General features: G+C 37.9%; 4 protein-coding genes and 1 long non-coding RNA gene across 14 annotated transcripts; 3 read left to right on the forward strand and 2 right to left on the reverse strand.

The window, feature by feature from the left end:
- The first annotated feature begins 1080 nt into the window (after positions 1 to 1080).
- On the forward strand, positions 1081 to 6716 carry il11b (interleukin 11b). Of its 2 annotated transcripts, XM_017480829.3 has the most exons (6): positions 1111 to 1197; positions 3140 to 3204; positions 3549 to 3706; positions 5037 to 5126; positions 5410 to 5568; positions 6156 to 6716. In XM_017480829.3, exons 3-6 carry the CDS (start codon positions 3611 to 3613, stop codon positions 6357 to 6359), a joined length of 549 nt encoding a protein of 182 aa, XP_017336318.1. In that variant the 5' UTR covers positions 1111 to 1197; positions 3140 to 3204; positions 3549 to 3610; the 3' UTR covers positions 6360 to 6716. The 2 variants fall into 2 exon arrangements, with proteins under 2 accessions (XP_017336317.1, XP_017336318.1); XM_017480828.3 differs by lacking the exon at positions 3140 to 3204 and having other exon boundaries at positions 1081 to 1197; positions 6156 to 6714.
- A 3154-nt stretch (positions 6717 to 9870) lies between these two features.
- On the reverse strand, positions 9871 to 39373 carry slc2a3a (solute carrier family 2 member 3a). The gene is made up of 12 exons (XM_017482509.3): positions 39233 to 39373; positions 38731 to 38824; positions 32556 to 32654; positions 28024 to 28184; positions 24611 to 24851; positions 22890 to 23052; positions 17842 to 18029; positions 17639 to 17743; positions 15566 to 15664; positions 15269 to 15472; positions 13500 to 13782; positions 9871 to 10790 (listed from the first exon to the last, which is right to left on the reverse strand). The coding sequence occupies exons 2-12, from the start codon at positions 38743 to 38745 to the stop codon at positions 10696 to 10698; spliced, it is 1653 nt and encodes a 550-aa protein (XP_017337998.1). The 5' UTR covers positions 38746 to 38824; positions 39233 to 39373; the 3' UTR covers positions 9871 to 10695.
- Positions 39374 to 39703: 330 nt separating this feature from the next.
- Positions 39704 to 40921, forward strand: LOC108272559 (uncharacterized). Its single transcript, XR_001814080.3, has 2 exons — positions 39704 to 39913; positions 40552 to 40921. It is a non-coding gene; the product is annotated as an uncharacterized LOC108272559 (long non-coding RNA).
- Positions 40922 to 45129: 4208 nt separating this feature from the next.
- si:dkey-14o18.2 (neuronal pentraxin-2) lies at positions 45130 to 53021 on the reverse strand. The gene is made up of 5 exons (XM_017480850.3): positions 51854 to 53021; positions 48804 to 49314; positions 48463 to 48713; positions 47941 to 48120; positions 45130 to 47822 (listed from the first exon to the last, which is right to left on the reverse strand). Exons 1-5 carry the CDS (start codon positions 52592 to 52594, stop codon positions 47613 to 47615), a joined length of 1893 nt encoding a protein of 630 aa, XP_017336339.1. The 5' UTR covers positions 52595 to 53021; the 3' UTR covers positions 45130 to 47612.
- Positions 53022 to 63887: 10866 nt separating this feature from the next.
- Positions 63888 to 68763, forward strand: cacng6a (calcium channel, voltage-dependent, gamma subunit 6a). 9 transcript variants are annotated; one of them, XM_017480753.3, is made up of 7 exons: positions 63939 to 64031; positions 64122 to 64210; positions 64396 to 64465; positions 64858 to 65215; positions 65847 to 65921; positions 67916 to 68053; positions 68231 to 68763. In XM_017480753.3, exons 4-7 carry the CDS (start codon positions 64915 to 64917, stop codon positions 68452 to 68454), a joined length of 738 nt encoding a protein of 245 aa, XP_017336242.1. In that variant the 5' UTR covers positions 63939 to 64031; positions 64122 to 64210; positions 64396 to 64465; positions 64858 to 64914; the 3' UTR covers positions 68455 to 68763. The 9 variants fall into 9 exon arrangements, with proteins under 9 accessions (XP_017336238.1, XP_047015092.1, XP_017336236.1 ...); XM_017480750.3 differs by having other exon boundaries at positions 64122 to 64186; XM_047159136.2 differs by having other exon boundaries at positions 63933 to 64031; positions 64122 to 64186; positions 64396 to 65215; positions 67916 to 68034; positions 68231 to 68428.
- The last annotated feature ends 3326 nt before the right edge of the window (positions 68764 to 72089 follow it).

Consider the following 72089-nt stretch of genomic DNA (forward strand, 5'->3'; position numbering starts at 1 on the left):
TATATTAAATTCCCCCCCCCCCCCCCCCCCTTATATTACTAATAATTGTTAAAAAAAAATATTTACCAATGACCAAATCCATTTTTGGTGCACTTTTAAATTTTGATATGGCAATTTCAAATTCAATATATGGCTAAAACTAAACCAATAATAAATTAGTGTTATGTTAGTTGCAGAGAGATGCTTCCATATTGCAACATGTAATGAAGTCTGGGTGAAATTGTATACTGCACACTAAAATTAATTGAATTTCTGAGTTACCCAGTCACTTCCTGAGCAACTTGCAGCCTGCATATAATCCCCAAACAGCACTATCCTGCTCAGTACTCTTATCAGTCTTCAAGTGAGAAGCATTCAGTAGGGGAACAAGAGAGAGCATGTGTGTGTGTGTGTAAGTGTCTCAGTTGAAATATCTGGCGGATGTGTCACAGGGTGTCGAGTAGTTGATGTGGGGATGAAGAAGACAGTGAGCAGCCGGGGGAGACTGTGGCATTTGTTTTTTTAACAGAAAGAATAAAAGAGAGGCTGTTATTCATTTTTTAAATACTGCTGGAATAGTTTGTACTGCCATATGTTCTCATATCTCTGAATGTGTACCTTTAACTTGACATTGATCTAGTGTTAGGTAATAAGTGTCCTAAAGATTTCTCATACTGTATGTACTGTCAGACTACCAGCCGGTCTCTGTGTGTGATGATATAGGGAGGTAAGCGATGTTTTCTTAGAGATGTCTAAGCTTATGTGATTTTTTCCCATACTGACATGCAAGACTTGATTACATTAGAAAGTGTTTTTACCTTTAATCTGTATGATCACTTTGCGTTCAAAAAAATGTGATATTTTGCTGATATTGCACTTTAGAAAGGACACTACTCATTGAAACCGAACAGAACAACAACAACAAACTAAGTAAAGCAAAAACAAGTACTGAAAACTGATTAATTAAGTTCTTTAAAAGAAGATAATACGTTTTTTTTTTGTTGTTTTTTTGGGGGTGGGGGCGGGGGCGAGGGGCTGGGGGGGATGAATGTGGGTGTATTTTTTGTGAATGAACAGAATGAGTCAGAGCAAAAGAGTGTGTCATAGTCATACTATAAATGGGAACTCTTACACTACTCTAAACATTAGTTGTGTGATAGATTGTGTGCTTGTCAGAGCCCCAGTTTACTGCTAGATTGTTTGGGATAGCCATGAAATGTAAGTTTATTTTGTACCCTCTATATGATTCCGTCGTCATTCTATCATAAGACTCTTAGGTCTTTGCTGTGTGTGTGTGTGTGTGTGTGTGTGTGTGTGTGTGTGTGTGTGTGTGTGTGTGTGTGTGTGTGTGTGTGTGTGTGTGTGTGTGTGTGTGTGTGTGTGTGTGTGTGTGTGTGTGTGTGTGTGTCCACACAGTCTCATGCTCATGATAGAATTTGTGTGTGAGTACATCACTGTCCTGACTAATATTTTAATTAAGCACTCTGTAAACTTTAACTTTATCATTTATTTCTGCTACATATTGCAATCTGAAAGAAAACCAGTAATTGATATCCAACTAGTGATACAAGAAATTTTTTATTCAATTTCGATGATGTTTATGTTTATTCATAGAACTTCTTAGTCATGGGATCTTTAAATAATATTCACAGTTTATTCAGACAGTGTTATGTTTTTAAAACTGACCTTGAAATTTCCATAGCAATGACTGTCTGAGTGGACTTTCACTGAAAAGTACTTTAACTGAAAAGTGCTGCATTGCCTGGATATTGACCTGTCAGCATAAGAGCATAATGACTCGGAAGCTGATTATTAATGGCTATTGCATGTTGATAGAAACTGTAAGTTCATTCTAAGGCTAAATCTGTACAACACAGGTTAATTTTTTTTTAAACATAATTTAAAAACTATGGTGTTAATAAAATTTTCAATCAAAGTTAATACATTTTATAAAATGTAAAAATTTATGTGAAGAAAATTGTTTCCAGATGTGTAGAATTTGTAGTCAATAAATACATACTTTCACTTGATGAATGTACTTGAGGCTAGCACTTTCTCAGAACTGTGTGAAGAGAGGTGAGATGCTGTTATCACTGGAAATCACAGGAAGGGACTTGTTTATTTCCAGTGAAGTAGAGGCAGTTTACTCGCATCAAAGACTACAGGAAATAACACAGACTAGAATTTATCAGACAATTAGATCTTACAGTTAGTTCAACTGTGTTCTAGCATTGCTGTGACATACATTAAAAATAAAAATCTTGTCTTGCCTGTGAGCATCCATTTATTAAGCAACAAATGGCTTTTTCTGTATATAAAGAACACATTAATACACAAAATTCCTATCAGGTTAACACTAACAGAACCTATTAAAAGAATTAAACCAGTAATCTGTTAGACAGATTCAATTCAATTCAAGGCCTGTACTCATCATACTAACTTTGACCATGGCTCATTTGTGTTTAATGTTCCTAAGAGCTGAACCAGACATCAAACAAGTCTGATGTTAGCATTAATTGTTTGTGTATGACAGTTTCCTGGATGTTTGGCCTTATGGCAGTCTGTGGTATAACTTGGAAAGTTACAATGCCATTTAAGTGCGATTGGCTATTATGTCTCTCCTCTTAGCCGCATTAAGAACTATAGTTCAGAAAGTAAAAAACAAATGCTATCTGAAGAGGTTTGTTACAAATGGTGGCCATTTTCAGAATACCAGAATGAAATATTTTAACACGGATACATTTGAAATGTTTTAAGCAATCTCTAACCATATCTGACTTTAGAAATCTGACTTCAGATTTCAGGGTACAAATAGCCTCATTTTGCATCATTGTGCTTTCCATGGCGTTCTGTATATATATAGTAATCCTATCCAGAAAGGGCCAGTATGGGTGCAGGTTTTCATTCAAGCAGAAGCCACATCTGTTGAAATCCAGGATCAGCTGATTAAACAGGTGGAATCTGGTGTGTCTCTTGCTTGATTGGAAGGAAAGCTTGCACTCATTGTGGACAACATTGGACAACCCTGATATAAAGGAGAATATACATCACTTGGTCTCCATGCCAGAGTTGCCAGAGAGACATTTACAGTAAATTTAAGAATGATGTCAGACGAGTCACTTCCTTCTTCAGAAAAGCGTAATGTGTGTATCATAACCAGGTCAGCACAAGGGTACCTTCATCAGTTACAAAGCCATTAAAGCCCTGAAGCAACTGAAATACCTTGTAAGTACATCTTGCACAACATAAATTTAAGGGTGAAAATTCCAAAAGAATGAGACCACTTTGTGCCACATAAATTGTGACTATGGCACTTTTATGTAACCATAACTGTTGCTAAAATCTGTTGCAGCAGCAAGTCTGCTCTGATTTGCTTTTTAAATATATATAAAAAAAAAAGCTCTCTCTATGCCACACCTTAGTAATAACACAGTTATATCAGCATTTGAAGGACTGGAACACTTGCTCAAAATGTGCTGAATCAGGATAGATGAAAGGTAATTGTTAAAATTACATGTTGGACTATCCAAAAAAAAAAAAAATCCTTTCTTCTCTTCCTTTGATGACAGTACTACCCGAGTCCTCCTGCGTGTTATTTTTATTGCTACTGGTGGAACTTCCTGTCTTAGCAATGTCTCGTCCAACCCCAATGAGACATCGCAAAGACAGCCTGACAAAGCTGTCTCAGAAGATGCGTCGGCTGATAAATATAGTGCAAAGGGCTGTGGTAAGTTTAATGTGGTTTCAGTACGTTTTTTTTATGATTACTAAATCGTTCTTATGAATTTGGTGCAAATGATTTGTTTGTTGCATGGGAGACCTCCTGGGGAAAACTAAGGTTGCTGCTGGAAGTGGTATTAGAGAGGTCAGCAGGGGGTGCTCACCCTGTGGTCTGTGTGGGTCTTAATACTCCAGTATAGTGATGGGGACACTAGAGTAGTAGATTACTTTATTTGTCCCTGTGGGAAAATTGGTTTGCAGCACAATCACAAGGCATTTTATCATAAACATCACAAAGTAACCAACATAACATTCTCATACACATACCTTGCACCTTGCTAGAGATAGACTGGCCAAACCATCTGAATATCCCACTTATCGTTATGTATATTACCTGTATAAAATCTTTATGGATTGTGGAACAAACGAAAATTTTCATCTATTTTTAGTGAATAGATGGAGGCAATACTGTCACCCAGTCGGCAGCAATACAAATGAAGAGGCAAGGGGGTGCCTCTTGTCACCTACAATGTTGTTTGCCTTATTCATTACTCTCTCTCTGTAGATACATTCCATACTTGATAACTTAGTCTCTAGCAGTTTACTGGCCATTATTATCGTTTTTCTAACAGACTGTTTCTGTGCCTCCATAGCATTTCCAAACCAACAAATGATGCAGAAGGTTAGAACACTTTCAATAAAAGCACAGAAAAACATTTGGGGCATTTTTTTGTGGACATGAAAGGATAAGAATTTCTTTAAAAAGTACATTCTTTGTTGTGTCTTAGTGCCTATAGTGCTTTACTATATTATACTGTAAAAACAGCACCATCTTTCAGATGAGACGTTAAACTGAGGTCCTGACTCTCTGTGGTCATTAAAAATCCCAGGACATTTCTCGTAAAGAGTAGAGTATAACCCAGGTGTCCTGGCAAAATTGCCCCATTGACCCTTATCTATCATGGCCACCTAATAATTGCCATCCCTAAATTGGCTACATCACACTCCTCTCTTGCCCACTAACAGCTGGTGTGTGGTGGGGTTTCTGGCGCACTATGGCTGCTGTCGCATCATCCAGGTGGCTGCTACACACTGGTGGTGCTTGAGGAGATTTTCCCCCCATACAATATAATGCGCTTTGAGTGCTTAGAAAAGCGATAAATAAATCTAAGGAATTATTATTTGTTATTATAAGTCTGTATTGAGAGCATTCCCAGGACCCAAATGATGACTGCATACTGTATTTATCAACTTGTATTTATCAACTTTAACAACTGGGCCTCTGTATGTAACTTTCTCTCCTAATCTCACTGACTATATGTATTGTAATTTATCAGCACCACCTTGACACCAGTCTACCCTTCGAACACAACCTTACTTCTCTGCCTACTTTAAACTTCAGGCCACGAGACCTAGCAGCAGTGACGGTAAGACCTATTCAACATAATGTAAACATTTCATTGTAAATGCTCACATAGATATTAAACAGAATAGAACAGGATACATGGTACCAGCTATTACATTTCCAGATTATTTAGTTTTAGTTTCAGTTTTATATAATTACATTAAGAGTAGATTTTTCAGTACATTTGGACAACATTATCTTCATTTGCTTTCACATTTTGGCAATGAGAGGGTTACAAGCTTCAGATACGTGATGTTTTTTCATACATATTCCATTTTAATATATTATTCATTTACACCCAAAAGGAAAATAGCACCCTATCACAGCTCTCTTCAGGCCTCCACTCTTTCAAGCTGCACTTTGACTGGCTGCTGTACTGGCACAACCAATCAGGTTTGGTGTCAAATAAAATCAAGGAAATTGCAGATGAAATCCAGTCTATCAGCATGCTTGAACAAATACAGGTAAGAGGTACAATTCTGGAGTAGCTGCCAAGTTAATTTAATGCAGGACATTCTATATACAGCTATAAGTAACAGGTAGAAGAAGTACAAGATAGTGCACATAGTCACCACTATGCATTATATGTAATATCATCACATGTTGGAATATTAAATGAAGTGAATCATTAATGTAAAAATCTTAAAATGGATCATAAGAATATATATATATATATATATATATATATATATATATATATATATATATATATATATATATATATATATATATATATATATACACACACAGTGTAGTCAGTCATTCTTAACTTTAGTTTATCTTCTTCTTGCTGTTGTGTTTTCTGACTTTTTTGAAGTCATAGAGTGAAAGAATAAAAATTGTGTTTGATCTTATACCTCAAAACTACTGCTAAGGAGTTATGGCCTCTTATATACCTGTTTTCTGGTCTCTAAGGAAATTTACCTAAAGGCATTGAAAGATGGTTCAATGATTAACCTAATACAGGTTATGAGCAGACAGCTTAAATAATGGTAAATTGTGTGGTGAACTGAAAGTGAATTCTCCCCTAATTTCCATTATTTCTTTTTAGACAAATTCATCTGGACAAAATACTCTTCTCTCCATGCCTCCTCTTACATCTGCCTGGGACATATACAGGACATCTGCAGTAATTCACAAGAGACTACTGGACTTCTGTAACTGGTATCTTAGAGCTCTACAGGTCCTTATCTACAAGCAAACAACTGATGACAAGAGAGGCCACTACCAAGAAGAAGGACACCGCTATATTTAAAAATGTGACAGTGTTGGATCTGGAAGAATTAGACAGTGGCCAGTTATTTCTGCCTTTGAAGATTTTTTTTTGTTAAAATTAATTGTTTTTACACTTAACATGTTTTTACACTTTTTGTCTCATACAGATTTCACAGCTGACCAAACGCATCTATTTATGTTTTTCTGGCAAATCTGGAAGTTTTCTATTTAATATTTAAGTGTATTTATTGAAGAAAGTTGTGTTTACTGAGGAAGCACTTTACAGACATTATAGGATATTGTTGTTTCAAGAAGTTGTTTTAAGAAAAAACATTGTGTTGTTTGTTTATTTCTACATTCAAACAAAAAATTGGAACAAGACACAAAATTTCATACTCAGGAAGTATGTCTTGCTAGACATTAGTACTGTACAGGACAGTATAGTAAAACACATACTGAAACCAAAGTTATATATAAAAAGATGAATTCTTGAACTTGAACAGTGGCAGTAATAATGAATAACCATGTGACAAGATTAAAATAGCAAATGTGCTTTACAAAACAAGATCATGTAGAGGAGATTGTAATGGCCTAATACTTCTCACTCAGTCTAGTCCACTGCAATTACATGCTGTTCTTTTACTTAGATTTTAGTCCTTCATGTCTGATTCATATTTTTTATATGACAATCCTAGTTATAAAGTTACACATATGGATATTATTGGCACTGTGGATACATTAACTCATAGTAAATTGGATGCACATCACCCATGGATGTCATCGGTAAAAGGGACAAAGTGAATCAAGCCACTGACATTTTCTCTCACTTGTTGTGCCTAAAACAGTCCCACATAATTCTCATCCCATGACCACAATCTTGTGAAATTTTTATAGAAATTTCAGTTGTTTATCAAACTAATGGTTATTGTATGATAAATAATACAGCATGATTATTTACTGTTCACTATGATTAAGAGGCTGTCAATACAGAAGTTTTCTGGTTAATACCTTAAGAATGCACTAGACTTGAAAGTTTGGTGTATTTCACCAATTAATATCTGAATGAATTAAATGAATGAATGAAATAGGGAAGCCACACCTAATCTAGAAATGTATTAATGAATCCCAGATAATGCCAATAATCCCGGTGCATCATTGATTAGTATGATCAGGTACACAATGTATATGGCCAAAAGAATATGGACACCTGACCATAATACCAGTATGTGCTTCTTGAGCATCTTATTACAAAGGCATTGCATAAATACAGAGTTGGCCCTGCCTTTGTTGATATAACAGCCTCCACTTCCAAACCAACCTTGGAAAACCATGCTTTCAAGGAGCTTGATTTGTACACAAGAGAATTGTCATGCTGAAACAGGTTTGGGCCTCTTAGTTTCAGTGAAGGGAAACTGTAATGCTACAGCATACCAAGACATTAGAGACAGTCATGTGCCTCCAACTTTGTGGCAAAGATTTGGGGAAGGCTCACATAATCAGAGTCATGGTCAGGCGTCCACATACATTTGGCCACATAGTTATGTTTGTTATGTAGAATGCATGAAACACTCTGACGTTCAGAATTCTATCAGCAATCTCTTCCAACACGTGCTTTAAGCTTAGAGAAGCCACTGACTCTGTCTCTACATGTGAGGCAGCTGTTCTAAGCTCTTGCATTTGGCCCATACCCGCTGTCATCTTCTCGGTCTTCTGTGGTTTCCCAAGTAGGACAAGAAGGGAATTTGAGAGGGAATTGAATTAGCCCAGGCGTACAACTAGACTGAACTCCACCATGATTCATTTTAACTCTCAGAAGTTTATTCCAAATGTAAGTTGAGCAGTTGGTGTTGAAATCCTTAGATTGAAGTGAATTTCCGGCACAAAATCAGCAATGGATGGAAAATACCTCAGGAACAAATGAATATCTTGAGATGAATCATATCTCAGGAGGATGCAAATACCTCAGGACAAAATGACCATTCCATAGATCATGCTTTAACATGCTGTTCAAGGACTTTTTGCATTCTAAAAAAGATGCATCATTTACCGTTTAGAGTGCGGATGTTTGTGCTGTGCCCTAATTCTGGCTTCCTGCCTGGCCATCTCTTGCCTGTCTGCAATTGCACAATATGGTATTGTATTATGACATTTAAGTTCACATTAAGTTCACATTAGTAGAGATGCACACAGGTTAAAATAAAACACCTGGGCAAAGCAAGTGAGGTAGAAAAGAGTGACAAAAAAGACATGATACTCAATTCTAAGAAGGGAGCTTATGACATTAATTCTATTCAACATTTCAAATGTGGACAAATGTAAAAAGGCTTCAGTTTATCACGTCCCTCCAGAAATGTCCCTCTCATGGTCACTTGGATGACCTGTGGTTGCCGACTGAGGAATCTGTCAATCAAGTTTTTTCTACCATTAATTAAAAAAAGACAGGTGTAAAAACCCCACATCTACTTAGAAAGAAGTGACTTGATGGGTGTTAAGGTTGCTATTCTGTCACAGTTACCAGTTAGTGGTATTTCTTTTACTCTTGGTGTTGATTAAGCAGTTAATAAGGTGTTTTACTTGCCTGCTGATGAAGTAGATTGTCTTTTGTTTGGAAATAGCATGCTAACTAGTAGTAATAATAGCTCTGGTGTTTTGTACCTGCATTAATTTGTGAAAAAAGTCTGCTCAGTGTATTTTTATATATACCTGAAAATACACAACCTTCTATTACTATCCTAACCGTAGACTATATGGATAACAAAGGCTCAAATGTTTTGTAATGACTTCCTAAAATGAAGTTTAACAAACACCGTAAAAGTAGTGCAGGCGTCACATCTCTGGTTTGGTAATACTGTAAGGACATAAAGCGAGCCTTAATACTGGAAGTGTTGCCTCTCAGATCCTCTCTGAATGTGCAAAACGGGTTGATAAAATCAGTTTTTCTGATTTGGCATCACAGTCAATATGACCTTGTCACAATAAGCAAGAGGTATAAAATAATAACAGAAATACTTTGGAGTTAATGAAGTTAAGGAAAAGTACAAAACAAGTGCAAGAATCAGTAGTTCGGTCATAGGGATACATTTTTGTTCTCTTCAAGGGAATGATGTTATTAATTAATTGTTTATTTATTACATATTACATGTTTATGTTTATTTTTGTCTTAGCCTATAGCCTTTGCCATTCTAAGAGAAGACAGTCCTCCTTATGGGCCTTTTTTGGGTTCCTTCGCATATAGTATCTGTGCTAGTGTGGTGGGAAGGTTCTAGGAAATGATTGCTGTATAATGGCACCGTTTATGTTAAATACTGCATCATGTGAAATTACAGTTTTCAGACATTGAAAGTTTTCACACCCCCCCCCCCCCCGATATTCATACCCCTTTAATATTATAAATAAATAAATATTTGTAGTTACACAAAGAAATGCTTCTTGCTTAATTTACAACCTAAAACCTAACCTTCCAGTTAAAGCTGGAAACAGCTTTTCTGTTTTAATACATTATTGTTGTATTTTACTCAATTACAGCTATGCGCAAATAATTATTACAACAATTCACAATCATTTTATTTATTTATTTATCCAGTGATTAGAGGGACAATCTTTTACACACACAAAACTTCAGAAATGTTGACTGTTTCACTGTGAAGGGAAAAATATGTTAAGATGTATATTCTTTCTACTTATATACTCTCTTAATATTTGTCTAGAAGCAGAAGAGGAATCAAGATAAAACATTGATAATAATTTAAATATGGATAAATTTACTTTAAAATGTTTAAAATATTTATTTATAACAAAATACCTCTATAGCTTTGCACATGAAATGGTGTTTACAGTGAAGCCACTAATGCAGGTTGGTGATTACAATGTATGAGTAATATTTGGTAATATTTTCTTTACATTCTATGGTAGGGTCTTCGATCTTATCCTGAAAGAGCTGATGTGGCTGCAAGTTTTTATTACAGCCAAATTGGAGGCACACTTGATAGTTGATTGGAGATTGCAGCCATACTGGCCCTTTCTGGATAAAAACAGTGGATAACACCCCTGTTCTATGGCATATCATTACTAATAATAATAATGAAAAAAAAATTGATTTGGTTCCTGTTGCAGCAGCGGTGTGGTCAAACGTCAGTTGTGGACAGAGAGGTGGCGGATCGAACTGGCAGGTAACACGTGATGATTCTCACCTGTGCCTTACTAGCCCGAGTTTATTTATGTATGTCTTTTTGTACTTTCAGAGTTTTTCAATAACGCACGAGCAAGCGTTATTATAAAGCATGCCATGAAGCGTGATATTGAACCTGACAGAGCGAAAGACACAAATTTTTTTGTTGTTTTCTGTTGTGTTTTGAAAGTACGCTGAAACCTTGGTTTTAAAGTAGACTCCAACGCCACCATGGAAAAATCCCTGCTAGCCAAATTGAGACTCCTCCAGATGTGGTTTTACACAGCCACCCATACAGGTTGCCTGAACACACAAAAAAATGTGGTTTGGGATGAACTCAAGGCTATGCTCAACATGGGAGTAATCACGTAGTCCCACAGTGACTAGAGCAGCTGGGTGTTTTTAGTGTGGACTTTAGATAAGTCAATGTGGTGTCTAAATATGATGCCCATCCGCATTGATTAACTCTCATTGATTAACTGCTTGACCGGTTATTCGTGGCTCGCTTTTATTCAACACTGGATTTAACTAAGGTGTATTGGCAGATTCCCTTGTTTCCAATATTTGTGAAAAAACTGCCTTTTCCAGTCTGTTTGGGTTACACCAGTTTGTCACCCCTCTGTTTGGGTTATCTGGAGCCCCAGTGACATTTCAACATCTAATGGACAGAATCCTCTGCCCACACAATGCATATGCTGCTACTTACTTGGATGACATAATCATTTATAATAATGATTGGCAGTAGCATTTACAACATCTAATGGCGGTCCTGAGATCCTTGAGATAGGCAGGACTCACAGCAAACCCAATGAAGGTTGCAGTTAGAAGTACGATATCTGGTCTTCCACTTGGGCTAGAGCAGAGACTGAGGCCTGCCCAATATCCAAGATCAAAAAGGGCGTGAGGCAGTTTCGGGGGCTGGCTGGCCATTATTGAATGTTTGTTCCTAACTTTTTGGATGTCACCAGCCCACTGACTGACCTCACTAAAAAGGGGCGCCAGATCTGGTTTTATATGGGGGCCCACTGTTGCATTCTCCTGACTTTTCTTTCCCTTTTATTTTGCAGATTGAAATGTCGGACAGAGGGTTGGGGGCTGTTTTGTCCCAGGTGGTGGAGGGAGAGGAGCTTCCCATTCTGAGGGAGACAAGGTACAGCACCATTAAGAAGAAGTGTCTGCCCATCAAGTGGGAAGTCCTCACCCTTCGATACTGCCTACTGGGGTGCCCTTTCACCCTGTGTTCCGATCCTGCCCCACTCCAATGGCTCCACCGTATGAATGACGCCAACACGCCAATCACTCATTGGTGTCTGGCACTTCAGCCATTCAAATTTGAGGTGGTCCACAGGAGTCAGGGGGTAGGGGGTGGCGGGGGCCTGGTCAAGCATCAGCTGTGGACGGAGAGGAGGTGGGTTGAACTGGTAGGTAACATAAGCCCAAATTTATTTGTCTTTTTGTATTTTCATTGTTTTTTCCATAGCCCACGAGCGAGAGAAAGAGACAGAGTGTGAGTCTGCTTGGCAGAGCTTGCGAGACATACACACACCCATGTACACATGCCATGAAGCATGAACTTTAACCTGATGGAGCAAAAGCGGCGTGTTTTTTGTTGTTTCTGTTGTGTTTTGAAAGTACAATGAAAAGCCCGGTTTGAATAAACGTGAGCCTGGAGCTCAGGTAAAATTCCGCCTGTCTCTCGAGTCTTCTGCCACACTCTCCCACACCAGCATACAGTTCTATTTTAGGCTTCTTTTTCTTATTTTTAGGCTTAATTTTATTTCTCAAAACATAAAGTCGATTAGCCCCCGGATTTGATGCATTCAGACTGAGAACACTGTTACAAGTATACATAGACTTAAAACACACTAATTTGGCCTTCAAGGAGAAAAATCATATACATTAATTGCACATCATTTTGACAAGAAAGGATCACCTCGGTACAGGACATATAGTACTATATCACATTTTTGACATTAAGACAGGAAAAAACTATATTTTTAAACTCTCTCTTGGACCTTAAAAGTGCACAGAAATAAAGAAATGTTTTATTTTTACACAAATATATCAATATATCAATATTACCAATATTTTATATCAATATTTCACACAACAAAACTTAAAATATATTTCATAAACAGATCAATAATAAACAAACAAACAAATAGAATAAATAAATAAATAAATAAATAAATAAATAAATAAATAAATAAATAAATAAATAAAGTAGGGCTAAGCAAGCAAGGTGCAGTTTAGATTTAACTCATTTCTGAAACACAAACTGCTCTAATCTGTAATCTCTACTCAATAAATTGGTATGGCACAAGAACATTTAACAAAACATCGGGAAACCTGATTATTGTCTGCCCCCCCCCCCCCCCCCCCCCCATTTTTCAAAAACATCTGTTATGTTCATGTCTAGGAATTTTAGATTACCTATACATTGGATTAATTGTTTGTTGGAGGCAACAATTACTTTGAATGAAGTTGCACTTGTAGAGGCCACATTATATACTATCTGTCATAATTATGTACTTATAGTTGCAAGCATTACTACTTAGTGCTTACCACTATTAAATCAGCAACTATAGCAACTCCTATATACTTTTTTCAAACTGCTTTTTGGATATCAACAGTTAATTATGATATTTAGTGATTAGTGGTGCCTAAAATGATCATTTTTCAGGATCACAAATACTAAAATTAGCTATCACTTCCTTATTTGAGTTTAAACCTAAACTAGGTTTCATTATGTATAATATGTGCATTGTGATGGAAACTTAATTCAAAATAAAGTCCAGTCCAGTCCAATATTACTATAAGTAATTCACCAGGATTTCATTGCACTAGCTCCATCAAAACAGAAAAATGACTTCAATACATTTTACTGACACTGTGGACAGTGTAAAATTATATCTAACATAAAAAAAATCTTCAATTTTAACTAAATACTTTTTACTACATCTGTAGTAGATGTAACCAGTGGTTGTGTAGCAGATTCAGGTTTCTCCTCACCATTCACAGCTTCTCTAGAAATGCTCCCAGAGGAACTTCTCTTCTCCTTCGCTTCAGAATTCGTCGCCACCAATGGGACTTTTTCCTTGACTATAGTGGTAGGCACTGTGACCGCATCAACCTCCTGTACACTGGTGCTTGGAGGAGGCGGAGCACCACTGAAGCCTTGAGCAATCTCTTCAAAGGTCCGGCCCTTGGTCTCAGGAACACGGAAGTATGTGAAGATGAAAAAGAAGATGAGGAAGATCATGAAGATAATGAAAACATATGGTCCACACAGTTCCTGTAAAGTAAGATTCATAGCTTGTTAACAATCCTCCAAATAACAAAACCAGAGCATCTTACAGAGTCCTAAAATATTATATAGTATATTGCACAAATAATAATAGGGTGCATCCAACCTTTGTTCTGGAACACCTACTAAATGCGCTTTATGTAAATGTACCAATAGCTTGGTGCTTGTATTTCACCTCTCATAACCACCATTGAGAATAATCTGGATACCAGATGACGCAGTATTTGGTTTAAAGACCATTGGTCCCATTGTTCTTCTCACTTCATATACATCAGTCCTTATGGACCTTGGAGTGTAACAGTTTGTGACTATCAGAGCTACAGATAATCTGGACTCCTATGACCTTTTATCATCTGCATTAATATCTTCAGGCTCCATTTTTTGGAGCCATACAGAACATTGTGGCTACTAGCTTGAGTTGGTTAGCAAGTTATTTATTACTCCTGCACTGTCCAGGAGTTAGCTACAATCAGTTCTTTGCTCAGAGCTTTTGTGAAGTTTTGTGGGTGAGTGGTCAGAATTACTCCCTCGCCATACCGCACTCGCCACTACTGAGCTTGTGAAATAAGCTAGATTCTGCTAACATGCATACAGATGCCTCCCTCAGTGCTTTGTCTCTGAGCCCTCTGACAGGCAGCCTTTTGATTATTGTGCATAACATAGCTAAGTGGTCTACCTCAATATACCACCGCTGTCCACTGTTGAGCTTGTAATGTTAGCTGGACCACTGTACTTTATCACCTGATCTTCCTATGCCTCATTGTCTAGTGAACCAGCAGGCCTGACGCTAAGTCTGCTATCATGTTAAGACACTGTTCATAGCTAGTGTACTATGTTAGCCAGATTGCTAATTACTGGGGTTAGAGTTGAGTCTTTTGCACTAAACCCTCTTTCACTCATTTGAGACGTTTTTTTTCTTCCCTCGCCTAAGCTCCCTGGATGCTGAGGACAAACAACAGCTATGTGTCCACTGCCATTGTATTGACCTCACAAATGTAGTCTCTAAGCAGCTTTAGACATCCACTGTGCTAAATGTGTAGTAATGCCAATGCAAACATAGTCCTTGACTGCATGGCTATTTGCAGATCATTGTATCAAATTTGTTCTTCTGGATGGTGCCAGTCAGGAAGGATTTCACTGTGCCACAGTACACAGCATATGAAGAGAACATTAAAGAAGGTTTGAACAGTCTGTGATACAACTCTACATTCAGATGTACACTACCCAAGCAACGATTGCACAAAATTGGAAAACTGGAATGATTGCTCCTAAACCCTGCTCCTAGCAGGTTACACTGAAAATGTCATATTAAACAAATATTTTTGCATTTGTGGCACTGAACAAGGCTGATTAGTTTTGAGGTTTTTGTCTTTTCGAAACGTCTAATGTGGTTGTGTGTAATTTACACAATGCTTTTTTAGTAGTGTTTTTTCCCATACTTTGGTGCTTTAGCATTAGAAGTAACATTACTAACCTTTAACTTTGGGAAACTTATGCCCACAAGGAAGTTGGCCGTCCAGTTGGAACATCCTGCAACGGCCATGGCGGCAGGCCGTGGTCCTTGAGAGAAAAGCTCAGCAACAATGAACCATGGGATGGGTCCTGGACCCATCTCAAACATCGCCACAAAGGCAAACACTGCTGCAATGCTCAGGTATTTTAGAGACTCGATGTGGTCCTAGTCAGGAACAGAGACAATAACAATCAGGTCTTGGTCACTGGAAAAAGAAAATGAAAGAGGTGACATCAGTAAAGTGGCTATGGGACCTACCAATGCAAGGGTGATGGTCATTACCAGGGCACTGACTGCCATGCCACCCAAGCCAATAAGATGTAAAGTCCTTCGTCCAGCTCTTTCAACAAGGAAGAGCTTCAAGCAAAAGAAGTCTGATGTGAAAACCACAGACTAACAAACATGTTCTCCACAATTTTAATTATTTAAAATATAGCTAATATATCTAATTCACATGATTTTCTACTTAACCCAAGTGTGATCAATCAGCCAAGACCTGTCTGGTGTCTAGTGATAATATAGCTGCTTCAATATTGCTTTATTAGCTTTTCAGCATATATCTTATTCAGTAAAGCCTATTCAGCTTATTCACCTAACTGAATTAATATGGCAAATGGTCTGCACTTATATAGCGCCTTTTAACCTTAGCGGTTCTTAGCAGTTCTACAAGTTCTACAGGTTCTACACAGGTGCTAGCCTGCCATTGGGAGCATCTTCAGTGTTGGGGTTTAGTGTCTTGCCCAAGGACACTTCAGCATGTAGGAAAGGAATCAAACCCTGCGGTTAGTGGACAACCTGCTCTAGCACCTGAGCCACACCACCCCATATGCAATTCTGTTAAATCCCAAATTTATGGATGCCCACCTCATGATTCAACTCAGACTTGAACTTGAAAGAAAAACAAAGAAGAAAGCCTTTTTTGGCACATACATTACATTGTGGTCAGCGTGCAGGGTCAGCCATGACACGGTGCCCCTGGGCCACATAGGGTTAAGGGCCGTGCTACAGGGTCCGACAGTTTCAGCTTGCTGGTGCTGGCACTTAATTTGACTGACTTGAATTGGACTCGAGATTTAAGATTTGTGAAATTCTACTCTGCATAAAGACTTTTTTTTAATTAAAAAAATTAATAATTGAAACACCTAAGGGTTATCTCAATGATTTCTCAAAGGACAAAAATGTGCACTGGGCCAATTAACCAAGGTGTGTAAGTATGCTCATGTCAATAGTGAAACATATTTTTCTTACATGTTTTCAGCTCATATTTTTCTTACAAGTTTTGTTTAATAGAAGCTGTGGTAACTTAGCTGTCAGATGTCATGTAATCCACATAATGGAGGTCAGGATGGATGCAAGTGCAGATAAGAGCTTTTATTAAAGAGAGGCAGGCAGACAAATCCAATTCATGAGACAAAAGCATGGTCAAAAATCAGGCAATGGGTATGGCGATCTGTAAATGGGCATGAAACAGGCAAGGCAAAAGCATGTAGAGAGAAATAAGATCAAAGACTATGAAACAAACCGCAGAAAAGGATACAAATGCTTGGTACGATGATAACACTCAATACTTCGCAAAGAGTGAATACCTTGATAGTCCTGTTAAACTGTGGTGTGATTGTGTGTGAGATTAGATGCAGGTGTGCATGATTAGAATGAAAGTGAGTGTTCTGGGAATTGCGGTCCATTGCGGCCATGTTTGTAGGCTGCAGTGCAGGATGGGAAATATAGTCACTGGTTTGCTGTGACATGACAGTATGACATGATTAGAAAAAGTTGAATCATTAAATCATTAAACTTGCCTTGGGTGTTATCATTGTTTGTAGGACTACCAGACAAAAAATATATAAACCTTTTCTACTAGGCTAGTTTGGTGTCGCTAGCCAACAGGAGGCACAACTAAGCTATCACTGTATGGATTTAGTTGCTACACTTCCATGCAAAGTGTGCTAGCTGTCCATATACTCTGCTCATATCATGTTCACCTAACTTGGAACTCATACACACCTTGTTTGCCTGCTCAGCATGAGAGGATGTTGGTGTTTCATTTTCAAAACCTTTACTGGTTAAAAAAATAATTTTAAAAAATCACAGTATATCCATTTTTCCACTCACACTGACTGTGAGTTAGCGTTTGGCAGAAATGAGATCTGTCAGCCAGTAAGACACGAGTACAACCATGTGTTTTCCTGTAAACCCTGTGTGATTAGTCTTGCCTCCATTATTGGAGAATTATTTGGGGTTAAAGAACAAATCTTTGGGCCTACAGCCCTGAATGCCCAGCCCAGGTTGCGCCTCTGGTACCAACAGTTTTAGCTAAGCTTTTTTACTTACAGATACCACAGTGAAAACAGTGTTCACAACTCCAGCTCCGATGGTAGCATATATTGGCTTGGTCACACCAGCAGATGCAAAAATACCCGTTGAGTAGTAGAACACCTGAAAGAAATACAGTTAAGTGCACAATGGTGTTACTTAAGTGCACACTAGAGTAGTTGTTAGAATGTCTGGTGTGTTTTACTGTCTATATAACTCACAGCATTGATCCCCGACAGTTGTTGGGAGAGCTGAATCATGATAGCAATGAGAAGCGGCTGACGATACACAGCTGTGCGGAAGAGCTCCGGGATGGTCATCCTCTTTTCCATGTTCATTTTTATACCTTCTTCCTTCATCTCTTGCATTTCCTTTGACACATCCTCATAGCCACGGAGACGCACCAATGCTGAAGCAGAAACCAGTGGTTAGTTATTCTGACTGTTTATTAAGGAGTGCAAGGGGTTTCATTTTGCCTGAAGAAGGAATTGGAATGTATCTGAAATATTAAATCTTTTTTCAATTTTAATATAATTTGTCACATAGTTGTGGTAAATTAAATCAGCTTCAAATATTATGCATCGTATGATCAAATTTAATAGATGATAGACTGTATTTAATCTGGTGATCACCCAGACTCCAGAATCAGGTCTGTTCATGTGTGGTACAGACGCAATTTATTAACATCCAGTCAATTAGAGCTGACTGGATTTCAAGACAGACCTTGAAGTGTTGGAATCACTTCACAAGCAGACACAATATAACATTTACAGAAGTGCTTTGTAGTATCCATCATAAATATGTAGTCATGTTAGTACAGTAGGTTAGGGTCTAAGAACACCATCAATCCAAAACCCTTCTTGGTGAAGAGGAAAGTCTTCAGTCTTTGTCTGAAGACAAGTAGTGATTCAGCTTTTCAGACAACCAGGGGAAGTTCATTCCACCACCTGGGTGCCAGTACAGTCAAAAGTCTTGATGCATGTCTTCCTTGTATATTGCGGAATGGTGGGTAAAGCCAAGTTGTGCTAGAAGCTTGATGGGTGCTGCGGAGTGGGGTTTGATAATTGCCTTTGGGTAGTTGGGAGCTGCTTGATTTTTGGATTTGCAGGTAAGCAGGAGCTTTTTTTTTTTATTAAAACCGATGTGACCAACTACAGGAAACCAGTGGAGCAAATGCAGCAATAGGGTTATGGAGCAGAACTTGGGGTGGGGGGTAGTCTTGCTGAATTCTTTGTCAGTTGCAAGGGTCAGATGACATGCAGTTGAGATGACAAGGTCTGATCCTCCTTATGTTGTAAAAGAGAAACCGGCATGATCGAGTCAGGATAGCAGCATGAGGAGAGAATAATAGTTGGTTGCCCACAATTACTGCAAGGTTGTGGGCTTGTCAGAAGGTGTGATCCAATGGTCATCCAGGAAGATTTACAGCAACTTAGTCTTGTTGTGATTTAGTTTCAGCTGATGAGCTGCCATCACTCCAACACTCATGTTTCTGCCTGCATCTCAGACTGTCACACAGACTTCTTGTAATTACAGTCTGAACAATTGCAGGCAGAACCATGAGTGTTTGAGGTAGGAAAGGAGAGCATGAGTTGGGGGTCAACAAAATAACCATGTATGGATATTACCTTATGGACAAGTGGGTATAGAAGGAGAACAAAAGAGCACCCAGAACAGAGCCTTGTGGGAAACTAGTGGAGAGTCTGCATAAAGCATATGGAGACCCTACTACCTGATATAACTATATCTCTAGGTACGAAGCCTATGAACACTAATTCCAAGGATCATAGTGGTGGACAGAAGAGTCTCCTGATTAATAGTGTCTGTGGCTGCTGAGGGGTCAAGAAGGATCAGGACTGATGACAGTTTGGCCAATGAAGTGCCAAGAAGCTTCTCAGTAACAGCCACAATGGCAGTTTGTGGTACACAAATCTTAACCCTTTGATGAATCCATGGCAGTTGATAAAATGGTTAATGAATAAATGAACAAATCAATAATTGAATGAATCAAAGATTAAATTAATGAGTATAATTTCGGAACATGCTCCTTTAAACTGTGTAGCTACTGTGACGGCAGGCCAGTGGTCCGCGCAGAAAGAAAGAAAAGCGCTCCCCACACAACTGCCGCCGCGGTGCTGAAAGAACAGCTCCGCTTCAGCACCACTTTTGTTTTGGATAGCATGTGGGTGCAAGACGGGGCTACATAAACACACACTTCTGATGGTTAATGATCACAGCGGCAGTTCACCACGATCTTGCAGCCGATGGAAGAGTATAAAAGGGCTCTCCCCCAACAGCCAGGGGAGCTATAACTTCTGTAACTCTGTTAATGCCTTTCTCTCTGTCTCCTGGAAACCGGATCAGAGGAAGACTACACTCCCTGGCTGCCTCTCCAGAACCCCATGGGGAACCCCCTGGAGATCTGCACACCTCTTGGGTCACTCCACAACGCCACTTAACTGTGATACCGGGATCCCAGCACCGAACAAGAGCGTCCAGAGCACCTCACTCCACTTCCCTTCCCCCACTTCAAGACACTATTTCTCACCTAAGACACCTGCTGTGTGTCTGTGCTCAGCGCACTGCAGCCTAGAGTCCCTACACTACACAACATTAACTTCCATTCACATCACAATCACAGTGTTCTCCTTAGAGTCAGAATGGTACTAGATTTCCCATTTCCACAAAAGATTTTTTTCAGTATCACAATCAGCTAGATATCTGCAAAGTTAAATTATGTCCAATGCTAAAAGTTAATGTACTACACCAAAGACAGTAATTGGTCACTCTGAAGTGGTCTGTCAACAAGCAAAGCACTGCAACTTTAACTACCATACATATTTGTAGATGGGTACAATTTTTCCCCCTGCATTTTACTTTCATCCAAGTAATAGTGTGGATTTTTAAAACTGGTTTATGCTGGGATTCTGGAACATTAGTCAGCTTCTAACATAACAGAACTTGCCAAATATTATTTTACTGTACTGTAGGTTGTACTTTTTTCTGCAGAGGAAGGGGTCATCTTCATCAGTTAGAAGGAAATGTAAATATCCAATCATGAGACCATTTTTTGAAACAACTGTGAAAAGAACTACTGAACATATGATAAGGAATCTTATTTACTGGTTATTTGTGGTGAGATCGGAAAAAAATAAAATAAAAAGTCCCTGTGATGACATTTTAAGTAAAGTACAAGTTGCTCCTTTATTGAGTTCAATGGAAGTGTCATAACCTGCTGTTGCTCAAGGACGTTAGTTTTAATCTTGTGTGTGCACCAAAGAGGAAGTTTATTTTGCACTTAGGGCTTCAAATATTCATGTCTTTCTTTTATAGTTTAATACTTATTGTCAGAGACTCTCATTTCTGTTTAGGGCAGTTGCAGACCATATTCCTTTAAATTGCAAGAGAAACCTGGTACTGGTGCAATACTGGACTAGTAACTAAGAATGAACCAGTTACTACAGATATGGCATGTGGTGGGAGCAGATCATTTCGGGGACAGAAAATGGATTACAAACATCAGAATAAGTATACCTTGTCCTACCTTGTCACTGTTTTTTGGAATTCATAACTTTGTTTTTGGTTTGTTTTATTTTACACATTTTAACAGGATGTACCCTGGGCTGGTAAACATTTGTTTACATCTTCCTAAGGCGGGCTGAGAAACAAGTCCTTTTCTTGGACTCTGAAAAACCAGATTGCTTACTCAACAGATAAAATCCAAGGTCCTTCAACCATAAAGTGATAACTTCAGGGAGAAAAGGGAGGGAGCCCTCCCTTCCTTTTTTGACTCAGCACATTCCACAATCAGAGCACTACAAGAGACAATGACTGTAAAACTCTCAATATATCTTTAAAACCACTGTAATCACCTATTTTCTTCCAATTTCTTCATATTTATAACCACTAAGTTGCCACTAATTGTTTCATTTATTTAGCATGTATTAGTATAATATGACTAGTATGATTATTGTGTATTAATATTAGTAGGGTGTTAACAACGGTTAATATATGTCTTGTGTGGCATGTGTGTGTTCGTTGAATAATTTTCTGATAGATAAAAGTAAGGAAATTCAGATAGTATGTCATTATATGTACATGTTAGTTTTTTGGACAAAGTTTAATCCACACATTATGAAAAGTGTGGAACCACCCATCTGCAGAGACAAAAGACTGATTAAACATCATGGGCAGAGCATATGGCTTACATATGGCTGCCCTAAGACAATCTCTAGTTGATTGGAACCCTTAAGGCCGGGACTAGCCAGAGAAACTTCAAATCCAACTCTCTGTTCTTGCTCGCTCTTTTTCTCTTCTCTCTTCCCCTCTTTGCTCGCTCAGCTCATCAGAGGTGGTGGGAAGGCTCCAAACAAAATCTGCCTGGAGACCCAGCCTAGAATTCCCCAGCTTTTCAAACCTCCCGCCACCAGCTCTCAAAACTTTCCTCCTACTAGACGCCGTTCCGTTCAGCATTCTGATTGGTCTTCTGAGACGCAACTCAATGCCGACCAGGTGAAAAAATAACCATTGCGGGAATCCCCTCACCACCACGATGTAACGAGGACACCCCATCAACAGGCAAGCAATAGCCCAGAATCTAGCTAAGACTGGTGCCTATAATATTAAGTTTAAAGCCCTTCTAAAGATGTGAAATTAGATTGATAAAATTGATGGTTTGTTCAGGTCATGGTCTGTGAAATAACATCTTTTGTTATAACTGAACTTCATTCACTCTGTTAAACTATTTTCACCTCTGCTTGCGTGTGTGTGTGTGTGTGTGTGTGTGTGTTTATGTGTTAGATTAGTTTCTGTGTCAGAATAGTTCAATAATGTTTCATCTGTTTTAAACACGTGTCTTATTGCTTACGATCTCCACTGCCTTGAATTATAAGTCTTGCTATAGGCTCTTCAAATAATGCTTCACTGTGGTTAGGATATTATTGCTAGTGGCCACAGAGGTACTGTCTAATGTATAATTAATGAATACACTAAGTTCAACTTATCTCTGGATGAATAGTTGATCAGAGATACTAAATTAGCCAAATTTCCCCTTTTGAGCTGGTCTGCTAGTCTCTCCTGCATATTTGGTGGAGAATACAATACCTCAATTTAACAGCTAATTTTCATTACATATAATGGTGGAGAATACAACAATTTAATGCAAACAGCAAATTTTCTCTACATAATAAATATTAATGATAGTGCCGCTATCAGTGAATAAAAAACATAATAAATGAGACAATGCCACTGTCACATGTTAGGATTTTACCTTTGCGAGCCTGTTCTTCTTTATTAAGATTAATGAGGAGATAGCGTGGACTCTCAGGGCAGAAAGGTAGCAGCAAACATTGTAGTACAGCAGGGATCACAGTCAGAGCCAGCAGCAGAGGCCACAATTTATCTGAGCCTAGCAGAAACTCCAGGCCAAAGATCTATATGCAGCCAAAAAGTTAATTGGAGACACACCCATAAACTTACATATACACCGATCAGCCATAACATTAAAGCCACCTGCCTAATAATGTGTAGGTCCCCTCTGAAAGTGTGCTGTGGTATCTGGCACCAAGACATTAGCAGCAGATCCTTTAAGTCCTGTACGTTGCAAGGTGGGGCCCCCATGGATCAGACTTGTTTGTCCAGCACATACCACAGATGCTCAATCGGATTGAGATCTGGGGAATTTGGAGGCCAAATCAACACCTTGAATTCTTTGTCATGTCCTGAACAATTCCTGAACAATTTTTGCAGTGTGACAGTGCGTATTATACTGCCACTGTAAAAGGCTGCTGCCATTACGGAATACCATTGCCAAAAACGGGTGTACTTGGTCTGCAACAATGTTTAGGTAGGTGGTATGTGTCAAAGTAACATCCACATCAATGCCATGACCCAAAGTTTCCCAGCAGAACATTGCCCAGAGCATCATACTGTCTCCGCCGGCTTGCCTTCTTCCCATAGTGCATCCTGTTGCCATCTTTTCCCCAGCTAAGTGATACACACGCACCTGGCCATCCACATGATGTAAAAGAAAATGTGATTCATCAGACCAGGCCACCTTCTTCCACTGCACCATGGTCCAGTTCTGATGCTCATGTGCCCATTGTTTGTGCTTTCAGTGACAGACAGGGGTCAGCATGGGAACTCTGACCAGTCTGTGGCTATACAGCACCATATGCGGCGATGCACTGTGTTCTGACACCTTTTTATCATAGCCAGCATTAACTTTTCAGCAGTTTGTGTTACAGAAGCTCTTCTGTGGGATTGGACCAGATGGGCTAGACTTCGCTCCCCACATGCATCAATTAGCCTTAGGCGTCCATGACCTTGTCGCCGGTTCGGTGAACCTTCTTTGGACCACTGTTGGTAGGTACTAACCACTGCATACCAGGAACACCATACAAGACCTGCCATTTTGGAGATGCCCTGACATCTAGCCATCACAATTTGGCCCTTGTCAAAGTTACTTAGATCCTTACACTCTCTCATTTGTCCTTCTTCCAACACATCGACTTTGAGAACTGACTGTTCACTTGTTGCCTAATATATCCTACCCATTGACTGGTGCCATTGTATCAAGATAATTAATGTTATTCACTTCACCTGTCAGTGGTTTTAATATTATGGCTGTTCGGTGTATCCCTACATATATACAGAATTAGCATGTCAGCAATAGAGAAAATTAGCATGTTAGCAATAGAGAAAATTTAGACAGCTTGTCTTTGCTTGAATTAAGTTAGCAAGGTCAATGAGGGACAGATTGGTAGAGAAAACAAGCCACTGACAGTCATGTTTTCTGAACATTAAATAAGAGAAATAATCATCTTAAAAATAATTTGATTATAGGCTTAAATGGCTTTGTAGTAAATTCACAGTAATGCATAGTTAAATTATGTATTTGGGTGGAATTATGAATAAAGTAGGAACATTTTGAAAGACAACTATTTAAATTCTGTATGAAATAACACAATGGCAGCATGTGAAATAATTCACCTGTGCAATCAAGATGCCTATTACCACGCCAAGCTGGTGTAGAGTCCCAAAAGCTCCCCGGAGAGGAGTGGGTGAAATTTCCCCCACATACATAGGGGTGAGACCAGTGAAAAGGCCACAGAAGAGGCCAATAACCAAGCGGCCAGCGATAACCATCTCAAAAGAAGAGGAAAGAGTGCAAAGCCCCATGAGTCCTCCACCGATCAAGGCCAAGATATTCACCAAAAACATGGAATTGCGTCTGTAAAAACAGAAAGAGAAAGGACTATGTGAGTTTGTAAGGTAACAAAAAGTAGGGATTACTCAAACAAGGGTGTTCATTGTGAGGTAGTGGTTAAAACAAGTGAGGCACAACAAAATAAATATTACTATACGAGTTACAGGAAGGTAAAAAATAAAGTATCGTGAGTCAGCAGTCATGATAATAGCAATGACCACTGAGTGCACATGAATGACATGTGATCTGGCAGTGTGCTGGAGGACTGAAGCTACAATAATATAATGATCAAAATGGACCCAAAAAATATATATAGAATAACTTTGCTTACAGATCAACTCTAGAAACTCAAGAGGCAAACATAAGATTATGGATGTAAACATGAACACTGGATAACCACCAGGGGTGATGTTTCAACACCAAGGTTTGCACAAATGTTGAGGCTTTCTGAAACTAAGACACATGGTGACCATCGTAAAAAAAAAGACATCAGTAATGGCTGATATTCCCTTTGGAACCTTCTCGCCAAGTTCGGCTTAGATTCCGTGTGACAGGGGCCCCTGGGGGTTATCCGGTGATCATAGAACAGGGTTACATTCATAACCCTAAATTTTATTTCAACCCTCCAAATCTTCTAGAGGCAGTGTTTCAAGACTTGGATAACCTTATATTACTATGTCATGAGGAATCAATTCAAACTGACTGGAAAGGTGTCCAGGTATGCCACTTATGGTTCTATGACCAAATAGCTGTTGTTTAGTTCACATAACACTGTCAGCTGTGTACTGGACATTATAGGTAATGTTCCACACACCCTTGTCGCACATTAGGTTTGAGACACCCAATATTAGGTAGGAATCTTGAATTCTGTCACACAGTTACCCCATGTCTATTCATACAACAACTAAAGTTGTCAAGCTAGGTCAGTCATGGATTACTATGCATTTTCCAGTGGGCTGTTCAGTTCCACTAGGGAAAAAATGATGTACCGAGGTGAATCCCTAGATCTGTTGTACCACCTCAGGGTCCAAGCACCACTCTTCTGGGCATATGTGCTTACTCAGCAGCAAGACCACTGTGCCATTGCTCTGACCTTGTGGGTAAGTTCTGTGTTGCTACTGTTGGTGAGCCCAGTTGGGTGAGAGCTCCTTGTGAGATGGAGAAACTCCTGTCATTCTGAAAATCACTGTATTGTTGGAATGGCTCAGGATTTGACAGCATCACAAAAAACTGGTAGGAAGGACTTGAGGGCTATCCAGGGTCCCCTAAATTCTGATTAGCTGACATGCCTTTTCCCATTCTGAGGTAAATCCCTGTGCTCCCTGGTAATTAGGACTAGTGTCTTGTCAAAGGGATGATGATTTGTTCCTGGCAGCAGGCTAAACCTATTTGGGAAAATTTCCTTAATCACAACCACCCTTGAGGGGCTTACTGCTGCTGCAGTGGTTAACAGCCCAGTCATGCCAACAAAAGCTGGACCCGCTCATAGCAGTCTATCCAAACTGGTAAGGCATGATAACATCACTCATGGGGTAAACAGAGTTGGCACATCAAAGGTAACTTGGTCCTTGGAGGAAGTATGGCTGTACTCCTATGCCTCTGGTCCATCAGAGGCATAAGGGCTGTCTTTCTATGCTCTCTGTTATAGAGAGGAGGTAGAGGCTTTGACCTGTTTTTGAAAAAGGCAACCATAATGTTATTAAAAAAAAGGCTACCATTGTGTTCCAGAGTAATAAGGGCACAATAATGCAATGCTGATGTTACCCCATCTAAAAGAGGAGCTTAAAAGACTCAGATGGCTGTCCTTCTGAAAGCATGTGAAGTAGAATCTCTTATTCAAAACATGGAATCTATCTTCCTCTGTCCAGGGACAGCGTACTTTTCTGAGACAGATGGTTCTCAGTAGAATTAGAATCTGGCCAGGCCCTAAGCCCCAACAGCTGGGTCAAAGGCAGAATTGAAGCTTATATCAAAGTAGCTTAGTCGTTAAGAATCGTTAGAAAAAAGTTTCTGGAGTTAAGAGTCTCAACAGCAGACCCTGTCCTTTTTGAATGGTTCCATGGGGTGAGAGCATCCACTGAAAGTCCACCCCCATTTAAGTTGATAGTGTTTAGATGACTACAACCACATCGATAGGGATCTGCCCTGCATCCCATTCTGGGTGTCTTACTGTCAAGAGAAATGTCAATGGCTGTGGACTGAAGTAACTGCTCCCATGTACAGTAAGCAGCTGTGGTCAAATGCCTGTGGACACCATATGTGAGGCAGTATCATAAGATCTCATCCAGATGACAAGTACTGTGTTGTGGGCCTGAATTTCCACCAGGAACAGTTATATTATGACATATCACTTGGAATGTTTTTCTAAAATGCTCCTAGTCACTAGGAAAATTGTTCAAAAGTCTGAGTCTGACCACTGCCACAAGTTGTAGATGCTCCACATGTGTATGAAACAAGAAGAATAAAAGAAAATGTCTACCATTACCGACAGCTTTTTCTAGTTTGGTCACCATGGGCTTAGTGTCATGCATGCATGCATTAAGTAGGTATCCAGGTGTTGAAAAACTGCCCATGGTGGTTAGGAGGAGTGAAACAAATCAGTGTACTATTTAAAGCTAAACATTACATTCTTAATATATTCTTTTCTAACCTTCAAAAGAACACAAATGCAATTGATTTTATGACTTGTAAGGGCTTGTTTTGCTATGATTTGCATGAAATAAATCAATAAATCAAACCAGCAGTAAGGAAGTTTTTACTGTCACTGGGGCTTGTTACCATGGTAACTTGGTTAACTGTCATGGGCACAGGCCTCAGTCTGACCAAAGATGCAAGTGCTACTTATAATTAGGGCTGTGACAGTGGCCATGACAACCGCATCACTGCAGTGGTAGTTTGCCACCGCGGTGGTGGAGTCCCGCCTGCAGTAGTGTCACATCACACGCCACGTTACTGTTTCTGCTTGAGTGGGCACTATGATAAGTATAAAGTTACAACAATTGGTACATAAGTGTAATAATAATAATAACAGTTGTTAGATTAATTTATACTTATAGTCTACCATATAGTGGGAGAGTTTATATTAATACACAAATTACGTAATCATATTCAAAACCTTATATGGTTTGGCCCAGGTTTGTTTGAGCAAAATTCAGTCAGGCAAATAAAAAACAAGAACAAGAATCAGCACACTGACCGTCCAAACTTATTGGCAAGGACACCAACACTGAAGGAGCCCATCATTCCACCCACGCTGAAGATAGCCACTGCTAAACTCCACACGACTGTGCACACTCCAGGCTCAATGGGCTTGTGATAACGTTCCATCCATGTGTTGTTGAAGAATGTACGCAGTTTCTGATAAAGTGAAAAACAAAAATAGCTGTTATGATAAGGTGAGTGATACTGAGATAATTATTTCTTTGATAAACATGATCAGTGATCCCTGTCATAATCTAAGGGATAAAACTGGCCTTCTCTCTAATCATATAAGAAGATAAATTGTTTACAGGACTTCATGAATTATGTAGGATTAATATATTTAATATAAATTAACACATCATCAGCACTACATACAGTATAAAGGAGAAAAGCATATAATCCAAATGACAACATTAAACATGTGTGATATTATCATCCCTACATAATATTCCATTCCCTGAGTGACATTACATTTATTATATTATTAATATAATAATAATAATAATAATAATAATAATAATAATAATAATAATAATAAATACATCAATTATATTATGTTACCAGGCCTGCCAACCATTACACATTTTGTGAAGGAACTCCACAAAAACATCGGAGTACGCATCAGAGTGTTAGATAGTAAATGGTTAATGATTAGATGCACTGCATAATGACTGCTCTAGTTTTAAATAGCTTATGAATGCCTGTGCAGCCGTAATTGATTGAGAGGGAATGTGTTGGTAAGTACTAGTTACTCATGTTTTTTAAATTTCTAGACATGCAAGTTATATTTTATATATATATATATATATATATATATATATATATATATATATATATATATATATATATATATATGTGTGTGTGTGTGTGTGTTTGTATGTATGTATGTATATATATACACACACACACATACATTATATATATATATATATATATATATATATATATATATATATATATATATATATATATGTACACACACACACACATATATCTGTTATATCGTCAGTAAAGGCACGATGCCAGAGAGAGACGGCAGAAAATTAAAGAAAAACTGAAGAAGAAGGCATTGAAAGGGACATCTTATAACTTTGAAACTAAAAAGCCAGTTCAACAAGCACTGCTGCAGTTTTATGGAAATCAAAGTGCTTCCAAATGTAAAACTAACTGTGAAATTAATAGTTTTACTGACTTTACAGTAAGTTATATGCAGTGGGTGTGTCTACATCTGTTGATGGTAATACATTTCATAACGTTTAAATGATTCTTTGGATTCATCTCTCGACTAAAAGTTTACATTTGTTGTAATTATTTCTATAAATGTAAAAATAAAATACCATTAGGTTATATCAGTAGTGTCATTCTCATATTCATTATTGTGACCACACACAGTCTGTTTATAATGTCAACCAGGGTGATAAGAATATGTAGTTAAATTAAAGCTAGTAAAGTAGTAACGTAGTTAAAGTAGTAATTTTAGTTCTTTGGTGATATAGCACCCCCCTTACATTTGAGCCCCTGCCCCTGAGGAACTCTCTGCATGTCCCTGGTTCATTATTATTTTTAATGAAAAACACAACAACTACAAAACATTACAATCACAAACTCGCTTATATTAAATCAAATCTTCCGCCATCGTCTTGTCAGTCAGCTTGCCTCACTCTTCCTGTCAGTCAGCTCGCCTCCCTCTTCCTGTAAGTTAGCTCGCCTCACTCTTGTCACGTGATAAATGAAATCTGGCACCTTCTGCGACTCTGACTCGTGCTCATGCTGAATTGGGCGGATGTGTTCAGTTTTTAATTGTAGCGTCCGTTCTCTAACAGAACTAAATGATTTTTTATTACTATAAAAAAAACAAAATGACAGTGGAGGCGGTGCCGCGGTGGGCAAGTGCTATAATCGGTGTGCGGCCGAACACCATGTACCGACTATCGCAGCAAGCTTAGTGACAACCATCCATTACTTTATAGTCAAATATAAAACCTGTTTAAATGTTTTAAGTGTGTGTATCAGCACTTTTTGTACATTTTCAACACATACAGTGAAGGAAAAAAGTATTTGATCCCCTGCTGATTTTGTACGTTTGCCCACTGACAAAGAAATGATCAGTCTATAATTTTAATGGTAGTTGTATTTGAACAGTGAGAGACAGAATAACAACAAAAAAATCCAGAAAAACGCACGTCAAAAATGTTATAAATTAATTTGCATTTTAATGAGGGAAAAAAGTATTTGACCCCCTCTCAATCAGAAAGATTTCTGGCTCCCAGGTGTCTTTTATACAGGTAACGAGCTGAGATTAGGAGCACACTCTTAAAGGGAGTGCTCCTAATATCAGTTTGTTACCTGTATAAAAGACACCTGTCCACAGAAGCAATCAATCAATCAGATTCCAAACTCTCCACCATGGCCAAGAGCAAAGAGCTCTCCAAGGATGTCAGGGACAGGATTGTAGACCTACACAAGTCTGGAATGGGCTACAAGACCATTGCCAAGCAGCTTGGTGAGAAGGGGACAACAGTTGGTGCGATTATTCGCAAATGGAAGAAGCACAAAAGAACTGTCAATCTCCCTCGGCCTGGGGCTCCATGCAAGATCTCACCTCGTGGAGTTGCATTGATCATGAGAACAGTGAGGAATCAGCCCAGAACTACGCGGTAGGATCTTGTCAATGATCTCAAGGCAGCTGGGACCATAGTCACCAAGAAAACAATTGGTAACACACTACGCTGTGAAGGACTGAAATCCTGCAGCACGCGCAAGGTCCGCTGCTCAAGAAAGCACATATACATGCCCGTCTGAAGTTTGCCACTGAACATCTGAATGATTCAGAGGACAACTGGGTGAAAGTGTTGTGGTCAGATGAGACCAAAATGGAGCTCTTTGGCATCAACTCCACTCGCCGTGTTTGGAGGAGGATGAATGCTGCCTATGACCCCTGGAACACCATCCCCACCGTCAAACATGGAGGTGGAAACATTATGCTTTGGGGTTTTTTTTCTGCTATGGGGACAGGACAACTTCACCGCATCAAAGGGACGATGGACGGGGCCATGTACCGTCAAATCTTGGGTGAGAACCTCCTTCCCTCAGCCAGGGCATTGAAAATGGGTCGTGGATGGATATTCCAGCATGACAATGACCCAAAACACACGGCCAAGGCAACAAAGGAGTGGCTCAAGAAGAAGCACATTAAGGTCCTGGAGTGGCCTAGCCAGTCTCCAGACCTAAATCCTATAGAAAATCTGTGGAGAGAGCTGAAGGTTCGAGTTGCCAAATGTCAGCCTTGAAACCTTAATGATTTGGAGAAGATCTGCAGAGAGGAGTGGGACAAAATCCCTCCTGAGATGTGTGCAAACCTGGTGGCCAACTACAAGAAACGTCTGACCTCTGTGATTGCCAACAAGGGTTTTTAAACCAAGTACTAAGTCATGTTTTGCAGAGGGGTCAAATACTTATTTCCCTCATTAAAATGCAAATCAATTTATAACATTTTTGACATGCGTTTTTCTGGATTTTTTTGTTGTTATTCTGTCTCTCACTGTTCAAATAAACCTACCATTAAAATTATAGAATGATCATTTCTTTGTCAGTGGGCAAACGTACAAAATCAGCAGGGGATCAAATACTTTTTTCCCTCGCTGTATTAACAATACCATGATAATACTGATAACCGTGATAGTTTTGGTCAGGAGAATCGTCATATTAAATTTTCATACCGTTACATCTCTAGACTCCCCATGCTTTGTTGCCCCTTGCAGGTTTATCAACCCTGTGTTTGAGTTGGGATTCCAATTATATTTTCCTGGATTTTGTAAATAAATACTTCTTTTAATTAAGACAAATAAATCCAGTTTCATATCATTTACAATTACCGCCATTGTATAAAAGTGCATCAATTTTCCATCAAACTAGTGTGGTATTCTCATCATTTATTCGTAAATATTGGTCAAGTTCAACAGTATTTACTAAGTTTTGCCAACCAATGTACAGTGTAAGCTACAGTGTAAGTTACAGTGTTATATTCTTGCTGCCTGAAATAAGGGATAGAGCTACAAAGTACTTCTGTAAGTTGTTCTGGATAAGAGTATCTGCCAAATGCCATAAATATAAATGAAATGATTATCCAGTATGTCACCCTTACTTTGGATTACCCTCTGACCTAATACAGGGGTGCCTAACCCTGCTTTGCCTGTTTACAAATGCTGAGTTTGAGCAACTTCATCTTTGCTTGCTTGAATTTTTGTAAATAAATACTACTGCACATGGATATACTTCCTGACTCTTCTTCTGACTATGTTTAATAACTTAGAATATATTAATTATATTTAACAAATATTGAAAATTCTGACATCAGACAAAAAGGGCATTTGCCTGAAAGTTTAGGAAATGCAATTTGATGGACTTAAAATAGACAATCTTAAACATTTTCAAGTGGATTTTTGTGAAACTGTGGAAGTTTGAATAGTATAAAATATTGAAAGGTGCAGGGATTAAGCTACAGGGATCTCACACACATATTTTTACCTGCTCAGGTGCATTGATGACCCCTGTGTTGTAGCCGAACTGCAGGGAGCCAATAACAGCCGTGGCCAGAGAGAACAGAAGATAGCATGTCACTTCCTTCTACAGAAGAGAAAAGGGAAGAAGTCAAAATAAAGTAACTGTAGTAGTTAAGGTAGTGCACTGCTACAGGGATGTTAAATAGATTACCAAAAACTTAAACTCAAGCACACAAAAAGACAAAAACCAACCCAATCACAGAGCATGGCATTTTCACAAATACTGTGACCGAGCCGAATCTTTCTGTTGAATCATGATATCTATGGCTATGGTCCTCAAAGGGAGGTCCAGGGACACCCCCAGGGTTCAGTCAATAATAGCCAGAGGATCCACAACTTTCTATGTATTCAATTTATTGATGAATTCTTATAGATATTAGCCTATTTGACTGGTCACTTGAATTGAATGAGCTTAATCCAAACTTCTGTTTAAAAAAGAAACAAAAAAATGTATGCCAATAAATAAAGTCAATTTGAATCCAATGAATATGGGTGTAAATAAAAATCTTTGTGGCTCCAAAAAGAGACAAAATATTATTGCACATATTTTAATAAACCTATTTTAACCTAAGGCCCGTTCACACAGGTAAAGGGGCCCCTTTGTGCAAAACAGTTTGATAAGGCCTGATCAAGTATAGGAGGCTGTAGTGCTGAGTGAACAAAATCCACAGAACCACATGATCCTGAAGCTGCCAGAGCACTCAGTTTATGACTTTAGCTTCACCTTCACCTCACATTTTAAATGTGAAAAATTCATGCCTTGTGAAGTGCATGAGGATAAATTTACCACCGCCAGAATTACTGGTACAGAAAATGTACCAGAAAATGTACCCTCTGGCTTGCTCATTAGGGATAAATTCATACATTTAAAATCTATATCCTGAATTTATATATTTCTGTAAAGCTGCTTTGTGACAATGTCCATTGTTAAAAGTGTTATTCAAATAATAGATGTCTTTGTGGTTAATTAACTTAATCTCATACTGGATATATGAGAGAAATCTCACTTTTAACTGAAGTATTTCTTCTGATTAAACCACATGTCTCCAATATTGGCCTTTTTTTCCCCCCAAATCTCATCAGAACATTGTTAGGATTTAGGGAAGGGACCTGCTTTGTATGCGGAGCGATGGCTACTGCACAGCCAGCAGGAGGAACAAACTCAAGGCGGAGCATGAGGGGGAAGCGACATTCCCCATGACGCTAGAGGGGGGAGTGCTGCTCTCCACGAGGCCAGAGAGGGGAACGAGGTTCTCTACGAGGCCAGAGGGAGGAACGATGTTCTCCGCGAAGCACGAGGGGGGAACGATGCCCTCTGTGGAGCAAGAAGGGGGAGCGACATACGGCGTGAAGCAAAGAAACGGACCAACGTCTTCAGCAGAACATGGAGGCAGAGCGACGGCCTCAGCCGAGCAGGAAAGTGGAGCGAAGTCCTCAGCCGAGAAGGAACGCAAAGCGAAGTCCTCAAGGGAACATGGAGGCAGAGCGACATCCTCAGCTGGGCAGAAAAGCAGAGCGACGTTCTTAGCGGAGCAGGAAAACAGAGCGGAGCACTTGGCCATGCCGGGATGCGGAGCAACATCTTCAGCTGAACAGGGTGACTGTGCGGCGTCCTCAGCTGAACAGGAATGCTGAGCGGCGTCCTCAGACGAGCAAGGAGGCTGAATGACGTTCTCCATACACTTGGCATGCTGGACGAGATCCACAGTGGGGGAGGGAGGGTGGTCAATGGTTCCAGCCTGGTTGGAAGGCTCCCACTTTGGCTTCTCCCTCTTGGAACCACCTTGGAAAAATTCTGCTGCATCCAGGTTCATGGTTTTACGTTATGTCACGTTATGGAGGTTGAGACGGATACAAGTGCAGAATTTTAAAGTTTAATAAAGAACCAAACAAAATACAAAAAGACACTATGACTTTGAGGCTAAACACTGTGGCAAAGACTAAACATCAACCAAAGAACAAAACACGGCAACAGGATCAAAGGCAAAGAAAGACAAATGTAAGACAAGGAATGCAGTGCAAACTGTGGCTATATACACAAGTGATCATTAACAGAAACGTGATTCAGGTGCAGGTGGTCATGTGCCTATGATGCAGTGGCTGCTCGGAACTGTAGTTCAGAGTTCCTTCTCTGATTACATGACACAGGAAGACAAATCCAAAACGTACAATAGAGTTGTCAAAAACAGGCAATAGGTCAGGCGATCGGAAAACGGACATTAACTAGACTAAAAAAGATTTGAGCAACGAGGCCAAGAACTATGAAAAGATGAAAACTATGGCACAGAAACATAGAACAACTGCTTGGTATACGAAAAACTCACACAATATTTCGCAATGAACAACACGACATGAGGGGTTTAAATGACAAACGTAATCAAGGATGAACACAAAACAGCTGAGACTAATGATGAGACATAAGGGAAACAACCAATGACAATACGGGGGTGGAGACAGGACAGAAATCATAACAAATACACATGTAGAAATTAAACAAAGTCAATGTCACCAAAAAACTTTGGGTTTCAGAGCACACCGCATGTTCCAGCACTTTGCACGAGTGGAAATCATGACAATAGATATGAATTTTAGCGAGCATAAGCAATTGTCTTCATATGCTTCTCTACCTGTTAAACCATATATTAATCTCTTATTTCTAATGCATTAGTGTTTCTGTAGTGACTTTTTTTAATAGAAAAAAGTATAAACTTATAAGGCAGGCTGGTTAGTAAACAACTGTTTCTAGGTGTTATAATGAAAGTGATGAGAGGAACTAACTTATTTCACTGACATGCTACAACCAGTGGCCAAAAAACGGAATATGCGCCTGTTTTTTGTGTGCCGGTGATTGAATTTATTTGTGATGTGACACTCCACAGTAGTGTTTAATAGCTCATCTGAAAGTAGACAATCAGGGCTTTAAGAATTTGCAGTTTTTCATATGCATTTCTTTTTTTACCTAGCCTACTAGGTTTAAATGTTATAATTTTATTGTGCCTCTGACTGGGCCATTCCAAAACATTGATCTTCTTCTTCTGAAGCCATTCTTTTTTTAACTTGGATTTATGCTTTCGGTCATTATTGTGCTGAAAGGTGAAAATTTTCTTCATCTTTAGCTGTCTAACAGAGGCCTAGCGGTTTTGTGTCTAATTGGATTGCGGCTATCCATGATTCCCTCTATCTTGATTAGAGCCCCAGCCCCAGCTGAAGAGAAGCAGCCCCATAGCATGATGCTGCCACCACCATGCTTCACCATAGTTATGGTGTTCTTTGGGTAATAAACTTGTCTTGTTTTTGTACCCCAAAAGTTTCATCAGACCATAACACATTTTGCCACATGGTTTTGGGTGTTTTAGGCAGGCTTGGATTATTTTTCATGGAAAAGGGCTTCTGTCTAGCCACCATACCCCATAGCCCAGACATGTGAAGAATATGAGAGAATGTTGTCACATGTAAGGAATGACAAGTACTTGCCAGATGTTTCCTCCTTTAACTTGCTGTACAGTATGTATTTTGGTAGGCTCCATGATAAGTTTTCTTCTTGTCATTTTGTCAATTTTGGAGGGACGTCCCGTTCTTGGTGATGTCACTGTGGTGACCCATTTTCCCCACTCCACATGATGGCCTTCACGATGTTCCATGTTAATGTTTTGGAAAATCTTTTTTTACCTCTCGCCTGATTGACACATTTTGACAATGAGACCTGTACAAGCTTTGTAAACTCTTTGTGACCATGGTCAAGGAAATCCTACAGGAACAGCTGATCTTTAATTGGGGTTAATCATGGTTATCCAAAGCAGTCATATGACTGTTCCGTATGTTATTTGAAATTAAAGATATATTCCAACATTTTCTACCAACATATGTACTTATGTTTTATATATTTTAAATGCTGTTTAAATTATCAAAATTGATAATGTTGTTCTGTGATGACAGGAAATTTTAATATATATTAAAAGCAGTAATATATATTTATAAGCAGTCTGATAAAATCAAGATGTCAAAAAAATCAGAACAGAAACAGCTGATCTTTAATTGGGTTAATCATAACCACTTCATCATTGACAGGTGTATGATAATTACTTTTGAGCATGAGTTTGAATGTGATTGGTTTATTCTGAGCGCAGACACATGATTCCTAAAACATTTCCATTTGTTTTTCACTTTAATTTTGTTGTTTGATATGTCACATTAAAGGTGGGAAAATATCAGACATGATTTATCTTGGTTTCATTTTCTTACATCACAAAAACCAGTAGGGGTGTGTAGACGTTTTATATCCACTGTGCTGTGAGTATATCTGAGAACCTCACAGTGACTCATTGCCAATCCCCCACGTGATGTGTAATGGATATTCACAGCAGTCACATGGCCGTTCTCTATAAAATTAAAGATGAATTCCAACATTTTCTACCATCAACATCAAGAGTTACCACATTTGACAGTATTATTTTAGTGAGAGCATTGTTTAAATGATCAAAATGAATAACATGATAATAATCTGATATTACAGTCAGGTTATTGTGTTATGACAAGACATTTTAACATAAAATTATACAGCACAACTATTTTGCCATTGTATTATGTATATACTGGTTTGACAATTACATAGGCTACAATATTCATTTAGATCAGCAAGTGATCACATACAATATTATGCACAATAAAAATGGGGGAAAAATAGGCATGTGGCAGGGACATGGTTTGAGTCCTTGGTCCAACAAATTGTGCATTACTTTCTTAAGTAGTTTTTTCCCTCTAGATATACAACCCGAATTCCAAAAAAGTTGGGATGCTGTGTAAAATGTAAATACAAACAGAATGCGATGATCTGCAAATCTCATAAACCCATATGTTATTCACGATAGAACACAGAAAACATATCAAATGTTTAAACTGAGTAAATGTACAATTTTAAGAAAAAAAAAAGGTAATTTTGAATTTGATGGCCACTGCACATCAAAAGATTCAGAAAATCTGGAGAAATCTTTGTGTGCAAGGGACAAGGGTGAAACTCAATATTGCATACCTGTGATCTTTGGGCCCTCATGTGGCACTGCATTAAAAACAGGCATGATTGTGTAATTGAAATCACTGCATGGGCTCAGAAACACCTCTAGAACTCACTGTCTGTGAACATTTGTGCCTTCCACAAATGCTGGTTAAAGCTCTATCATGGAAAGAAGAAGCCATATGTGAACATGATCCAGAAATTCTGCCGTCTTCTCTGGGCCAAAGCTCATTTAAAATGGACTGAGGCAAAGTGGAAAACTTCGCCACGTCCTCAAAATTAAAGAGGACTAAAGTGGAGAGGGACCGTACAGCTTTTTATCAGCGCTCAGTTCAAAAGCCTGCATCTCTGATGGTATGGGGATGCATTAGTGCCTATGGGTTGGGCAGCTTGCACATCCGGAAAGGCATCAATGCTGAAAGGTATACACAGGTTTTAGAGAAACATATGCCTCCATCCATATTCCATCCCATCTTTACTTCTGAGAGAAGCTGCCTCTCTAAGATACTCTTTTTATACCCAATCATGTTACTGACCTGTTGCCAATTAACCTAATTAGTTGCAAAATATTCCTCCAGCTGTTTCTTTTTAGTAACACTTACTTTTCCAGCCTTTTGTTGCACCCGTCCCAACCTTTTTGAGACGTGTTGCTGCCATCAAATTAAAAATTACCTTATTTTTTCCTTAAAATGGTACATTTCCTCAGTTTAAACATTTGATATGTTTTCTATGTTCTACTGTGAATAACATCTGGGTTTTATGAGATTTGCAAATCGTTGCATCCCAACTTTTTTGGAATTGGGGTTGTAATATTTTGCTGCTAGGGAGTTGTTTAAATGTAATTGGTCTTGTGTTATGATATAATGCATACTTCTCAATGATTTCCTACAGTCTTAATAACTCTTTTTGTGTCTACAATACAGCCAGTTTAGGTATTCTGTTGATGTATAGCCTTTGGCGTAATGCAGTGACGTTGATAAGAAGGCTATACGCCATAAAAGGTTTTTTTTAATTAATCATTATTATTATTATTTGACATTTTCTTTAAACCTCTGTAATCTTGTTTGTCTGGAACCATCCACTGTTAAGCACGTTCTTTTGGTCTAGGTGTAGAGCTCGTGCTACTCACTTTCTCCCCCTCCATGTTCCAGTGAAATGGGAGCGGCAGGTCAGTCGTGAACGCGCAGTTTTGCACGCAGGTTCCGATGCAAGATACACTTAGGCTGAAAAATGATAAACATTAGAAATGCAGAACCCAAATGATGCAGATATGCAATAATAATTACTACTAATAATAACAGCCTAATAAAAATAAAATGCATTTAAAAAATAATAATAAAAAAGTGCAGATATGCAAAAATAACTCAAGATTCTTTAGACCGACATACAACAGGTGCTTGACTGCTGGGGTTTTTTTCTTCTTCAATTAACACATTTATACTTCACTAACACTATTTAGTTGGGTTTTTTTGTTGTAATCTTGCGATGATGAAAATGATGTTGGTACATAGCCTACACCCTCAGTGACATTACAGATATTCAGTTAAACTCATAGTTATTAGCTGAGAATTATATACGCCATCTTTTTTTTCGTAAACATCAAAGAACGCATCGCGCGCTTGCATGCTTACCTTTCCTGAACGCCGTGTGTGATCCGCTCCTGCGCGCGCCTCTCATCCACTGACACTCGACGTGTATTGCCGTGTGTGTTTGTCACACTGTGAATACGTGGTGAGTCTCACGTTGCCCTTTGACGTTTAAAAAAGAAAAAAGAAAAAAAAGCCCCCTGGTTTGCTTCAGCCAATACCATCAGTAATCAGCGTGACCTCTACGTTCCTCCTCCTCCTCCTCCTGCTCTTTAATTTAAAGCAGCATCTTTGCGTCTGGAACTCGTGATGGTTCTCCAATGATACACAGTCACGCGGAGAATTCGATACTTCCCGTGATGCTTTGCACGCGCGACCTTGAAGATTCTGCGGATGCGGTGCGACGCTATTTCCACATTTCCACAAACCCTGGTGCTATTGGCTTGTGGTTGCTATGCTAGCACAGACCGCTACCTGAGCACCAGAGCTCTTGAGAGAGAGAGAGAGAGAGAGAGAGCGCTAAATAGCCATTTTTTAAAATTGTGTGTGTGTGTGTGTGTGTGTGTGTGTGTGTGTGTGTGTGTGGGTGGGGGTGGGGGGGGGGGGGGGGTGCTGGTGTAATGTCGGATCGTGTAGCCTCTGAATATTTCCCGGAAGTTTGCACTGAATACTAACAGCGCAGTAGAGATGCAGCAGAACAGACTGTTTGTGATGCACTTTTAAAAGGTAAGACGTTTAAAGAATAAATTCGCATATTGTCAGTGCATCTGAGTCTAATTAACTTGTACATTAAAGCGTGCTAGTGAATTACTGCTTATTAAATTAGTAGCTTTAGGGTTTGTTATCAGATAATAGATTAGACTAGGATAGACTACTGGATGTTGACTCATAACAAACATAAATCAACATGAACAGAGCAAACCATGAAAAGCCTATTAAATTAATTGTAAAATTCGTTCTCTTAATGCAGTTTCATTCATGGTTGTGAAAGTATGGAGGGGTTCAATATTAGTTAAATATAACACTGGGGCATGTGATAATAGTGGGTGGACGTGGTGAAATGAGGATATCAATTTGATTCCTGATTACACGTGTAATGAAGAATAAAATTCCTTGTTGTAGGAAGAGATCTATTAAAAAAAAGAAGATGCATGCTATTGATATATCTTTCAGTGTCCTCGTCCCTCCTTTCCTTAGTCATTAAAATGGATATAGGCAGAAGACATGGTACTGCTAATGTATAAATATTGAAAATAATATATCACTTCAACATAACTACAATTAGTAAGGCTTCATACATATTATACCTGTGTCACCTGTAACACTATAGCTGTGATCAGCAGTAATGTGCTCTATGTTTGTAGGTCCAGGAGTGCATCATGGTGCCGGGAGGCTCCTCTTTTTGACCACAGGACGATGCACAAGGGTGGTGTAAATAACATCTGTTCTCAGCCTAGTCTTGGCCTTTTTGGTCCTGACAAACTGGTCTGCCTCAAAATGTGCCTTCAGAGTGACTTGACTTTACTTCCCACACACAACTCCATTTTGTCTACCCACATACTATACATGCCCCATACTGATTAAATGCACAGTATTAAGGAACGCTTTCTACATAGTTAAAACACAACTAAGAACACGAGACAAAGGCCTGAAGACTCACCATGAGTCTCAGCTCCCTGGGTTTTGCAAGTCTTTTGCTGTTCCTTATTTTTAATAAACCTAACATTAAACTTTCCCATGGTGTGGTCTTTGTGAGAAATTGAAAGTATATTTAAGTAGGATTACCTCACAATTGTTTTGGTGTTGTAATATTTTGTTATGTTTAGATTGCTCCTGCTCATTTGAGCCAACCGTTTTTTCCTCCTCTCTGTGTCAGAGGGGAAACCATGCATTCATATTCCTTTCTCTGAGCGACTGAAGCATCCCCATGCAGCACAGCAAACCATGGTGGACATTATACAAGGGCAACATGGAGGCTACTAATTACAAAAAATCGCAGTTGTCTCTAACTCTATGGATTCAAATAGCCCACAAATAATTTCCAGGAACTATCGGAAGTCTACATGAATCACGTGACGAACTTCTGTTGGCGCAGCTCTCTCTTTCAAGGGCTCTGCTGTTTCCACACCGTTTCCACATTCAGTCGTACCCATTACGTAGCTAATTTATGCTAAGCATATTCAGAATATGAACCAGCCTACAGTGCCCTCCACTAATATTGGCAACTTTGGTAAATATGAGCAAAGAAGGCTGTGAAGAATTGTCTTTATTGTTTTAACTTTTGATCTTTTGTTAAATTCACAAAAATGCTCTGCTCTCTTGGATATCAAACAATTGCAAACAAAACACAGGTTTATCAAAAAAAAGAGTCTTTGTTAATTATAGGTGTGCAACAATTATTGGCACCCTTTTAGTCAATACATTGTGCTACCTCCCTTTGCCAAAACAAAGGTTTTATATGGGGTTCAATTCAGAGGACTGGGATGGCCATGGCAAAACCTTGATGTTGTGGTCAATAAACCATTTTTGTGTTGATTTTGATGTATGTTTTGGATCATTGTCCTGCTGGAAGATCCAACCACGGCCCATTTTAAGTTTTCTGGCAGAGGCACTCAGGTACTTTCAGTGTAAATTTCCATTTCCATTTATTCATTTAGCAGATGGTCTTATCCAGAACAACTTACCAAATGTGTACAGTAGATGGCAATACAAAGCCCCTAGAGAAGCTATAAGAATTTTATAGCATGAAGTGACAAAAAGCTCGTTTTTAAAAGTGTAAGAGTGGTCGAGTTCTGCCAAACGACCATTTAAAACCTAAGCCCATGAACAATCCAAATAAAATTTAAAAATCAAATGGTAATAAAAGGCAATCAAGGAAAGATCATTGTTGTCTCAGATACTGTCTCCATATGAATGTCTTGAGACCTTTGCAGAAGAAATACCTAGAGATATGGTGCAGAAGAACAACTGAGAAGCTAGAATGCTAAACCAACACATGTCCAATATGAGAGACATGCCAGATACAATGAAATCGAAGACCTGGGTTGGCGTGTAGCTTTAGTAACCACAATTAGGTTGTCTAGTCTTGCCTAGTCTATTTATATTCACAAAAGCTATTCAGTTATGTGGCATTGTGACATTGTTAGAATGTCTTATTTTGTGTGACTAACATTGGGATGATATTGAGGACAAGGCATAGCAGGAACATGAGCAAAGAAAAAAAAACAATGACAGTTTGTATATCCAGTACCTATGTTTTATAGCACAACCTTTTCTGTACTTTTGGCATTCATAATTCACTTGCAGGTTTGACACATTCATTTAAGTGGAGAGCATCACTGGATCCACACCATGCATGTCTGTAGAAATGTAGAACAATCCGGCTCACTGTGTAGAGGAAGACGTTAAGCAAAGTTAAACTTAATGTAAATGAGTCTGTTTACTGCATTGCATGTAGCCAGTCAGATCGGTATAACTGTATCCTGCACTAAAAAATTACATTTACTATGGTTAGTTCTTTCTTCCTTAATAAATTACAGGGTGCATTATTAATTGCTATCCTTTTGTTTTCCAGTTAGTTATTATTATCAATTTTGAAGAATGTAAAACAGTCCCATTATGTTTAAGAGATTAGTTAGTAATTAGACATTTATAATAAATTACTTTCTTTGTATACCAACCACCACATTGCTGTTAGATCAGTGACCCACCCTAACTAGAGCCTTTGTCACAAAGTAACAAACTCATCACAGCCTTCTTTTATCATCTAAATGTATACACCGATCAGCCATAACATTAAAACCACCTGCCTAATATTGTGTAGGTAAACTTTGTACCAACAAAACAGCTCTGGCCCGTTGAGGCATGGACTCCATAAGGCCTCTGAAGGTGTGCTGTGGTATCTGGCACCAAGACATTAGCAGCAGATCCTTTAAGTCCTGTAAGTTGTGAGGTGGGGCCTCCATGGATTGGAATTGTTTGTCCAGCACATACCACAAATGTTCGATCGGGTTGAGAGCTGGAGAATTTGGAGGCCAAGTCAACACCTTGAACTCTTTGTCATGTTCCTCAAACCATTCCTGAACAATTTTTTGCAGTGTGTCAGGGTGCATTATCCTGCTGAAAGAAGCCACTGCAATTAGGGAATATTGTTGCCATGAAGGGGTGTACACAAGCAAGAAGCTCCCCGAGTGTACTTGGTCTGCAACAATATTTAGGTAGGTGGTATGTGTGAAGGTAACATCCGCATGAATGCCAGGACCCAAGGTCTCCCAGCAGAATATTTCCCAGAGCATCACACTTCACGTCAGTGGTTTTAATGTTATGGCTGATCAGTGTATAATGCATCATCTAATTATTTAAATGTATACAATAATATTTTGCATATTTAGCATAATTTTTTATTTATTCCTGAAGTTTGTATTCAGAGAGTTTATATTATTAAAATTATCATTAACATTAACATTTTTCCTTTTGAGGCATTAATGAATAAGGATTTTGAAGGGGCAAATTGTAATCTAAAACTAATGGATCATGAAGTATGTGAATTTAGCCCTTTTACATCAACATTAATTTGCCATGATCTGAAAAAAAATATCATATGGTGCAACCATGATTTACCGTCCAAATAATATATTTCAAGAGATTCAAAGAAATTCAAAACCTCAAGATTAATATGCATAAATATGCACACACACACACACACACACACACACACACACACACACACACACACACACACACACACACAGAAGCATGCAGGCAGGCACGCACACACACACACAGAAACTATTCATTCTAACAGCGCGAATCCACCACTAGGTGGCAGTGTGAGCAGTGTGGAGTGGAGTCTTAACCAACGTGACCCGAAATCACCTGTCATTGGGCATAAAATCACGTGATCCTTCATTGCGACGGTAAAATCGCTATAGTAGGAAGCCATTGAATTTCTAGGAATTTCTCGATAAGAAGAAGCTAGACACACTGTTTAGCCTAGTTGATATATATATATATATATATATATATATATATATATATATATATATATATATATATATATATAAAGATAAAAGATATTTATCCAATCAGTTATCCAAGTAAAAATCTGATCATCATTGGAACACACCTTTGGATAGAGTTCTTCTGGCCTCTGTGGTATGTTATGTTTGGAGTACTGAAGCCCAAAAAGCAGGCATAAACATCGTAGTGTACACTTATTCTACAAAGAAAAAAATGGTGCCCGGCTTGCTGCCATGGCAACTGTGTGCTGTACCTGACAATGATTGTGAGATGTCATTAACTGCAGTCTGCGTCTCTGTATGAGCCATGAGACATAAACACTGAAAACCACAGACTCAGGATCTACTCAGAGAATGCTAAATTCAGAACCAGTCACATACGATTTTTAGGATTTAAGATTCTCTCTCTCTCTCTCTCACTCACTCGCGCGCACACGTAAACACACTCAAACACACACAGAGCTAATTTTCTCACATATTAGTACATAGAAGTCACTCATGTACAGGCTATGAGCTAGAGATACATTGGGCATTTCTTCATTTCTGCAACATTTTACAAAACAGATTTTACTGTAGCATTTGCATAAAATAGATTCAATTCATGTTCCATAAAATTATACAGAAACTAAAAGTTTAAAACTGTTTAGATGATTTTAAATTATACAATATGTGTTCCCTCAATATAGAATTGTTCACCAAACCACTGTATTTATGTGAATGAAGATGTGACACAGAGAGTGAGAGCGATACAGGGAGAGAGAGAGAGAGAGAGAGAGAGAGAGAGAGAGAGAGAGAGAGAGAGCGAGCGAGAGAGCTACACACACACACACACACACAGAGAGAGAGAGAGAGAGAGAGAGAGAGAGAGAGAGAGAGTTAGTTTGCATGTTCTGCATTCTAAGAGAATAGGCCTACATCAGAGTGTTCTCTTTGTCTTTTTAATGCTTCTTTAAGCTATGTTGCCATGGACACCTCTGCATTTTCATGCAGCTCTTGGTTTGCTGCATGTACATATGCAGACCCATTTCAACACCCCACCTACCTGTAGTATTCAAATGCAAATTGGTATGAAATATAGATAACATTTGTATGAAAATAAATACAAATACTTTGCGCGATATTACATAGTATCAACACACACCACCCATACAGATATGCATAAACATTACTAGTTAAAAAATTATCAGATGGCAGTTGCATAAGTATGGGAAAAAAAAAACAAAACCTAAAACTAAGCTTTTCCCTGCAATTACACCTGAACCTGAAGAGAGAAGCAGACTAAAAGATTGGATTATAATTTATTTACTGGACTAAATAAAGTTGCTTTTTTTTGTTTATTTACTTTTTAGTATGAAACATTTGAATACATTTAAATAGGCCCCAAAACCTTCTCACTGTGCTATGCTGCTAAGAGCTGCTTCAAGATCTAACAAAAACCTTTTAAAAATATTCCCTTGATGCTCACCAATATTTAATCAATAATTCAAATGGTCATAAAATTTGTCATAATATATAAACCACAGGAATAATATTTAACAGCATGTTTGAATATTGCATGGATATTGCTTAACCCTTAGAACCCTAGACTGTATTAAAAACTTTTTCACATCCTTTAACTAAGCACTAACATTGCAATCACTACAGAAACTCCACATGCTATAATTTTTTTTCAAGAAATCCTTGGCTACACAGATGTGCCATTATTTGACATAGAAATACAAACAGATTTTTGATATTACCAATCAAATAAAATGTATTTTACATCTCTTGAAATGAAAATCAAAAAGTTATTTCACTACAGATGGTAAGAATAGGTCACTGTGGTCTAATTAAGCAATATTGCACATGCATAGTGTGCAATATTGCTTTTTCTAGGTCTATAGACAATTAATTAATATTGCGTAACTGACATTTATATTGAGTAATTAACATTTCAGACACAGTATGGCCAAATATTTAGTTTACTTTTGTTCCATCAACAAAAAATCATTCCAAGAGACACCACAGATGGATAGACCATTGTGTGTTGCCATGCACAGACTGAAATACAGCCCATAGTACAACCCCAATTCCAAAAAAGTTGGGATGCTGTATAAAATGTAAATAAAAACAGAATGCAATGATTTGCAAATCTCATAAACCCATGTTATTCACAATAGAACACAGAAAACATATCAAATGTTTAAACTGAGTAAATGTACCATTTCAAGAAAAACATAAGGAAATTTTGAATTTGATTGCCATAACACATCTCAAAAAAGCTGGGACGGAGGCAACAAAAGGCTGAAAAAGTAAGTATTGTGAATAATATATGGGTTTATGAGAATTGCAAATCATTGCTTTCTGTTTCTATTTACGTTTTACACAGCGTCCCAACTTTTTTGGAATTAGGGTTGTAAGTGTAGTAATGGTTTCAATATAACGAATAATTGCTAGTATTGGAATTTTATATTGAACACAGACAGAGTGATACAAACAGTGAAATGTGCCAGTGCTGTTACACTAAATAACACTACTTATCCAATCAAATTAGTTGACTGGAAACTAACTGTTGTATAAGAATACATGACCTTTGGTATTACATTCTATGGCTTGGTAAGGTGAAAGAACATATGATTAGTATCAGAAGAAAATAAAAATTCATTGATATTGTCTCCTCTTGGTTTCATTTGATAATATGGCAAATTTTTTTGTTACTTTCTATTGTATAATTCTGAATGACATGGGAATTTAGTATCATATTTTGAAACTGAAAGATAAATTTCTTGATTGCTATTCCTGTCTCTCCAGCAGGTGTCCAACTGTAGTCTTCTGTGTTTTTGTGCAATATAAAACTAGTCTTTATAGAGCTAGTGTGTGAATCATCATCTGACTTTGTTTTGATTGACATGACTGATTGACACTTTAACTTTTGACAAAATAACCAAAGAATTCACAAATAAAATAAATAATACATAACGATAGTGAAAGTAATATATATTTTTGAAGGTAAATGAATTAACCACTTTTTTTCTAGATATTGTGACAAGTTTGTGACATCAATGACATAAATGTAATCATTCAAAGACACGTAGAAAGCATGGATGTGAAGTCTAGGCCACATCTCTGAAAAAACAACAACTTTGCATTCTCTCTAATCTGAATATAATCTGTGAGATAATATGTGTAAGAAGTGCCTTTTGAACACAATGCTGAACATCTATGTATTTTTAAAAACAGATCACTGATACCGTATTTTACAACCAGGATGTTTGGAAAGGGTCTTTCTGCTTCTAACAGTGTGCACCTTATTTCCGAGTGATAAATCATTCTTATTTATGACATCCATATATCTACAAAAATGCCTGCAACTTGTGTGTGTGGGGTTCTAAGGGTTAAGAAGCAGCAGAGGCAGCCCACTAGGGCCTTTACTGACAAGGGTCAAATGGATATTTGATAACCCCTCCATGAAGTTCCACAATGGACTCACTCCAAGCGATAACGTCTCCAGTGAGGTGGATGGAACAGGAAGCTTGGTTGTCTATCTCTTGAGAGTTAAGAACACGTGACCATACCTGTAGGTCTGACATTTCTCCAACAAATGATTGTGTGGCATCAAAGCGGCCACCAAGAGTATCCTGTTATTGTTCAGAAGGATAGTCAGGTAAAAAAAAAAAAAAAAACATTGCATATTTTAATATGGATTAATGATCTGTATGAGGATAAAGCATGATTAATAATCATTCATTTAATTACCTGCTCTTGTCCCAGTATAAAGACTCCTCCTGGTTTTATGGGATGCCAGGGGGACAGATTCTCCCCAGAGCCTCTTTTCACTCCATTCTGATAGGCTTCCCATACACCATCTCGAGTCGACCAAGTCACACAAAGATGGTGCCACTTACCATCTTGCAGAGATAGAGGAAGAGTTACGGCCTGAAAAAAGGGAAATAAAAAATAGGGAGGTCTTGTAACTTACTTCCTAGATGCTTACAGAAGGTACACTATATGGCCAAAAGTTTGTGGTTACCTGACCATAACACCCATACAGGGGCCTTCTTTTGTTTGTTTTTTTGCAATTGTTTGATATCCATGAGAGCAGAGTATTTTTGTGAGTTTCTTTTAACAAAAGACCAAAAGGTTAAACAATAAAGACAATTTTTTAGAGCCTTCTTTGCTCATATTTACCAAGGGTGCCAATATTAGTGGAGGCCACTGAATTGTGATGGTAACTTTGGAAAATGGAAATGCTTGCATATATTGCATATATGTTCTTACTTTGTCATTCACCAGTAATTCTATTGGACTGTTGGCCCATTCAATCAAGACAAGCTCATTAGCCTGGCCAGGAACAGAGTAAGAGAAAGGGGTGCCTATTCCTGGGCCTGAACCCCCCTTTAGCCAGAGGCAGACAGTTAGGGCAAAGATTTCATTCAGAAGAGTGCGCTTGATACGGCCATACATGTAGTTAGTGTGCATGGGGAATCCAATTTGAAAGCCATCAGGATTTTTAGGTCTCTTGTGGTTTCCTGTGAGGAGGCAAGAAATTGTTAGTATTCTATTGCTGTTCAGAGGTTATCATTAAATCAAATAAGAGAAAACTCTTCAATGTAAGACACCTGTTTCTGGGGACCTGTGATACAGATGGCTCAGCACAGAATCCAACTTATTGTAGGCACCACGTGCGCTAGAAGCTATTGGCTTAAGAGGGCTACGGCGCTGGTGGCCATGATCATTGTTGCCTTGGTGACCACTGTCATGGGGGTCAAAATGGCGTTCATTCTGGTGGCTGTCATGGTGGTCATCATGATGGTCATCATTATGATTGTTATGATGGTCATCATTGTCATTATCATTTTCACTCTGGTGTATGCCGGATTGATCATAATGATGGCCATGATAGTGACTGTAATGATGACCATAGTGGCGGTTGTGATCATGGTTGTCATGGTGATCTCCATGGTGGTCATCATGGTGATTCTCAGGATGCCCATGCCCAGGGTGGGATTCGTGAGTGCCATAGTCATGGTGACCATCATTGTGACGGTGGAGCTGTTCTTCAAGTGCATTAATTTTCCGCTGCAGAAGGTCTTTCAGTGAACTAGAATAGGTGCTAGACGAATTCCTTGCCTATGGGGAGAATACATACAAAAAACAAAAATAAAAAAGAGCATAGAAGAAAATGGACGGTATGTATTTAACATCTTAACATTTTCACCATCAAAACACTACAATAATGTAATAATGCTAACTTTAATTGATAAGAGAATGCACATACAGTGTGTTCAGAAAGTATTCAGACCCTTTCTGTTTTTGCAAATGTTTGTGTTATAGATTTAATGTAAAATTGATTACATTTACTTTTTTGCCATTAGACTACACAATAATCCATAATGTCAAAGTGACAACATGTTTTACTTATTTATTTCAGATGTATTAAAAATCGAAAACTGATTTAGGCATAGCAAATTGAGCTCAGTTGCATCCTGTTTGTTTTGTTGAGATTATCTTAAGATGTTTGTAAAACTTGATTGGAGTCCACCTGTGGCAAAGTCACAATGCATGTCGGACCAAAAACCAAGTGATCAAATTGTGTCAAGGCATACCGACACATGTGCAAGGGTATAAAACCATTTTTTTAATTCCAAAGATTTGTATGTCCCCAGGAGCACAGTGGGCTCCATCATTGTGAAATAGAAAATATATGGAGCCACCAAGACTCATCTTAGAGCTGGCTTGCCAAACTCAGTAAGCAGTTAGGTGACTAAGAACCCAATGACCACTCTAACAGAATTTCAGAAGTCCTTCACAGAGATAGGAGAATCTGCTGAAATAATAATAAATAAATAAACATATCAGAAAGACTCCATCAATCCTTTATTGGTAGAGTGGCTAGACAGAAGCCACTCATGATTAAAAGCCATAGGGCAGGCACATGAAGGACTCTGACTGAATGAGGTAAAAGATTCTCTGGTCTGATGACACAAGCATTTAACTCTTTGGGCTGAACTCCATTTGCTACATCTATCTGGCAAAACCAGCCAAAGGACAGACTTGATTCCATAGAATATCTGCGGAAAGACCTGAAGATGGCAGTTCACAGGTGCTGCCCATCCAATCTGATTGAGTTTGATAGAATCTGCCAGGAGGAATATGAGAAATTGCCGGAAGTCCAGGTGAGCAAGCTTGTAACCCACTTTAGTACTTGTAGAAGTACGAAATAATGGGTCTGAAACAGTTTTTTTTCTTTTCACATTGTCATTATGGGTTATTGTGTATAGATAAAAAATGTTAATTTGATCTATTTTAAATTTAACCTATAACAGTAAAATTGTGCAAAAACTGAAAGGGTCTGAATACTTTACAAACCCACTGTAGGTAAAAATAGTACACTAGGATGGCTCACACTTTCATGAAAATAAATGACTAAGATTAAACAAGACATTGGTCTCAAGCATGAGGTTAGGCATGCATAAAATACACATTTGTGACACTTTTGTGTTTAGAATAACCCCATATGTGCAGTGTTTGTTGTGTAAATATGTAGAGAAGCTTGATGACATTTAAACCAGCCCCTCCTTCACTGTTAACCTCCTTCCTCTTGTTAGTCAGAGCAAATCCGGCTTACTCGATGCCATAGTACACTACGATTAATGGCTCATCAAGGTGGATAAGTGTAATTAGTTGGGAAACTAGCTAGCATGTCACAGAACCGGGTTATAGATGTGCTATATGAGCACATCCTCCCAGAGACAGGTGCAAGTGTAATAAAGCTTGAGCCATATTTTCCAAATGTATTCAAAGCAAAGCCTCACAGAAGTTTGGGTTGTTGTTGTTTTGTTTTTGTTTTTGTTTTTTTAACAAATTTTCATATGTCTGCTTGCTTCCCTTGAAGTATTTATGATGGCACAATATATAAACCTAAAAGTTTAAATATTTTTAAATAATTATTGTAATAAAGTTTTTATAAAATGCCATATTGGTTATAGGTAACCAAGGTTTTCTTAATGGTAAAGAAATACTCAAATATACTGTAAGCCTTGAAGTCAGAATCACTCATAATCTTAAAAAAACCTAAAAGCATAATTTTAGAAAGTTAAATATGTGCTTGCATTATGTTTTCTTCAGCATGTTTTCATCTCGGCTTGTTTTCTTTCAGCATTTCAAACAAGGTGTTCTCCTGGGAATCGGACTAATTAAATTAAGCAAGCTATGTAAGGTTGCCGTTGGGGTGTTTGGAGAGTATCTAGTGATCAGTAACTGGCACTGGATATGGTTACATCAAGTGCTGGAGAGCAGGGACACTGAATATATATATATATATATATATATATATATATATATATATATATATATATAGTGTGTGTGTGTGTGTGTGTGTATATATATATATATATATATATATATATATATATATATATATATATATATATAGTGTGTGTGTGTGTGTGTGTGTATATATATATATATATATATATATATATATATACACACACACACACACACACACACTGTATATTGTATTTTACCTTAAGACTTACAAATAGCGAATTTGACTCACAAATGCTTTTTGTTCAAGTTTTATATATGCACCATATTTTTATGAATACAAATGACATTTTTTTAGCTAATAAATTAAAAAAAGGAAATTCTAAACATTATCCCAAACCTGTAAATTTTCCAGCCTCTCTTTCAAAGCCTGCAAGGTCTTCCCTGCCTGCTCAGGGGAAAATCCATGTTTCCCCAGAAATGGTGGCTTTCCTCTTTGATGGTCATTGTGGTACCCATTGAGAGGATAGTGGGGATCAGAATGATGGTCACTGTCATAGTGATGTGAAGAGTGGTGAGAGCCATGATGTCCAAGGCGGTCTTCATTGTGGTGCCCACTTGAACCTCTCCCAAAGCCCTCACAGAGTGTCAGTTTTGCAGTCAACTCCCGTATAGTTTCTCTTTGATCCAGAATCGTCTCCTTCTGACGCACTAGGCTTTCCCTCAAGTGCAGAATTGTAGCTTTTGCTTCATCGGATATGCCCCGCCGACTACTGCTGCCAGTAGGACTGTTAGGCAAGCCTCCAGAAAGATGTCCCTTCCCATGTCCGTTACTATGGCTATTGCTATGTCCATTGTTATGTCCATTAATGCTAGGGACATGAGTAACCCCATCTGGGGGAAAACAACTTGGATCAGTGTCTGCAGGTAGCGGCATGCAAACTAACTTGGGGTGAGCTCCCCAATCATATTCTACTCCTGGTACATTGCTATGTCCCACTGAGGATAGTACTGAAAGGATAAGAAGTGAATAGAGTGGTAGGGGCAGAGGACAAAGTCCTCGAAACATTCGACCCCTTTGCCCATTGTCTGAGAATACCAATGGAAAAAGCCAAATGGCTATATTTGTGTCCTTAGCCATTATTAAGGGCAGTCTTTATTCTTTATCCGGTTTTTATTAGGTATTTATCCAGCTGTGTGGACATTGTCCTTACTCTTTTTCATGAGTGTGGTATGGAAAAAGGTCATGGAGAGATGGCAAATGCACAAAAACATACAGAATAGATCAACTTTTACAACACGCTGTGTTTGCCCACAGTAAATTTAAGGAGGGTTTTCCATCCAGTCACTATTTTTATTTATTCATTATTTATTAAAAGTGCTTGGATAGCTCATAAATCCACCAATCCACAGTGTTCCGGTGTCCATGTGTCACAATCCAGTATTGTAATATGATAGAGGAGAGATAGGCATGGTTTACTTTTTCCCAGATGAAAGTGATCTCCTGTGTTTGGCATCCAGATAATCTTTCAGTTTCCAGACCCATTAATCTGTGTCACCACCACCAGTATACTCCTGCAGATAACACAGAAAACCCTTTAATAAGAATGACTTGGTCTCACAGCTTGCAGAAACCATGATCTATTGTAATAAAACTAAACAACATGGTGGTTTAAGTTTTTTGTTTTGTTGTTGGAGTGAGACACAGCTAGATCATAAACAACTCAATTTCAATTACTGACTCACTCACTTATTATCAGTCTCTCTGAGCCAGCTATGCCCCTGAGGGGAATGACGTGAACAGATGAACCATCCCAGGAAGCTATAATCAGATTACAGGTCTTTTAACATGATACAAATAATGAAGGATGATTTTCAGAATAATAGAATCAGTCAAAAATTGCCTGTAGCAAGAGGTAACAAATGTAAGGTTCATAGGTAAGATAACAGTAGGAAAGGTAATTCTTCAAAAAAGGCATTATGGAGTAAGCGTGAGGTCACATGACTTTAATAGCTATATGGGGAAAATGAGGCAAATTGAAAGAAACTTAAAACTTAATCAAAATAGTATTATATAATGTAATATAATGTATTAGTGTCTTGGAAATTTATATTGCTTTGTTCATTCATGTACACATTACAAACTTCTAATTCAACAGTTGCATTTGAACGCTTACTATTTTTTTAAACCTACAAGGTAATTTAATATTTCGATCTTTTCATTGTTTATTATTGGGAGAGCAATGATGACCTTATATGCCCAAATGCTATATTATTGCACTTACTGTTCAAACCTCCTATTATTGTGGCAAGAAACATCATGCACCCCATTATATCAACCCTAATTCTAAACATGGACACGAGGGGTTTCATGGCCCCAAAATTTTATCCCATAATATTTTTCATGAAAATTCCCATCAAACATGCTATTTGTTGCCCATATTTAAAAACAAAAATCAGATATAAATTATTTTATAATCTCTTAGAGAGTCTTTTATTTAAAATGCCCATAGTTTGGTGTTATTTATTGTACTTCTATTGTTGACCAAATACTTAAGGTCAATGTTGAAGCCATTTTTCTCATACCAAACAATGAATCCATGCACCAATTAAATTTTGAAAACGAATACCTTATTTGGATTGAACATCGAATGCATTATAAACAGGTAGAAATACAGACATGAATAAAAGGTGTACTATGTTCTTTCTTTCTTTCACAGGGCTTCTGGTGGAGAATAGAGCCGTGTATCAGAACTGGTCTCCCACAGATAAAAAAAGGCAAAAAAGGCATGCAAGCCTTTTAATTTCATATGTCTTATTGGTCAGATGTGAACCTCAAATAAAGAGTATGTTAATTCTCAGGGTTGTGGTGGTTTAAAATTAGGTTAACAGTTTGTTTAAACTTTAGGAATAGAACTAACAAAATTAATCAGAAAATATCATGGGCAGATACAAACAAAAACAAGTGCAGGAGTATTATTTCAACAAAAACAATCCTGTGCACATCTCTAGTTGATAACAATTATGAACTTGAGGAGAATAATATTGCATTTCTACCTCATGTTATTTCCCAGTTTTTCCAGGGACATAGTGTAGGTTTAATATTTTATTTTAAACAAATTCTGTTTAGGCCACACCCATGTCAGTTAAAAAAAAAGAATATATAGAGCAGATATATACAGGCACTGTCATTGTGTTATACCCCTTATACGAATGCTTTATGACCACCCAAGAAGGAAATGAACATTTTTTATCTTTTAAACATGTAAACCATATTATAAATTATATTCATTATATTCATATTATATATTATTTAGTAACTACAATGAAACATATTAAAAAAAAAAGATAATAGTAGTGCTAGTGAGAAATACAATTACAATACGATTTTAATCAGTTAAAACCCCATTTCACCCCTTTTTGTTATGAAAGTCGGGAATGCCATACTAGGAAACGGCAACCATCTCTGGTTTTGATTTGGACTGGATTATATATATATATATATATATATATATATATATATATATATATATATATATATATATATATATATATATATATAAAACCCTACACATTTCTAATAGTTGTACAATAATTTGTAAATCAATTGAAAAATTTCAACAAAATAGCAGAAAATTGCACAGCAAAGAGCATTTCTATTAGTATATCGTGTGCAAATATGCCAACCTTAAAGGAGCTTCCTGAGGATGTACCATGTCAAACTGTTCCGACTAAGGGGAGTATTTTCTACATGTCAAGGTTGACTGGATAATAGGATCTGCAGGGGATTAATAGTCATGGCAGATTGGCTTGGCATGCCCTCAGTATTTGTGTAATCACACGTGTTGACAATACTGGCTGGTAGTCAGACTCAACAACACTACAGGGCAATTCAGAAGCACTCTGCGTACATTTGTCCATGGTCTCTTAAGAGACTCAATCTTCCAATCCATGCTAATATTTGTCTATGAGATCATTTATATAAACCTCATTTCTGTGGAAAATCGCACTTTCATTGACAGAATCTAGCATTCATTCTGTATTATCTAAGTATAGTTCCAATTTCACCTGGTTTGTTTTATTCATACACATAGTTTATTTCAATCCTTACTCAAGATATCTCTTAATATATCATTAAGCTCTGCTGTAGAGACCATTTCTATCCTATCCTATCCAAATCCTCCAAAATGTTTTGGCGTTTGTATGCTGAGGGTAAAAAATTACACAGCTAAGATCCAGTGATCCAGGAAGCAATGTAAGGATTTCTATTAATCATTATAGTATTTGATGGTATTTGATACTACTTTACTTCAAATCTTTCCATGTGCTCTCCTTATGCTAAAAGAAATAAAAGAATCTATCTATCTATCTATCTATCTATCTATCTATATATCTATATCTATATATATATATATATATATATATATATATATATATATATATATATATATATATCTGAAGAGATTTAGTTTTTGTTAAAAAAGAAAAGTTTATGTAGCTACACCGACCAGATCTAATATAACATACCTAAGCATGTCAATCCTCATATAAAGCAATGGCTATAAACGTCAGATAAGCATGATATATTTCAGAACTATGTCAGTTAGGTCTATCAGCACAAAATAACATAGGTTTCCCTACCTGTTGTCAATCCATGGAGCCACAAGCTGACTAGATCATCTCAGCTGCAGTGATGAGATTGAAAAGGATTTGCTTGAGAGGAGTAAGTTTAACTCTGTCCTCCTTTACTCCTCTTTTCTGTAAACCCCCCCCCGTCTCATTCCTTATCTCCTCCATTTGCTATACACACTTTTTTCCTTCTCATTTCACAGTTTGAGTCATCGAGCAAACAAACATATATTTTATCCAGTCTAGAAATTACGTTTGCGTAACCAAACATCATAAAATTACTATTTATTGTTATTGTCATATTATTTTACACACACACACACACACACACACACACACACACACACACACACACACATATATATATATATATATATATATATATATATATATATATATATATATATATATATATATATATATATATATTTATTTGTGTGTGTGTGTGTGTGTGCGTGTGTGCGTGTGTATATATATATGTCTATATGAAAAGATACAGTACATAGTATAAATATTCCTACTATACTATGCACTGGAAACTAGAATCGGTAGAATACAGTCCAAGTACATACAGTAAAGAAAGTTGAGGTAGCTAAACAGTTGAGGGTTAGGAACTTGCTCAAAGGCACAACAGTGGCTCTCTGGCAGTCTTGGGGTTGAAACTCACAACCTTTCTGTCCTTTTCATATATTTGGATTTATGTTAAGGTAGCATACTTAATGTGCATTAACTATCAACCTTTTTCAATTTCAAAATTTTATTGAATTTTGAACAAACATGATATACATAAACAAGTGCATACATACAAGCCCACCCCCACACACAATACCTATGCAGTGGACAAAAAAAAAGCCTACACACTCTCCAAAAAGAACATTGCTGCCCATCTGTAGTTTGCTAAAGATCACATGGACAAGCAGGAACGCTACTGCAACAATATTTTGTGGATATAAAAAGTCTACACACCCCTGATAAAATTACAGGGTTTTTTTTTATGTAAAATAATGAAACCAAGATAAATTATGTCAGAACCTTTCCTACCTTAATTGTGAAACTTTAAACTACAGTATTAATTAAAGTGGAAACAGTAGGCATCATTTTAGGGGAAAAAAAAAGAACATAACCTGGTTGCATAAGTGTGCACACCCCTAAACTAATACTTAGTTGAAGCACCTTTATATTTTATCACAACATTCAATCTATTTGGGTAAGAGTCAATCAGTTTGGCACATCTTGACTTAGCAATATTTTGCCATTCTTCCTTTTGCCTTTGCATCTCTTGTGCACAACCCTCTTCAGGTCATCCCACAGATTTTTGATTGGAGTTAGGTAGGGCACTTGCTTTGCTGAAGCCATTCCTTTCTTGATCTGGAGGTTTGCTTCTTTGCTGTCGTTCTCATGCTGAAAGGTGAAATTCCTCTTCATCTTAAGTGTTTTAGCAGAAGACTTAAGGTTTTGCACCAAAATTGACTGCTATTTGGAGTTATTCATTATTCCCACCACCCTGATTAAAGCCCCAGTTCCAGCTGAAGAAAAGGAGCCCCAAAGTATCATGCTGTTGCCACCATGCTTTCCCATGGGGATGGTGTTCTTTTGGTGGTGTGCTGTTTTTTTTTTTGTGCCAAACACATCTTTTGGTATTAAGGCCAAAAATATATCAATGGTCTTATCAGACCTTAAAACATTGTTCCAAATGGTTTTGGGAGCTATTATACATTTTGTATGTATTTTTGGTTAAAAAAAGGCTTCTGTCTTGCTACCCTACCCCATGGCCCAGAAATAGAAGCTAGGAGATTGTTGTCACATGTAGGGAGTAACCATTACTTGCCAGAAATTTCATCAATTCTTTAATGTTGCTATAGGTCTCTTGGCAGCCTCCCTGACCAGTTTTCTCTTGAACTATTCATAGTGTTACTGTCATGCCATATTTTTTCCACTTGTTGATTATTGTCTTTACAGTGTTCCATGGTATATATCAATGCCTGGGAAGTTTTTTGTAACCCTCTACTGATTTATATTTTTCAACAATGAGATCCTGTATGTGCTTTGTAAGCTCTTTGTGGCACATGGCTTTTCTAGTTGGATGTTACCAAGAAGGTGTCAGAAATACAAACTTTCAAGCACCACTGTAAGTCAACAAAGGAATGACTTCAGAAAATGAAGATCAAAATTTTCAGAATGGCCCAGTCAGAGCCCAGGTCTATATCCTATCAAAAACCTATGTAATGACTTGAAGAGGATACCAGAGATCTCCTCGCAGTTTGTTAGATCTGGAGCATTTTTAGCAAGGAACAGTTGAATAAAATTACCAACTTAAAATGTGCTAAGTTGATGGAGTCTTACCCAAAAAGACTGAGTGCTGTATTACAACCAAAAGGTATATTAACAAAGTATTAGTTAAAGGGTGTGCACATTTAAGCAACAAGGTTATTTTAAGTTTGTACTTTTTTACCATTAAGACATATTTGTTGGTTGCTATATATCACATTATATGCAACAGTATTATGTGTAGCCATGTCCCGCTACACATACTGTATGTCATTTAATGACCCCTCTTGGCCTGCATTCATGTATGCTTGCGCAATGACTTTCTTTAATCAACTGGCTAACCTGTCTTTAGACAGTGGAGCCCCTTTATGGTACTTCCAAAAGCACACAAACAGCTAGTCAGTGATCCTCCAGCTGCCTTTAACTTCCACACAGCACTTAAGCACCCTCGCTGGACACAGAGCACGTTAGGGCACATTCTCACCTGCAGAGATTGGACACACAGACAGGTTTATTTATATACTGCAGCATCAGCATCTTTGATATGAATGCTAGGTTTGACCACAGCATACAATGCAAATATTGAATACTGACTGATAATGTAATTTACTCACTCACCTGTATATAGTGATGGCCAGTTGGCTTCATTGGCTCATAAGGCAGGTGGCACAAGCTGTTTAGTACCAGATCAGATTCCACTGTGGTTGGAGACAATATGCACCTGTAAGAAAGGTTTTTACTAGTTTACTAACTCTCACAAAAAAGTCAATCAGTCCCCTGTGCACAGACAACACCGCCATATACACTTTAGGGTAAATCCAGAAAGAGATGCATCAAACTGACTCTTCAAAAATTCTAAAACATCACTTATCATGTAGAATAAGGGGTTTATGCCTATTATTTCACACCATCATAAAAAAAATCACACTCGCTCGCAGCCAGCACGTATGCAGATGTGTTCAAACTTACAAGAATGTGTCTAACACCTTGTGAACATCCCCAGTATGCTTCAGTTACCCCCAGTGGCCATACCCATAATTTCAAGATTTGTGGTCTTCTGTGAGGCAAGGAGGGCCCATAAGTGAGGTGGAACCATGGAGTATGCTGGAACCCTGGGCTGTATTTGCAAGAATGGTGCTATCATGCTCTGCACTGTCATCCATAACAGTGCCAGCAGTAGGAAGGCATCCAGCTGTCAATTTGGCCAATCCTCCACTAATGTCTCTGTCTCTGCTGCCCATAAACCACACAGTCTGTCTGAACACAGATAGACCACCTTGATGTCGATGTTCCAAATAAGATAAACCGCCTTCATGTGCATTTTCCAATCCCTGGGTAAAGGCTTGCTGTGAGATACTGCTTATGCTATCTGCTTGTATTGGCCCAGTAGGTATGCAGCTTGCAGAGACAGGAGGTGTGCATCCAGGTCTTGTTTGCCCATCTCAACATATGTAGTTTGTGACTTTGTGCCCCATAGTAGTTGATATAAAATTGTAAAAGGTCAGGTTTTTAGGGCTTTCATAAAACATTTCAGTAACTGCATAGCTTTCTTTTCGATAGTAAATTAATATGTGGACATTGTACTTTGGTTTTCTTTTCACTTTCAGGTTTTCCATACCCCCAAAGCCTTGCTGGGTGGCATCTCTTGTTACTGTGTCCTTCTTTGCAGGGAGATTACCTTGCATACCTCACAGGAGAAAACTCGCACTGAACCAATGCCTCAGGTATGTAGACATGCCCTTGTCCAAATTGTGGCACATTCAGCCAACAATGACGGTCTGAGATGCAGCAATCCCGGTTTTACCATTGGGGTTGCTGCTGTCAGCATCCCTGCCAGATGTAGAAATTCTACACAGACCACTCATAATTTTATGATGGCCATTATGATGGACAACTCTATCTTCCATCAGAAAGGCTTACATAGCCTGCAAATTCAGCTTCATAACTATTAACTGCATAGTCTTTATGTCAGTTAATAAGTCAGATGGCTTTCCTCACAGTTGTCTAGTACATGAATCAGAATTATAAATTTTTGGCATTTCCATTTGATTAGCTACACTCTGAACACAGAGATATACTGTATATCTATAGGGGTAAGAATCAGTCCATTGTTGAGAGACTAACAGGCAGACATAGTAGCATGCAGGCTACACACTAATCTTGAAGTTTTCTTATTAATGCATTGTGACACCCTAGCTTTCATGAGGAGAATTACCCACTCCTTTTCGAAGACTCATCCCTACATTCATAAGTGACTGATGTGTAGCACTGGGCACTCCTTTCTCTTTACCAGCTGGGACAACATGACACGCAGCCTTCTGTCCAATGCATCTGTCTATAAAACAAAAGTAAGAGAGAATTGAGGAGAATGTGAGCGTGGTCTACCAAAAAGTGCAGCTTTCATCTTATTAAGGCCCATTTACAAGGGTCTGTTCACTGGACTGGATCTTGCACTCCCTTTTAAGTGAGATGAATCAGTGAGCTGGTGATGTGCAAATAATTGGGCCAGCCAGCCCAAGAAACTGCCTCACCTTGTTCCCAAGTGAAAGCCTTGATATCTGCCAATTTTACTTATTTAAATCCAGCAAGCCACACATAACTGATTAGGTAATTTGTCACTGTGTGGCATTGGATAAATTTACTTTTCTGAAGTCTGCACCAAAGTGGACTGCACCATGTGGATGGTACCACTTAAAAACCATAAAGATGGCTTTGGACCTAAATTCATATGAACAGTTATGCTATGATGGCTTAGGACTACAACTGCTAGGACTGCAATTGCCACAAACAGTCTTGCACTCAAGTCTCCATCAGTTAACAGTGGATAAGTTCAACAAAACAGACTTCATGTGAAAGTCTTCTGATTCTGGTTCCTGTCAAGGTTTCTTCCTCATACTGTCTCAGGGAGTTTTTCCCTCGCACCATTGACTCTGGCTTGCTCATTATGGATAAATTCATACATTTAAAATATATATCCTGATTTTATATATTTCTGTAAAGCTGCTTTAGGACAATGTCCATTGTTAAAAGTGCTATACAAATAAAACTGAATTGAATTGAATTGAATCTGCCCTGGGAACCATGATAACAGGGTGAGAACCAGTTCCTCCCGAACTACCTTATATTGAGTTCAGGCAAAATGTAGTGGCAGCTGCACATAACCACCCCAGGAGAAGTCTCAATGTGGTGCTGTGTGAGATTGGTGCAAACAGGTAAACAGGTACAGGAAACCAATCAGAAAACTAATTTTGCAACTGAGCAACCTGTTCTTTGGGATGGGGAGAGGTTGGGGTGGATTGAGCCTCAAGTTTTACGTTCACCTCCGGCCCCAGCACCCTTCTCTTGGGAACCATTGTCATCAAAGCCCAGGGGAATGCCTATCTTCATGGTTTTAGGAGATTTAAGTGATATATTACCAGTACCCCATATCTGTTCACCTTACCTCATAGATGATATCCCCATCTCACTGTGTAACCTCAAATAGCCCTTTCCACTCTGTGAGAAATTTATAGCTTCACATGGATATTAATAAGAACACTTTTATTTCCTAGTGAAAACTAACACAGCCACGCTTGAGGCAAACTCTCCTGTGTTAGTTGGCCAAGTGTGTGGAGTTTGGCTTCCAGGTGAAGAAAGCATTGAATTTCATCTCTGGAATTCCAAGGTTTGACCTGTTTTGCATTTTGAGATGTTTTTCTGCTCACCACAGTTATAACAAGCAGTTATTTGAGTTACTGTAGACTTCCCGTTAGCTCAAACAGCTCACTTATCTGACTTGTCTCTTACCTTCCTTATCACTTCCTTATCAGTCTGAGAGATCTTGTGTGGACCACTTGTTCAGGGACGATTAGTTGTGGTTCCATGAACATTCCACCTGCATATTATCAAACCAATTGTAGTGACAGGTATATTTAATGTCTTTGGTGTTGTAGCTGTAGCTTTATATAAAAATAAATTCTATAAAAAGCAAGCAATCTGTAATCTATCAACACTCAAAACAGCAATTTATTGCCAAACTGCTCATATATTCATGTAAATGAATTTCACAATTTCTAGGGGCACACATGGTACAATCCTACAGTCTGAAAGTGCAGTGAATGGATGATGTTTACAGACTACTGATATTTAAAAATGGGATCTTGCCAAAAAAATATTCTGTGTATCATGATTCCATTTACAGATGATTAATATATTATACTCAGGAATGAGTCTTAATTTGTGAAACCAGTTATAAATTAAGATACCAGAAGGTTTTCCCCAGTACCCCAATAATGTACCCATGACCTGGAAGTGTTCGTTATATGACGTAAATCACAGATTTTGTATTGTTCATCTAGTTCCAAAGTGTTGATAGATGCTGGGACAACTCTGCCCATTGGCACCACCTACTGGGTAGTGATAATGCAACATCTCTGTCATGGGGAGTGAGCCAGCACGGACATCATCATGCTAAGCACATAAGACTGCAGCTCTCTCTCTCTCTCTCTCTCTCTCTCTCTCTCTCTCTCTCTCTCTCTCTCTCACTCACTCTCTCTCTCTCTCTCTCTCTCTCTCTCTCTCTCTCTCTCTCTCTCACACACACACACACACACACACACACACACACACACACACACACTCTCACACTCTCTCTCTCACACACACTCTCTCACACTCTCTCTGCATTACAGATGAGCAGTGCCATAATTTTTTAGGCATCAAGAAAATAAAGACTACAATATTTTACACACACACACACACACACACACACACACACACACACACACACACACACACACAGACACACACACACACACACACACACACAAAGTGTGTTCCGTACAGTTCAAAGTGACGTGCTGGGTGTCCACACTAGACAAACCTTGAAACTTTAAACCATAGTCCATAGTGCATTTTAGCATGTAAGTCAAAATCATAAAGGGTGTTTTTTGGTAATCAAATCCACAACTAAGATGGCAGTGTTCTATTCTCTACTTGGGGTTTACTTTGAGTTTATTATAATGGCACATGGTTAAAGGAATTGTATAACCTGTATGGTGTATTGATGTGTTCCCAATTACTAAGGTGATGTCTGTTGGCTCAAATAATGACAGACTTCCCAGGAATCCATTAACCTCTTTCCCTAAAGATGTCATGAGCACACACAGACACACACACGCACACACACACGCACACACACACACACACACACACACACACACACACACACACACACACACACACACACACACACACACACACACACACACACATTTGCTGACCCTAACCCTTAAGCAGCTGTCTTCTGCTGCTACTTTTTTTTATGTGATTAACAGGTGGCTTTTAAAAATAGAAATGCAAAACACATGCTTCAGCCCTCACATACATAACTGCTGAGACATGAACAGTAATAGTGCAAAAATGCACAATTATATTTGAGCAAGCATGAGGTAACACTTACTGAGGCTATACACAAGCTTAAAAAACACCAATATCTTTGGTATGGCTATGAAGGTAAGAGCTTGTGAATTGAGTAACCCACCTCCCCCTCATGCCACAGCACCAACAGCATGCCGCTGGCCTCTTCCCTCTTCTGCCCTCCCTTTTCCCCCTCTTCTGTCCCTCTGCCTTGTCATTCCTCCTAGACACAGAGAAAACATTTCTCTCCTCACTCTCCGAACTGAGCTTCTCACACTCAAAAGGTTAGCAGCTTGTTTGTATCATTATATGATTCGTTATTGAAGCACATTTCTAGTAAACACTTGTCACAAAGTTTGTCTTGTCTTTGTCAGTTACAGACTGGGCATAAACCCTATGACCTAGGTTTAAAATGTAACAGATCCTGTCGCTCACTGAGGTTGGAACATTATTAGATGACCTAGTATGAGTTTATATTTATTATCATAATCACTTGTTTGTTGTGAATAGATGGGAATAATTTTTTTATTTTTAGTTTTTTTATATTTGATAATATTGGATATTTGTAGCATTATTTATATATTGTATATTGTAGTATTCTTGTATTGCATTTTGCACGTCATACTGTTCTTTTTCTTTGATTTCCAGATATACCACACTAAAGTTCCTTCCTCAAATCCTTTACTCCATGTATACTTTCTGAATCTTCATCACCACTGTCAGTTGGCTTTTTTTAAACTCCTTGTCATGTCATGTCATGGGCAGAGTCCAAGTGCCCTGCTTACATCACTCATTGTTTTTCAGCTGTCAATGTTGGCCTTGACGCAGCCATGATTAACACCTTCTGCCAATTTGTTATCGAATGTGCCACCATTCCATAACTCTTAGCAAACAGCTCAGTTGATTATACCATATTTTGCTACTATCCTTTGTTTAGCAATAACTGTACATCCTTGAATTCTTGATCCTTGACTTATTCTTTTTACCTATATTAGCATCACTAGACAAGTTCCTCACTGAGTAGTCTCCACCCTTCTACTGCTCCCCTTATTCCCCCCAATTCTTTCCTGCTCTTGATACACTGTCATGTGGTCCACCTTCGTCGTGCAGGACGAGGAGGCCAGGTCCACAGCCATATCTGGCAGAGGGACTGAAGCACTATCAGGAATGTTAGGTGTGCAAAGTGGAGGATGCAAGCGGCGGACAAGAGTGACCTCATCTTCCCTAAGTGAGCAGCAGGAAGGCAAGATCAAGCTAGTTTTCCTTGTGGCTACAGTGGGCATCACTCTGACTCTCCTAGGGGTGGGCACAGAGTTCTGGGTAGAGCTGGCATCATCAAAAAACCTTTACAACAACGAGACATGCCTAGCTGCATACTATGGCCTGTGGAAGAGCTGTATGAAGAAATTTTGGGTTGCTGATGTCGACCCTGAGCGGGAAACCTGTGGGCCTATCGACCTACCTGGAGGTAGGCTCTAAAAATCTTTAATTTTAGAATGTTTATCAGAGGTTAGCATTACTGCCTCACAGGTTCCCCAATTCAATCCTGAGCTTGGGTTATTGTCAGAGTTACTACATATACTCCTGGTGTTCATGTGGGTTTCCTCTGGGTTCTCCAGTTTCCTCTTATGGCCCATAAATTGCTCCTGGCTATTTTAGATTGCACCTAGGTGTGAATGTGTGTGTGTGTGTACATGGTGTCCAGCAATGAACTGGTGTCCCATCATCCAGGGTACGTTCCTGTCTCATGCCCAGTGTTCCTGTGTGGGCTCCAGATCCATCACTACCATGACCAGGATTAAATGGTTACTGAAGATGAATGAATGACATTTTCACCAGTCTGAAAAAGTTAGAAAAATAAATGCAGAAGAGCATCAAAAAATGTAAACTACAAACACATACAACACACCGGTTACTAAATCTGTTTTCTCAGTTAGTTTCTGTGTTGTAGTCCTGTGGATATTTTTATTTTTATTTTAGCCAGGTACATCTTTTATAACAGTCCAGATACGTTCAGCTAATAAATATGATTAGCCTCTTTAAGAATAATGTTAAGATGTATTACCCACATTAATTTAACATTAATGTGCTTATTCCAGAATCAAATTGCACCTATTTCAAGATCTATACAACTGGAGAAAACATTGTCCTGTTTCACAAAGTGCCAGCAAAGAGTGAGTTAACTCAATCAATCAATCAATCAATCTATCTATCTATCTATCTATCTATCTATCTATCTATCTTAAGTCAGACCAATTTACAGAAGTGTTTTCCCTCAAGTCTCTATCAATAGCATATTCTCATGCTAGTTCATTAAATCAGATGTATTTAAAAAAATTTAATTGAATACAATATTTGATCAAATTCTCTGAAATATCATCTGGTACAACCATCAAGAAAATACCATTTTGAGAATTTTATTGAAAACAGTTAAATGGCAAATTATAACATTAAACAGCAACATCCCAACATCCCTAGTTAGAACCAAATTTGGAAAACTTTCACCTTTTTATGTACTGCTATGTTGTTGCCATAGTATATGGCTGTCATTTGGTGTGACCTCATAAAGCAGTGAAAAAAATTACATTTGTATATATTTATCTATCTATCCATCCATTTTCTCTACTGCTTATCCTACACAGGGTCACGGGGAGCCTCTACCCTATCCTATACATTTAAATATTTTTAAAATAAATATTATAATGGAGGGACAAGTCTTATTTGGCTTCACTGGTCAGTTCTTTGCCTGTTAAACTTGAGAGAACTTGGAAAATATCATGTGACATGACCATTGTCTGTGATAGATGAATGTCTTCCATTGGTTCTCGGTGCTTTCATACCCAAATCCTAATCTGTATACATTATTTATATACATTACTTATTTGTTGCAGTTTAATTTGAAATACATTTTTGTCTGCACCTGCAATGTGTTTTATTATGATTAAAATTGTATCGTGGGCATCTAATTTATATTTTGAACAACATCATGAGAAAATGCATTTGTAAATATATTATTTTATTAATTATGTTTTTATTAATTATCCGAACCTATTTAGATTCCAGTAAGTGGCAAACAAGCAAACAAACAATGAAAGAAAGAAAGAAACAAAAAACCAACAATAACTGCATGTTGCAGGTACTAAATTAACTATGGCTCTAAACCAAGAGTTGCGCATCTTGCTAGGAGAAAAGACAGGCTGTTAACATACAGTATGTTAATAAAGAAATCTATTGTGTTAAATGGTGTTAACATTACCCTATTGTATTTCTAATTAGCTGATTAGGAGAATGTGTGCCAATGTTCAACATTTTCACCTAATACCCACTTATAATGACATAATGTGTGGTTGTATTGTTTAAAGATCTTTTTTTTATTTTATTTTTTTATTTATTTTTTTTTACAAATTAGCACTGCCCTTCAGAAGTTACATGAGATATCTACATGTTTGCCAGAAGACAAAATAATAACAATTTACACCAATCATCCTGTTCAAAAGTTTACATTCCATGGCTCTTAATGTATTGTGTCAGTGAATGTTTGCACCTTTTGTAATAGTTGTGTACAAGTCCCTCAGTTGTCTTCGTGTGAAAAGTTTAATTTTAAACCATATAGCTGCTGTCTAAAAGGGGTCAAATATGCAGAAGATGCTGAAAAAGCAAAGAATGTGAGGATTTATCTAAAGAGCAGTGGGCAGTTTAACTGCTCAGGACAAGCAAGGGACTCATGAACAACTATCACAAAACATAAAAACATTTATCATTGATCATACAGGTAATTTCAGTTATTATTGTGTCTTGTTGACTATATGTAAAGATCTCTTATATAAAATAACTTATTCAGGGCAGAACTAAATCAAAAAAATGTAATTTTTATGATCCCTTTTATTATTATTATTTTCAATTATTTAAATTTTGCAGATTCTGCAAGGGGTATGAAAACTTATGACCTCAACTGTATCTATCTATCTATCTATCTATCTATCTATCTATCTATCTATCTATTTTAAATGCAAGTTAAAAGCATAAGCTGATTTCAAAACAGTTTTATCAATATTCTAAATTCATTAATTTAATCGAACAATTTTTTTGATATTAATAATAGAGAACTAAGATAACTAGGAGAAAGGGTTTATGAAACTTTGAGTGATTTCCCTTTCTCTCTGAGCAGATTTGACTGTAATCACTGCCATGCTGGCCACCTTCAGTCTTTTTCTGATGGTGATGGGAGCTCTTTGCATTATCATGGCATTAAACAAAGGCGTGCAGTTCTTCCTGAAGCCAGCCTCAGTATGTTTCACATTATCAGGTATAGTCATTAAATTGTGAACAATACTGACAGATGATCAATGCTTAATGCCTAATGTACATAGAAGCACACTTCCTCATTTAATTTATGAAGATTTGTTCTCAGAGATTGTGGTCCTGAATGGAAAAAATATATGACTAATTGATTTTCTCTTGTTTCTTGTCTGCCTCAAATCAGGTCTCCTGGTTTTCCTGTCTATCATCATTTTTCATCAGTCAGTCCTTTCATTTTTAGCAAGTGACCACTCCATACCATTGCACCATGAACTGTCATGGTCAGTAGCATGTATGGGATGTGCTGGCGCCTTACTAGTAGTTGCAGGGGTTTTACTCCTTCTTCTTGCTCTACCATACAGTTCTTGGGGAAAATGTCTGCCTAACAGGAACACTGCCAGCTCGTGACACAGACCCTTTGTACATTTTTGCTACTGATAAATTCACTTTTCAGTGCAGTGAACAATTTGGCTTTATCTTAACTAAGTAAAATAAGCTCTTTGGGAAACAAACAAACAAAAAACAACATATTGTTTATTGGTGTTTTTTTTCAGATAATGTACATTTATGAGATTATGAGACTTAATGCAAATACTACAGTAAATACTGATAATGAGTACATTGGTTGTGTTATAGTGTGACTACTGTTTTTGGCAATGTACCAATAAAGTGTATTAAGATTAAAGAAGGATTAAAATAATCATTTGTTTTTCAATACTTAGAAATCTTATTTCTGATCATTGTGCATGTTCAAAACATGGCATAACATCATGGCATTTAGATATTAATTCTTGACCATGTGGTATGCCACAAATGTATAAAGGGGTTGGGTTATATATGATGTTATATTATAATGAATACATGTAAGTATCCAAACAAATCAACTCATCTCATTCTCTTCACAAACCTAGAGTACATAGTGCAACACAGTATCATTTTCATTATGGTGTACAATTAAATTTCCCTTTCACAGATTTGATCACACATCTAGTTTTAGTGGTAGATATAGCCAGGCTGGTTGACAGCACTTAAAGCAAATATAGCTTCTGTTTTCTCTGTCATGAGGTAATTATTTTATGTTCGTGTCATCAACATAGATAAAAGTCTGTACATTTTTATTTTAAATGCCAACAGTTCAATAGCCACAAACATTTAAGAAACAGAGCTAATACAGGGTTTAAACAGAATAATTAATATATAGAGTGACAGCATGGCAGCATGCTGCTGTCATGTGCACTAAACATAATTTTTTTAGAAAGACAAAATATAAAATGCCATGTTGATGTTATATTGTGCGATATATGAGCTCTGATTTCTCAGTTTGTTTCCAAAACACAATAAACACCAAATTCTTGGTTCACTGTTTTTATGTGTGCTATATGTGATTACAGAACACAGTGAGCTCTGTTTTTGTGCCCAAATAATTGTAATTTGTTGCTTAACACTGGCTTGTTCCTAGTTTGGTTGAATGTATGCAATCTTTTTCTCTATTTCACTGTGCATAAAGTAATGCACATGCAATACCCACTCTGTACAATTTTAAACAAGCTCAGATTGCCTCTCCCAAGTTATGTTGTACTCGCTTGCATGAAATCCAACAACTCAACATCCAAACTAAATAAAGCTATTTGGAATACTATAGCAACTGCCTTGCAACACCGTAGCAACCACCTGGTACAAGATAGCAACCAAACAGCAACACCAAAGCAACCGCCTGATACCACAGTAATCACCTGACAAGCACCTAGAAATACCCTAGTAATCATTTGGAATACCATCACAATTTTCTAGCAACCACCCATAGTATAAACTTGGGATACCATAGCAGTTACATAGCAACACTCTAGCAAATGGTATGCCATAGCAACAATCTAGCAAAACTCCTGAAACCACCTGGGATACCATGGGGCAACCCCCTATAAACTCCCTAGCAAGCACCTGGCCAAATTCAGTTTGTAATCAGATACCAGCTGTCCAAATGAAATAAGTGGGAAGTCTTATCAATAGCACTAAATGGTCATGAATAATCATATGTAATAATTACATCTGATTGCATAAGAAGCAACTTTTGGTGCATAAGATAAGAAGAATTTCTCTAAAATAAATGCAGTCTCAGCCTGTTTTCTTTTAAACAAATCACTACATATTGCAGGTGAATGAAATTGCCTCAGAACTTAATGTATGTAGTCAGTTTCACATAAACTCCAACAGCAAAACAACTACACTATGCAGCAGGATGGATTGGTACACTTTTTATGGTAGTCTCATAGCTGGAACAGATTTAAACTCCAGGTAAATTATGAAGTTGTGTGCATCTCAAAGGTTTATAAATGCTTTCTTTGCATGAACTAAGTGGCTTGTTCTTATTTGTTACAGGCAAAATAACAAACTCTGTTGTGTTGGATGTTTGAGGGAAGTTACCTAGTTGGAGATGGGTAACATAAAGACTGGAACATACAAAAACTGAGTTGCACAAAAAAGCATTTGAGGTAAAATTAATGAAAAATAATGTCTTGTGTCTGCACTAAGGGGTAGTTTGAAGATTAAGTAATGCACGCACATTCTAGGTTCCAAAAACCCATGGCAGTTTTTGAATGTCACACAACCTTTTGTACTATTCAATTCATTCATTTTTCATCCACTTTTCCTGATGGGATTGTGGCTGAGACAGTCAGCGCAGACTTCTTTAACACTGACCACAGATTTGAAATCCACCTCAGTACAGTACATGCAGTACCTCAAATACAACATACTGTATTTTGAAATACATGATCATAGGCCTTCTCCAAATCCACAAAAAACATGTACACTGGATTCTAAACATTTTCCCATGACCCCTCACAAAGCTGTGCAAGAGTATAGAGCTGATCCATTATTCTATGTCATAGGCAGAACTCACTGTAACTCCTGAATCATAGATTCAGCTAATAGATGGAGTCTCCACTCCAGAACCACGACAAAGACTTTTCCTAGGAACCCACCCACTGGTCCTTTAAAAATAGACAAAATAAACTGGCAGCACAATCCCAGTTTGCCAGCCTAAAGGCACTAAAGCAGTGTGTTAACTACACAACCACAACATTCAACATCTCCAGCTGAATCTCATCCACCCCTGGAGCCTTGCCACAAAGAAGGTTTCTTACCATCATAATGTACTTCAGGTACAGAGATGGCACCTCAAAGCGCCTTCCATCACTTAACAACATCTTCAGTACTGGTTTGTGAGGACATTGTTGAAGCCACCTACAGCACATAATTTATGACCAGAAAAATAGCATCAGAGGATGAAGACACACAAAAAAATGGTTTGTGCCTAACCAAAATAGCAGCAAGCAGGTGTTAACCAGCAAATTACACTCTTGGCTCTACATACTGTATTTGTATGTTAGATTTTTGCAAGTCTGAGGCACTTCTCTGAGTCAAATCAACACTCAAATTGTATAGTTATAGGAGTTTTATTACACGTAAATAAAATACTGCTTTATTGTTTCTATTAAACGGACTATTACATGTCATAACTATATCTTGTGTAACAATATAACATTTATTGACACTCATGTATTGGAAGCAAAAAAAAACAAAATATCAACTTTATTTGCTAGATATTTGACACTCATACTAGATGACACTCATGCTGTCCAAACTAATGTCTTATCATGTGTCTGTTGAAAAAAAAAATTGCTTTGATTATATTCATCATTTTGATGGTGCAAATGTAATTGTGTCACACTGAAAGTTTTTGTAACCCAAACATTATATTTGAAGTGAGGGATTTACAAAAACTCAATTTCTTCCACTCACATCTTAGCAAACCAAATATTCTAGGACCTTATTTTGTGCAAAGGGGCATTGTCAACAGTTTGGGAAAGAACCACATAAATAATCAATTAAATTAAATAATACTGGTGCAGTTCTTGTTTCACATTACCAAATCACCAAATCTTTATTTATTTATTTGTTTGTTGTTTCTTCATTAATTTTCCTTTAAAACACACCATGTTTGGTATGAATAATGTAAATTTATTGTCTATATTTGAAAACAT

Source organism: Ictalurus punctatus, chromosome 12 (assembly GCF_001660625.3).
Source record: "Ictalurus punctatus breed USDA103 chromosome 12, Coco_2.0, whole genome shotgun sequence".
In the NCBI taxonomy this organism is placed as follows: Eukaryota; Metazoa; Chordata; class Actinopteri; order Siluriformes; family Ictaluridae; genus Ictalurus; species Ictalurus punctatus.

Excerpts from the sequence above, each read along its gene's own strand:
- cacng6a (XM_017480747.3), top strand. The coding sequence starts at position 64,834 with ATGTGGTCCACCTTCGTCGTGCAGGACGAGGAGGCCAGGTCCACAGCC. Across the intron at positions 65,922-67,915 it reads TCACAAAGTGCCAGCAAAGA|ATTTGACTGTAATCACTGCC; the intron begins GTGAGTTAACTC and ends CTCTCTGAGCAG. Across the intron at positions 68,054-68,230 it reads AGTATGTTTCACATTATCAG|GTCTCCTGGTTTTCCTGTCT; the intron begins GTATAGTCATTA and ends GCCTCAAATCAG.
- si:dkey-14o18.2 (XM_017480850.3), bottom strand. The coding sequence starts at position 52,594 with ATGGCTAAGGACACAAATATAGCCATTTGGCTTTTTCCATTGGTATTC. Across the intron at positions 48,714-48,803 it reads TCACAGGTCCCCAGAAACAG|GAAACCACAAGAGACCTAAA; the intron begins GTGTCTTACATT and ends GCCTCCTCACAG. Across the intron at positions 47,823-47,940 it reads TTATACTGGGACAAGAGCAG|GATACTCTTGGTGGCCGCTT; the intron begins GTAATTAAATGA and ends GAACAATAACAG.
- slc2a3a (XM_017482509.3), bottom strand. Across the intron at positions 18,030-22,889 it reads AGAAGAACAGGCTCGCAAAG|CATTGGTGCGTCTCCGTGGC; the intron begins GTAAAATCCTAA and ends TTTCTGCTTCAG. Across the intron at positions 17,744-17,841 it reads AACTGTCGGGGATCAATGCT|GTGTTCTACTACTCAACGGG; the intron begins GTGAGTTATATA and ends TATTTCTTTCAG.
- il11b (XM_017480828.3), top strand. Across the intron at positions 3,707-5,036 it reads ATATAGTGCAAAGGGCTGTG|CACCACCTTGACACCAGTCT; the intron begins GTAAGTTTAATG and ends GTAATTTATCAG. Across the intron at positions 5,569-6,155 it reads GCATGCTTGAACAAATACAG|ACAAATTCATCTGGACAAAA; the intron begins GTAAGAGGTACA and ends ATTTCTTTTTAG.